The sequence below is a fragment of the Elaeis guineensis genome, chromosome 7 (assembly GCF_000442705.2).
Source record: "Elaeis guineensis isolate ETL-2024a chromosome 7, EG11, whole genome shotgun sequence".
Lineage (NCBI taxonomy): Eukaryota > Viridiplantae > Streptophyta > Magnoliopsida > Arecales > Arecaceae > Elaeis > Elaeis guineensis.
Window position 1 is genome coordinate 9,678,952 of NC_025999.2, and position 72,089 is coordinate 9,751,040.

At 34.2% G+C, this 72,089-nt stretch overlaps 2 protein-coding genes across 3 annotated transcripts; both read right to left on the minus strand.

Annotated features, from left to right (window-relative positions):
- Positions 1-13,239: 13,239 nt before the first annotated feature.
- Positions 13,240-21,081, minus strand: LOC105049095 (DNA-damage-repair/toleration protein 111). The gene is made up of 3 exons (XM_010928651.3): positions 20,903-21,081; positions 19,202-20,158; positions 13,240-13,887 (listed from the first exon to the last, which is right to left on the minus strand). Exons 2-3 carry the CDS (start codon positions 20,084-20,086, stop codon positions 13,591-13,593), a joined length of 1,182 nt encoding a protein of 393 aa, XP_010926953.1. The 5' UTR covers positions 20,087-20,158; positions 20,903-21,081; the 3' UTR covers positions 13,240-13,590.
- Positions 21,082-22,448: 1,367 nt separating this feature from the next.
- On the minus strand, positions 22,449-50,151 carry LOC105049096 (uncharacterized). 2 transcript variants are annotated; one of them, XM_010928652.4, is made up of 19 exons: positions 49,776-50,151; positions 47,631-47,734; positions 45,543-45,629; positions 45,371-45,446; positions 45,107-45,181; positions 44,925-44,978; positions 41,245-41,304; positions 40,973-41,089; positions 38,040-38,134; positions 37,702-37,904; positions 35,346-35,443; positions 34,028-34,131; positions 33,781-33,946; positions 33,497-33,619; positions 32,799-32,881; positions 24,972-25,113; positions 24,100-24,129; positions 23,686-23,756; positions 22,449-23,608 (listed from the first exon to the last, which is right to left on the minus strand). In XM_010928652.4, the coding sequence occupies exons 1-19, from the start codon at positions 49,812-49,814 to the stop codon at positions 22,924-22,926; spliced, it is 2,412 nt and encodes an 803-aa protein (XP_010926954.1). In that variant the 5' UTR covers positions 49,815-50,151; the 3' UTR covers positions 22,449-22,923. The 2 variants fall into 2 exon arrangements, 1 of the variants encoding a protein (XP_010926954.1); XR_002165126.3 differs by lacking the exon at positions 22,449-23,608 and having other exon boundaries at positions 23,993-24,129; positions 49,776-50,004.
- Between the last annotated feature and the right edge of the window lie 21,938 nt (positions 50,152-72,089).

Consider the following 72,089-nt stretch of genomic DNA (forward strand, 5'->3'; position numbering starts at 1 on the left):
CCATGGTCCTGATAGTGCTAAGTGCAGTGGAGGCCTTTTCTAAATTTTTGGTTTTTCTATTTGTTTACTAGTTTGGTGCGTCTTTGAGCCGGGGACAGTAGATTAGTAAGATTTTTGCTTAAATACTTCTTTATAATATTTTATTATAAAATATATTGATGATATTATATATTAATTTTTTATATATTTTATTTTTTTTATCTTTCTTCTTCTTCTGCGGCTCTGCCTGTGGCTTCATCGTGTCCGACTCCGGACGCCACCTGCGGCTCCTCCGCACTCCCCTCTCTAGCCCCCTACACCTCCTCCATGCCATGACCCAGCCCCCAAACCTCCTCCACTCCTTTGCATATGCCCTCCCGTGGCCCACGCCTCCTCCGCACCACCAACCCCCCCTCGACAGCCCGTGCCTCCTCCACGCCACCAACCCCCTGACGGCCCACGCCTCCTCCACTCTCGGTTCCATGCTTCCACCTCCAACGTCCGCCACTGCTCTGCACCCCCCACCAAACACAACCCCCTCCCGGCTCTCCACCATTTGCAGCTGTGGTTGCTCTGTGCCCAACCCTACACGCCCCCACCCTCCGGCATCCTCCGCGGCCCGCGGCTTCTCCGCACCACACCCCCTAACCTCCTACCCCACCGTGGCTTCTCTGCACCGCTGCTGCCCCCCAACCCCCAGCGCCTGCGGTTCTGCTGCATTCACCCCCCTCCAATGGCCTTTGTATTGCTTGCACCAGGTGCAATTAGACCGCATAAATCTCACAGTGGATAACATGCCATGCGACCCCTTGTATTTCATTGATTCTGATTGCGCGCTCTCCACCATGCTTATGCTCCAGGATTTGCTCTAGTTCACTTGCACCTAGTGCATGCCATAATTTCTCCCTCTGATGGCCAACGGAGGAAGAGAAGGATTTTTGAAAACAAAAATGATTATGGCATGAAATGATCTTAATATTTAAAATATTTATCGTATTAGTCATACACGTACATACTCCATCAAGTTTAAATCCAAGTAGTTCATATTTAATCCATTGATCAAAAATAAATAAAAAATCAAAAAAAAAACCCAGTGCCATCCGCAGCTCGTCTGCCTCCCTTTGCCCACAGCTCCTCCATCTCCCTCCAACATGATTTCTCCACGTGCCCCCCCACCCCCCCCCCTCCGCTACCCACAGCTCCTCTGTCCCCCTGCCTGCGTGCGACTTCTCTGCCCGTAGCTCCTCCCTCGATCCACCCCATCCGTGCGCCTGTGAGTCCTCCATCCGCGGTCTCCCCAGCCCCCTCCCCCGCGAGCGCCCGTGGCTTCTTCCCCCACGACATCGCCGTCACCGACTACCTAATGCCACCCCGCCCTTCGTCCACTCCTTTCCTCCTCCTCTTTCTCCACCCATCTCTCCATCGATTGGGCTCGCTGATCACCTCCCCACCACGGTTACTCGCTTCCCCACTCTCTTTCCCCTTCTACCGCTCGAGCTGACCACCCCTTCCTCCTCCTCCTCTGCCCTCGCCTTCTCGCAGCCACATGTCGGCCCCTTCTTCCTCCTCCACCGCTCGGCCTACTGTCACACGTCGACCTCTAATGAGAAAAGTGGTGGTGGGTTGGGCTCAATCATGAAAGAGAGGAGTTGGGTGCAACTTCCAAAAACATTCATCTGGTTATTTTTTTAAAAAAAAATTATCTATTGGCCCGTGGATAGGTCGGATATTACTTTTAAGTTTTTAAACTTTTCAAATTCAATAAAAAAAATTTAAAATATTAAAAAATTATTTTTATGTAATCAAGATACACATCTGTGTAAGCTGAACATGAACGTGCATAACCAGATATTGAACATAAACCTATATAACTTAAACATAAAACTGTGTAACCTGAATATGGATCTATATAACTAATCTGTGTGGCTATCAGGGATCTAAAAATAACTACTTAGTATTTCAAAGATTTTTTATTAAAATTAAAAAATTTAAAAATTTAAACATAATTTCGAATCCATCCAAAGACCTATAGATACTTTTTTTTTCCTCTAATTTAAGTTATTTACTGTATATATATGGGGTCAGTCAAAATTAATTGTTGGTAAATAAATCAATATCATCCATCTTAAAATAGATGATTAAAAAAAAAAGTCCACAATAAAATGATCAAAAGGGGCCATAGAGTACCATAGCAAAATCCATTAGTAATTCGTGCTTTTAATTAAAGTATTTAAGCCTAAAAATTTCATTCTAGATATTCAGTTTCTGTGATTTGTTGGGTTTAAATGGGTCATCTGGTTCAACCAGTTCAACCAGTTCGGACTCCTTATCCAGTTTTGACTAACTTTTGACCAATCTGATTTAAGGGGTGTATATCGACCGGTTAGCCAATTAGTTCCTGGTTCAATGGTTGAACCGGCCAATCTGGCTCAATTCGGACAAAATTTATCACATCTATAGCTCCTTTTAAACAAGATATTCATAAAATAAAATTTTGGAGCAACTTTCATCTTTGCATCTTCATGAACTTGCTGGTGAGTTTTGATATCACTTTCATTTTTTCAATTTTAAAAATTTTTTAAAAAATTTATTTTTATTTATTTTAAATTTTTTAAAATATAAATATATTTAATATATTAAAATATTTTTAATAATATAATAGCAAAGATGATGATAGCAATAAAGATAGTTAAGACAATAATATTGTTGGTGATAAAGGTGGCGTTAATATGGTGAAGGCAAAAACGACGGTTTCTGTGCCGGAGGTGATGACAACAATAGTGGCCATGAAAATATAAGCTATGTGGTGAAGGGAGCAATTATGGTTGCTGGTGGTATGATGGAGTGGAAATGATGATGATGGTATAGTTAAGGCTACCACAGCTATTCAACATGGAGATAAATTAAAATAATGATGGCTAAAAAAAAAATATGGATGGAGAGAATAAATGGGTCTTCTCCAATCTATTCTCTCATGAAGAAATATGGAAGGATGGATAAGAATAATTTCTTCATATATTTCGTATATGAAAATAAAAAAAATGATGAATGATATTTGTATAATATTTTTATTAATATATTCTTTGATAAAAAAATATCATTATTACCAATTTAGAATACTAATGTATACTAAAAAAGTAGGATAATATATAAACTTCAAATATTTATAGTTCATAATTATATAAATATTATATAAATATTTTAATTTTAATTTAATTAATTAATTTTATACATTATTATATACATATTAATTTATTTATATATTAATTATATAAATAACTAATTAATTTATAATTTAAATTAAATAGTCAGTTAATTTTATATAAATAGATAACTAAAAAGTAATGGACATAAATAGAAAAAAGAACAAGTATTAAGATTTTATCAAAAAATTAATTAAAAATAATTTTATCAATGTAGAAATATATCCCCCACATATTTCATCCAACTTTCACTGCATCCTTTCAATCTGAAAGGATACAAATTTATTGTGTAGAATGGATAGAAAATCTTTTTTTTATTCATTTTTTTTTTAATTTTTTAAACTAAATGGTAAATAAAGATCATCCATCTCTTCAATTTTATATTTTTTTCGACTTATAACTTTAACCAAATATAAGATAAGTGAAATATAGAATTCCTATGCAAGCAACTTGGCTAGCAAATCCACGGAAAAAATTTGTCTTGCAAACAGCAAGAGTTAAGATAATATGTATATAAATAGTACCTTGTTTGTACTACTCTCTGTCCATTTAGGGAAAAAATCACCCTTATTATAATTATCAATAATTTAAGTTTTTTTTAATTTCTCTCACTTACCCAGTTTATGTACCGCTTTTTTGTTAAACCTACTGGATCTCAAGTTATAACGTTTTCACAACCCATACATCCATGCAATTGTTGATTTGACTAATCAAAGTCTTCATCAAAAGGTTTAAATTTTGACGAGAAACAACCCTTGATGATTAATAATAAAACATTCAAATCTGACGGTAGAAAGGGATTTGGGCAGACAACGTTTAGCAAAATTATCAATAATCATTGCATAATTAGATGTGGGCAAAGAGCCAGACTACCCATTATACAGTCCGACCCGGTACGAAATGATCCATATTAGACATGGCCCGTTAGCTACAGTAACGAACCGTGCTAGGCACGGCCCATTAGAAGAAGCCGAGCTGGGCTGAGGGCTTGTAGCCCGCGGCCCCGGCCCCAGCCCAGCACGGCCAATGAGGGCCTGGACTGGCATGGCCTGGTCCGCAAGCCGAGCACGGCCCGACATGGTCCAAGCCCAATCCAAGCCCGATCTAGCCCTTTTTTTGAAATTTAAAAAATATAATTTTTTAATAAATTATAAAAGAGTTAAGGAGTAAAATTAAAAATAGATGTAGGATTTTTTTTGTAAAAATAAAAAATCACCATGTAATGTGGGGGATTTGGCGTGAATCCCTACTAATTTATTAATAACAATCAAAATGATACAAGGGAGGGAGAGAGGCCAGACCTAACCTTCAAATACAATGAGAAAGAGAGAAAAAATTGAAGTGACTCATCTTAATAATTAAAAAATTACAAATATAAAAAATTAATAATTAAAAATCTTACTGATCATCAGTAATATTTGTGTCGTCGTTGTCGTCGGATGTTGTATTATGTCCATATTTATCTTGAAGTCTCATCTCGGTATCCAACCAATCTTTGAAGTGGAGTAGCATCTCAACTATTTCGCTAGTCATCTTACTCTTCTTTTCGTCCAGAACTCATCGACCTGCACCAAAAGCAGATTTCGATACTACTGTAGACATCGGCACAGCTAAGATATCACATGCAATGACGGACATTACAGGATATTGATTTTTAATACTTTTTCACCATGCTAACATATCAAGATATTCTATTTGATTTTCATCATATGCAAATTGAAGATCATTTCGTAAATAAAATTCAAGTTCACTACTTAAAGATGAACTTGAAGAAGCATATGTATGTCTCCCATGTGTAATAAATGAGAAAATAAATGATGAACAAGAAGTAGTAAAAGAAGAGGTGAAAGTTTGCGAATGAAAAGTACTAGATCTATTCTTATCATCATATAAAGCATAAATATCATGAAAAAGTTGGTTTACTTCAGCTTTAGCAGGATCAGGATCTTGATTCATATTTTCACAATATGCATCAAGTAAAATCAAAATACCACTTAATTTAACATGTAAATCAAATATAGTAGCTAATTTATGCATAGGACATATCCTGTCCCAATACTCATTCCATTTAGATTCTATTTCATAAATAATAGGCTCTAAAATATCATCATATCTATGTTGTGTAAATGTTTGGCTAATAAGATATGCTTGTTGCAAAAATGAATAAGATGTTGGATAATAAACCCCAAAAAAAAATTTACTGGCATTATAAAAACTAACTAAAAATTTTTTTAAAATTTTATTTTTATTCCAATTAGTTTCAGTCAATGTAAAACCTAATCTACGATCATTAATATATGCACTTAATAAATTTTTACATGGATATGCATCATGTATCATTATATATGTTGAGTTCCAACGAGTAACTACATCAAGTTTAAATTTTTTAAAATATTTACCATGATCTATACGTATTGCCTTAAATTCTTGAAGTCTTGCTCTTGAAGCTTGAATAAAAGAAACTATATTTTTAATTTTCAGAATAACATCTTGAACCATACCCATGCTATATTGAATAGAGAGATTTAAAATATGACATACACAACTAATATGAAATAAATTCTTATTTAGAATGGAATACAATGAGTCCTTCAATAATCTAATATTAGAATTATTATTAGATGCATTATAAAAAATAATAGACATAATTTTACCATTAATACCATATGTACATATAGTTTGATAAATGGCATAAAAATTTATTGTCTAGAATATGAAAAATCAATAAAATTTAATTAAAAATAAAATAATAGTTCTAAGTTCAATGAAGTTGACAATACTAAATCTCACCTCTAAAAGCTCTGTTCCAACATTATTATCTAAGTTCGTAATTAATTATCTGAATCTAAAAAAAATAAAAAGAAAGGTAATGAGCTAGATAGCCCAGTAAGTAACAAATATCTCAATTAGATATTTTAGATATTATATAATATTCAAGAACAATGCTATGAATAAATATAAAAATATATTTCATGCTAATTCAATATAAATTCAATCTTTTCAAATATTTATATATAATATAATCATAAATTTAATTCAAATCAAAACACTCATAATTCAATAGCCACGACTATGACCAATGTTTAACTCTCTATTGACGGGGTCCACTGAATGCCAGCGCACAATCCTCACTGACAGGGTCCACTAAATACCAACGTACAACCCCCACTGGCAAGATTCATGAAATACCAACGTATAATCTCTATTGGAGGAGCTCACTGAAATATAATTAGGCTAAGAGCATAAATCTAATCTGTATCAAAATACTTTTGTATCATAACATATCATAATTTTCACTGAACATATGCATAATCAATAAACCATAGTATTTCAGAATCACTTTTCGTTCAAAACATAATTTTATAAATCATATATAATTTTAAAAAATAATTATTTACTTTCAAAATAAATATGAAATATTTTTAAAAAATGATTCATTACTTACCTTTCATAGACCACTGAACGAACAGATCGATTAACCTTTAGGAGATTCTTCAGTGCCTATTATTCAAAATTATATTGTTGCATTAATTCTAATTCAGAATTAGATCTAAACAAATTTCAAATCAAAATCTCACTTAAGATCGAATCCTTCACTAAGCTCGATCAAAATCATCAAAAGGAATCCTTTCACTACGCTAATCTTAGAAAGATAACTTTGAGAGAAAAAAATCTATCAAGAGAGCAAAACAGTCTAGAGTGAGAAAATTTTAGAGAGAGTAGAGAGAAAGTCCAACATTCTAAAGAAAGAAAGCAAGGGTTCAGATTGAAGGAAAAGAGAGAAGAGAGAGAAACTCTCTCTCATTTTTTTTTTTAGTTATGTATTTTATTTTTTTCTTTTCTTTCCCTTTTTTTTCTTTTTTTCTCTTTTTTTTCTTCTTCTTCATGGGAGAACAGAGAACCGCATGCATCCTCTCTCTTCATTATTTTTTCTTTCACGAAATAGGGGAGGTCATCCTCCCCCTTGTTCCCAAACTAAGAGGCCTCCTCCACAACCGACCACCACTCAGGCTGGTGGAGCAGTCCCCGACGATGCCAACTGGCCAAGTCCGATGACTGGCGGCAGCCCAATGGTGATGAAAAATCAAAACAAAACGAAAAAACAAGGGAACCCAAAAATTCATGATTTCAACAGATTTTTGGCTAAAAAATTGACAAAAATTCCAACTTAAAACCTATAGAAGATTGAGTAGAAGATGATTAGAGAAATTTACCTGATTTTTTGATGGGATTTGATTAGATTTTTGACGGCCAAAGTAGGATCAAATCACTGATTAAACAGGAAGAGATGAAGGAAGAGAAACAGCAATTTAATCGGTGATTTTTGGCGGTTTTCTGGTGAGAAGAAATCAAAAGGTTTGAGGGCCTTTAAATAGATCACAAAAGGAAGAGTTTAGTTTGATTTTTACTCAGATTTTTGAGTGATTTTGAGACTTTGAATTGAAGAAGAAATAGAACTCTTCCAGAGTTCTTTCCATATTTTTTTTTTAATCTTTTTACTACTTGGAGATTTGGGCGATTAGAGGTTAAGGTATTACATTCTCCTCTCCTAAAAAGAAATTCTATCCTCGAAATTACATTCTGTTGAGTAAGTGCATAAACTCTTTCCTGAATTTTAGAAATCTGCCCACCATTCTTTTTTTGTCCATCCTAAGTTCTTTGGCTAAATTAATTTTCAATGCTTAACAAACAATTAGTAATTTTATGATCCATCTGACCATATTTTAAACAAACACCTGTATTCCAATTGCAATCCTTGTCAGCATGATTTCTGCCATATTTGGAGCACCACTCACCATCAATTTGTTGAGTCTTATTACCTATTGTTTCCTTAGCTGAACTTTTGATGTTTGTATTATTCTGTCCTTGTGTATCATTTGATCTCGCTCTCTTTCTTTGCTTCCTTTTTCTTTCAACACGTTCTTCATTAACTTTTCTTTCAATTATTAATACTTTGTTTACCACATCCACATATGTAGTCAATTCATATGGAATCACTTATTTTCGAATTTAAATTCTTTGGCCCATCTCAAATTTATGAACTCGTTCTTGCTCACCATCCACTAATCTCGGAGCAAATTTTGTTAACTCTGTAAATTTTACTTCATATTCAGTCACACTCATACCCCTTTGCTTTAGATAAATAAATTCTTATTCTTGCTCTTTCTGGATCCTTATACTTCGAGAAAAATACTGAACGTAGAATGCAATCCGAAATCCCTCCCGGATAAGTATTTCACCATCTTGTTCATACTTACGCTGTAGTTGCTAACACCAGTTGTACGCTTCTCTTTGTAGTAAATAAACTACATATCGAATCTTTTCTTCATCACGGCACTCTTGGACAGCGAAGGCTTTCTCCAACTCCATTATCCAGTTGTCGGCCTCCAAAGGCTCAGTAGTCCCCTTGAAGGCTGAAGGAGCTAGTTTTTTAAATTCTGAAATGTTGTTCCATTGTACTAGCTATTCTCCATGTTATTGTGGTGGATGCTGATGTTGTTGTATATCTCGTTGTATCTACTGTTATTCAAGCATTTGCTATATTATTTGTTGTTGCATCTGCACCATCTTAATTTGGGTCTGCATTAACTGAGTCATGTCTGATTCCTAACGTACTCTCGAAATAGTCTCAATAGGATCTACGACTCCCTCCTCCTGAGGGGTGCCACTAATCAGATGGGGAGTGCTACAATCTCGTGATTGCAATATCTCTCTTGCAGTCCCTTGAGTAGTTCTTGTCATTTGACGAGAAGGTATAATAACCTTTATAGTAGTAAGGCCTTATTAGATTTATTTATCTACTTATTATGATGGAATTGTTATGATACTCATACTTTAACATGCCAATATTTATGATGTCTATCCATCTACACTCATATTATGTCTAATTCTATGTGTCATAATTTATCTACTTATGCTTTAATACCATATTAATTGTCATGTCCCCGACCCGAGATCATGAACCGAGGGTCATGGCAACCGCCGCATACTTATGAAAAGCACTCTCCATAAGCATGCAAGATATTTCATCACGATATCAATGCATCACGACAGAATAAATTTTAAATAATTATTATTCAATTTTATTTCAATTAACTAAAACAAATGTATTATATCCAATAAAATTTAACCAAAAATAAAATAACAGTTCTAAATTCAATAAAGTTGACAATACTAAATCTTGCCTCTAAAAGCTCTGTCCCAATATTATTACCCACGCTCGCAATTAATTATCTGAATCTGAAAAAAATAAAAAGAAAGATAATAAGCTAGACAGTCCAGTAAATAACAAATATCTCAACTAGATATTTCAGATATTATATAATATTCAAAAATAATGCTATGAAGAAATATAAAAATATATTTTATGTTAATTCAATGTAAATTCAATCTTTTCAAATATTTATATATAATATAATCATAAATCCGATTCAAATCAAAATACTCATAACTCAACAGCCATGACTATGACCAACATTTAACCCCCATTGGTGGGATCTACTGAATACCAATATACAATTCTCACTGACAAGATCCACTAAATATCAGCGCACAACTCCCACTGGTAGGGTCTACTAAATACCAACGTATAATCTCTATTGACAGAGCCCACTGAAATATAGTTAGGCTGAGAGCATAAATCCGATCTGTATCAAAATACTTTTGTATCATAACATATCATAATTTTCACAGAACATATGCATAATCAATAAACCATAGTATTTCAAAATTACTTTTCATTCAAAATATAATTTCATAAATCATGCATAATTTCAAAAAATAATTATTTACTTTCAAAATAAATATGAAATATCTCGAGAAGATGATTCATTACTTATCTTTCACAGACCACTGAACGAACAGATCGATTAATCTTTAGGAGATTCTTTAGTGCCTATTATTCAAAATTATATTATTGCATTAATTCTAATTCAGAATTAGATCTAAACAAATTTCAAATCAAAATCCTACTTAAGATCGAATCCTTCATAAAGCTCGATCAAAATCATCAAAAGGAAGCCTTTCACTATGCTAATCTTAGAAAGATAACTTTGAGAGAGAAAAATCTATCAAGAGAGAAAAACAATCTAGAGAGAAAAAATTTTAGAGAGAGAAAGTAGAGAGAGAAAGTCCAATATTCTAGAGCGAAAGCAAGGGTTCAGACTAAAGAGAGAGAGAGAGAGAAAAACTCTCTCTTATATTTTTTTTAGTTATTTTTTTTATTTTCTTTTCCTTTTTCTTTTCTTTTTTCTTTTTCTTCTTTTTTTTCTTCTTCTTCACGGGAGAACAGAGGACCGCACGTGTCCTCTCTCTTCCTTTTTTTTTCTTTCACGGAATAGGGGAGGTCTTCCTCCTCCTTGTTCCAGAACTAAAAGGCCTCTCCCCAAGTCGACCACCACTCAGGCCGGTGGGGCAATCCCTGACGATGCAACTGGTCGGGTTCGGTGACTGGCGGCAATCCAACGGTGACGAGAAATCAAAACAAAATAGAAAAACAAGGGAACCCAAAAATCCATGACTTCAATAGATTTTTGACTGAAAAATTAGCAAAAATCCCAACTTAAAACCTATAGAAGATTGAGTGGAAGATGATTAGAAGAATTTACCTGATTTTTTGATAGGATTTGATTGGATTTTCGACAGCCAAAGTAGTATCAAATCATCGGTTAAATAGGACGAAATGAAGGAAGAGAAACCGCAATTTAATCGATGATTTTTGATGATTTTCTGGTGAGAAAAAATCAAAAGGTTTGAGGGTCTTTAAATAGATCACAAAAGGAAGAGTTTTAGTTGGATTTTTACTAGGATTTTCGAGTGATTTTGAGACTTTGAATCGAAAAAAGAATAGAACTCTTCTAGGGTTCTTTTCGTGTTTTCTTTTTTTTTTTTTTGATCTTTTTACTGCTTGGAGATTTATGCGATTAAGGGTTAGGGTATTACATATCTATTTAATAGCTAATCATTATCAATATAATAAGCAATAACAGCAATAAAACAATAACTACCAATAAATTCTGTCCAAATATCAGAAGTTAATGATATTTTTGAATTTAGAACAGAGAGAGTTCCAATTAAACTTTATTTCATGGCTAAAAAATTAATCATAGCTACTCTTCTAAATGTACGTCTATTAATTTTTTCATAAGCGGATTGTAGGGCTAATTGAACATACTCTTCAAAATTAAAAGACTCACATAAGCTGAAACGTGATTCATCCTTAACAATCTATTTGACCAATGCTTTCTTTTGATTTTCATGATTATATGCAAAACTACCCACAAAATTATCCCTTTGTATATTAAGAGTGCTTTGAAGACAAGCATCACTCATAATATGCCTCTTTTAATATCTCTTCAAATGGCCAATTCCCCCACTATTAGCATAACTATATAATTTGACACATTTTTTATATTTTACTTTTAAAACTCCATCTACCATAACTCTTTCAAAGTCATTCCATATGGTACTAGTCCTCTTATGGGAAGAAGTGACAGAGCCTTGATTTTCAGTATTGATTTCAGAGGGAGCAAGAATAGTAGTTTCTTCTCTCTCTGAAATTGAGAGAATACCAAAATAATTCTCATCAAAAGATTCCATATCTAAATATGAGTTATGCAAATAAAAAAAATTTACCAAATAAAGAAATTGAGTAGAGGTAAACCGTAGGTAAAGACTTGTGAGCTTCGTATTATGCTCCTCACTCCTCCTCAGAACCTCAACAAAAGCCTCCAAGGCTCCAATAGATGGACTAATTCTCCTCTTATATAGCACTTGAATACTTGCTAGTTGCTAATTACTAAATATTGACACTTGCAAAAATATTGCTAGAAGAAAAGTAGTAGTAGTAAAGGAGAGAATTGATTTAGTGCGGTGAAAATGAAAAGAGAGTGAAGTATTTATAAGAATTTAATATTTTTATTTTTCTAAAATACCTCTTAAATTAATCATTTTATGGCTATTGGGGGTTAAAATGGTAAAAAAATCAAAAATAACCGTTATCAACCAAAAAAAAAAAAAAAGACGTGAGACAGATCTAACCCATAACTAACCCATAACGGCATTAAACGGACCATGCCAGGCGCGACTCGTAACGGTGTTAAACTGGTTATGCCTGGCACGGCCCTTAACGGACTTAAACAGGCCGTGCCTGACATGATCCATTTGAACTGATTTAAAAAAAAAAAAAAAAAAAAGAAGAAGAAAAAAAAGAAGAAAAAAATCATCCATCAGGCCCATGACTCGTGCCAGGCCGAAATTTAAGATAAACGGGCTGTGCCGGCACAGCCTGTTTGGACCATGGCCCAATGGTTCTGACCGTGCTAGACAAAGCCCGGTGTCCATGTACATGCATAATGATCGTGCTTGTACTCGAAAACGTGCAAAAGATGGATAGATAGATGGGTCCAACAACAGACGCTTTGTTTAATTTAGCAATATCACTGTCGTTGCAGAGAATCCCTAAATTGAAAAACATTAAAATGATAAATATTTTAAAATTTCGTAGGAGCGCAGATCCCCTGCAATGCCATGCATCATAAAATATAATGCAACCATGGATAGCCATCATCAAACGATACGAGAGGTATGTATGACAGCCTGTGCTGGTATATATATTGTTTGCACCATCCATCCTCTAATGGCAGCCATCCGGCCCGAAGGACCCTTGCCCACTTTATAAACGGAGTGTGGATCAGACATCTCTTCCAAATAGGTAGACAACAACAAACAGGCAGATTGGACTCGAATACATTGTGTGTCAGATCACCAGACAACCAGCTATTCGACTTTCCACAGCAGACGGGGCTTTTGCAGAATTTAAACGCTAGAAAATCTATCCCACAGCACAAAATATTATTTGAGAGCCCAAACTTCTTTGTACAGATATTAACGAGGAAAAAACTAGCTCTACAAATTGTGTGCGTGTATGTGAGAGAGAGAGAGACAGAGAGAGAGAGAGATTATATCCAAAAGTAAAAGGCTGTACCATTAGGATCACAAAAAGAATACCTCGAGAAGAACAGTAACTTGTTTGCCCGAATTAAGACAGCAGCAGATGTAAGAACAACAAAAACAGATGATGGCCGGTCATTTAATTCTTAAAAGTTTGACAGATACAGTAAGATAATCCACTATCTTGTTGATGCATCTGACACAATAACAGTTGATGTATTTATAGAAGTTCACAAAAGTTAGATTTGATCAGGCCCGCAAATGAACTCTGTTGATTCAACACACTATAATTAACATCTTAAACTGGAACTTCAGTGATCAACATGAACTGCTAATGAGAACTGCTGCAAACTGTCCTTGCAAGCCTCGCTCTTGTACTGCTTCTAACAAAATGCAATAATTAGTCTTAATAGAATCCTCACACTCATATTTGCCAACGTTCATCACCCAACCAGTTTCAAAGATAACCAGGAATTTCTCCAGGAATGGGTGCCAGTTCGTTCTTTCCGAACCTCTCCTCATCATAAAATGAAGCATGCACCACTCTACCACCAAAGAACCGGCCTTCTAGATCAACTAATGCCTTTGTTGTTTCCTCTGACCTCTCAAACTGCACAAAGATCCTGACAGCTTCCTCTGCTGGGAAGTTTGGCTCTGTAATCTCAAATATCAGGACACGCGTCACAGTACCATACTTGGCACATTCTGAAGAAACCTCATCTTCAAGCTCATCATCCACCTCTCCTGGCCCAACCTGGAAAATGGGAACAAGGAACAATTTGCAGCACCTCTGTAAATTCCACTCTATTTTTTACTATTTACTATTGGTTTTTTTACAATGTAATCAATCTTTCTTGCTTTTCTATCTTTTTCCTTCTAATTGTATAAGTTAGAAAACATTCACAATTACTAGTCGATTTTTTGTCAGGTCCAAATTTTCTTCAGAGTTCTAATAAATAATTGATGCATTAGAGGAATGCATGATAGCGGGCGTTTTTTAACAATAACACTTCATACATTATGCAAAATAGCTCTAATCTTCAGCTTTAATGTGTTTATGTATGTCGGTCCTCGATCTGGGCAACCAAATGAGTTTGACATCACAGTTTCAGAAGCAAAAGCTGCTAGCCCTTCCATGAAATTACAGTATATGTTTCTGGTTTAAAACATTTTAACATGAAGTTACAGGTCCTACAGGCACAATATATTCATATTTATTAGTCTTCCCCATCTAGGTCATGTACACTCGACATCCTTCAACAAGTTCTTCTGGAACAAGTGGAGAGCGTATTTTACTTACATATATATCAATGACCACATTCATATAAAAGTGAATGATTCCGTCTGGCATAGTTTACAAATTGTCCGAGTGTCACCTATATATTGATCAAATATTTGGGAATGAAGACCAGCAAGCATAACAACGGATATTTCAATATTTACAAAATATTCTATGTGATATCCAGTGCCGTTGGAACAGGACTATCACCAAACTATCAGATCAGGTGTTTTGCCTTTTATCAAAGCCCTTGTATGAACAACAAAACTGGCTTCTTGCATTGTCAAAGCAATGAAGCAGCATGCGGGTGGGTATTTTAACTGCTGCATATGCAATTAAGGGGAACTAGCCTTCAGCCCAATAAACCCTAGGGGTTTTAAAAAAAGAAAAGAAAAGCCTGATTGTTTCATAGTGAATAGATGCATTGATAGTTTGGCATCACAAGCCCATCAGAGACCCTATTTAACAGGTAACTGGAAATTAAGACAAAATACTGTAATTTGAGAAAAAGAGGTCTAGATATAAGTTTATTAAGGTACTGGTGAATAAATTTATAAATATATAAAACAACAAAAAGATATGCAGTAATCGATTTTTGACCCAAATTCTGTATTCAACTAACTCATGATGCCTAGGTCTCAGATGCAATTCTCAGCAACCCTTGCAAACCCTGTTCTAATGTAAAAAATCCAGCTTGATAAAGTTATTGATCTTTTTCCAAGGGATTGGATAGCCCAGGAAAAATACTGACAAACAGAATTGAGACCATCATCTCCCTAGATTTGCTCACTCATTTAGATTGCAACATTCTTAATTGAGGATAAGTCAATAACAGTTGGCAGCAAACAATCCTGGTATGTAGCATTCAACCCCAATTTTACATAAAACCTACTAATACGCTCAACATCAGTTATAAACCCTTATTTTTGCACTCAGCTTCAATTCATGACAAGAGAAAAGTTTGAATATATATAACCTTATATTTAAAATTCCTGAAAAATCCTCAAGCTTTAAAGTCTCCAAATAAATGTGCAGTGCGACAGGATTTCATCTTCTTGGTTATAAAACCAAAGGACGCGAATCCCAAGGCTGAAAACAAGACAAGCGGAGCTTTGGTGTGCTTTGGCTGCTCAGGCTTAGCATTCAGGTGTCTGAGCTTGAGCTGAGCTTGCAAACAGATGTTCAAGCTTGGCTCATTTGCTAGCTTGATGAGCTTGAACAAGCTTTTTCACACGTCAACCCTGAACTTCTATTAATTTTTGTAAGACTAAAGTGCACGGTCTCAGCTCATCTTTGAGTCTAGCTTTAAATGAAGTTTGATGCTGGTCTGTTTACTAACTGAACCAACTTGCTATTATTAACCCAAGCCCAAAATGTTCACGGACATCTCGATTTATTTGCAGCCCTAGTAAAGCCTATCTAATCAAGAAAGAAAAACAATAGTGCCACTTCTGATAACCCCCATGCAACAATTACATGAGCAACTCCTTGTTCTCTAAATTGCAGGCCAGCATTCCAAATGCCCAAAAGTTAGCTCTATCTGCCCATACCTAAATAATTGTTGACCTGCATCTAAGTGGTAACAAAAATTTAAGATCATTGATTCACTAACTCTATCATGCACATTTGATTCACTAACTCTATCATGCACGTGTAATAACCACACCACATAATGGTTACAGACCTGAAGACTGTAATGAAAATAAGGGGTACACAATTAGGATAAAATTTTGAAAGCATTCACCAGGTTGATGCGTTAAAGTCATAAGTGATAAAGGAGAAGTGATATTTATGACTAAAATCCACTTCCATCGTTCAATAATTGGAAGTAGTAGATATTAGTCAACTACATCCACATCTAACTCTTGAGAACCTGAATATTTTTAGTATCACGGATAATAATAAATAACAAGACTAAGGCAAAAGTGGAGTTACAGAGATTAATGATAAGTGGTTGGAAATTGCATCTCAACAGTACAAGAACCCAAAATATGCATTCTAGCTATAAATAAGACAACATAACAAATTCAACTATTGTTAATAATGAGGTTAACAAAAATTATTGCTTAAAACTTGAGAATGGTAATTAAGGGCTTCATTTTTAATTTAACATTTAGTTCACCTAGCCATTTAAATGTCATCTTTGGTTGTGTATATCACTATTTAACCCCATCAACAGCTGTACTAATATTCTACAAATAGGTGCAACATCAACACCATAACCATCTATCTTTTTCCCAACTATTTGGAGTTGGCTCTATGTAACCCCATTCACTAAGTATCCCTATTTCGTGTCGCCTCTAATGTTATTCCAAGTTTCTCCATATCCTTCCTCACAACCTCCATCAATGTTACCTTAGATCTTCCCCTCCTTTTCTTACCACCTTCAACACAAACCATAATACCTCTCCTTATTGGAGCATCAGTTATCTGTTCTCAATGTCTATATCATCCAGAAAGGTCATACATTAGAATTGTTGGCTAAACTGTCGGTAATATAATCATGGTTGTCTCTTTAGACCTCAATTTATCCACTCAAACACCCAATCAGCTTACTTCAGTGTTGAAAATGCACTTCAAATGGGCTATATACTCCCCTCTGGAACTAAATTGTATGTATATTCATTTTTGCCCGATATGTCACAATGCTTTGACTCCACCATTGTTTAAGTTGATGCATCATAGGTGCCTAAAAACAAGGAACAGACTTCAATCTCATGGTAAAGCTCCATGTTTGACGGTATCCTCACATCGAATTGAATTGCTTCAGGGTCCCGAAGCTGCATGTGTTAATGTGATTTCTCACCATTCATAAACATAAGATTTTCATTTGAACAAATGTCGAAACTAATATTTATATACTTCATCTTTCTGAATCAATTTCTATTCTAAGTATGATTCCTAAATCAATAATTAAAGCATTCTTGCATTGATATTTGCTAGCCTGGCATTAGCACTTTACAACTGTGGCATGCCAGCGCTTAGCATGCAGTAGCACCAGAACAGGCCAAGCAGTGATATGTAGATGATATGCAGCTGTGCCACATGCCAGTAAATCATTGCCAGAATATGTCCTGATCCATGAGCATGAGAACATACAGCATTTCAATGTGTCTAAAAGTTATTCTATTATAACTTTCCAAAATTGCGGAACTTACATGCTTTTCCCTAGAATACTTCAATATCTTAATTGTACTGTTCAACTTGTACTCTATTCACTCTAAAAAGCTGACAGAATATTCAAATGTGGCTTCATGTATATACTAATTATTATCATCAATCTAGTTCCAATCATGAGAATATTTCTTATCTTAGTTATTGGTGGACTAAAAAAAGGAGTGTCCTCCCAAAAGCTTGCGCAAGATTTTCTTTTGACCAAGATATTGTGCTACATTTGTTATTGACTATCATTACAGCATGGATCATGGTTCTTGCACATGATTCATTTTGACTCATAACATGAATAATAAAGATTGATGCAGTGCAATGGGAGTGCCTTAGCTTCAGGGTGGACAAACTCCAGATACAAGATTATAACTTCAAACATTCAACAGGAGTTCAGCATGACAATGTGAGAGAGTATCTCTTCCATGAGTATGATTAGAACGTTGGGAACTTATGTTTCACAATCTGGGTCTCATATTGACTTAAGAATGATATTATTGGATAAATGACAATGATGTATTCTTTCATAGAACCTGTAATTTCCATTTGGACCTTGGTTCTAAAACTTGTGATTTTTATTGGTGGCTAACAATTCATTGGTTTTCTTCAAACCGTTGCTTTTCAAATGTTAATAACAAAAGAAGGTTCCACCTTTCATGGCTAATGTGGCTTAAACTAAGAGCAGATAACGTCAAAAGACAAGATATTTCTTTCAGGTCCTTGTGGAGTTTGTGTTACAAAAGGGAGGCCCAATGCACGAGGCTCTTATCATTGTGGTGTCTGTAGAGGGTTAAATGTACGCAGCCTTACAACCATGTGCAAAGAGATTATTGCCGTGTTTTGAACCCTTTGACCTTTAGATCACAATGGAGCAGCCTTGCCATCACGCCAAGTCTCACCCTCTACTACTGACTGCTACACAATCTCGATTATCAGAACAAGATACAATTTTCATCTTTGATTATAATGGGTGCTCATTAATGTAGCTCCTGATGTTCTTTTCTTTGAAAGGCATGTGCAAGAGTTTCCTTTTTTTTTGGTCACCAAAACTAGAGAGAGAATTGTTGTTATAGGTGGCTTGGATTATGAAACCAAGATTGTTTTCTTCAAATTATATATTTTAATCCTCACATAGATGTTGATTTAAACAACTAAAATTGATCAATAATAACAAGCGAAAGTGCAATAAGCATAAAAGGATTACCTTGTTACGTGATGAAAGATAGTAAGAACGTAGACTTTGTATGAGCTTCGACAGTTACAGTGGAAAATAGTTTTTTTTTTTTTTTTTAAAAAGCTTCTTATAAGGATAGAATAGTCAGGTTATATTTTTGGAGTGTTTAATTGTAAGAGCACATTGACTTATCTATTGTTCCTGTTGTTTATGACACAATCACATTAAGAATGCAGAACCAAAACAATTTTAGGTTATTTCATCCCTGACTAAAAAGGAACCTCTTAAAAAGAAATCAAACAAAAGATTCATAATTAACTGCAGCAAGGAATGTATGTAAATAAAGAACAAATATAATCTTAAAATAATTTGCCATATATACAGCAAATATGAGATAAGATCACATGGTCGAAACTATATTCATTTTCAATGGAAGGAAAGCTCAAGTACCATATTCCGTAGTAGTAAGACTCGAGTTGGAGGGCTGTTGAAATTCACACTCTTTAACTTCTTCTCAGCTTTAGTCTCACTAGCATTCACAATCACCCCAGCTCGTCTATCTGTCTTCTTGGCCATCAGAGGAGTCGTAATTCCCTGCTCTTGTTTCCCAAGTCCCTGGCCTTCTCTCCAGCCCATCTTTGCCATCATCCTTTGGGCAGCAGTCATCTGCCCACCTGCACCAACACCTAACCCAGTTGAATCAGACTTCCCAATGCTGAATCCTTCTCCATTTGGTGGTGAAGGTGACCTTGGGCCAACACCACCCAAATTCCCACTCATGGCAGCACGCCGTTTCCATGCTTCTTCACCAGAAATATTTAATGAAGAAGACCTAGATTGACAATCTCTCTCCTCTTTCTGTGCAGCCTCCTGTTCCCTTTGTTCCCTCTCCCTCTCCCTCTCCTCCTCTTCCCGACGCCTCCTCTCAAGTTCCCTCTTCATCTCCACTTCCATAGCCCGCCTCTTCTTCTCTCTCCTATATTCCTCGTAATCATTGGGCCTAGCAGGATCATATTCATCGATCACCGTAGATGTGACCCCTACAAGAGCAGGTTGAAATGATGGGCTTTTGGTACCATTATCAGGCAATGCTGGTGGAGGGGTAAAAGAACTTGATGTTTTTATTTGGGGTGTGGTTGAGCTTTTAGCCTTGCTTTGGGACTGCTGGCTCTTCAACACAGACTGTGGTGGAGCAAACACGGATGATGGCTTCCGCAATGTAGATGGAGCCATTTTGGCACTACTTGACCAAACAGCCGAACTGCTGCTTTTCTCTTCATCAGCTGAAGGTGCTGAAGAAGGAGGAGGGAGATCCCCATATAGACCACCCAACATTTCTTTGCCTCTCTCTCCAAGAATTACTTGGTGGTTTTCAAGATTGCAACTCCTAAAACTTGTATATTCTTTCTGATTACATGCATAGAAAATCAAGTAAATAGATGGATGACATATTATTTGCATCTTTTATTATAAAATAATAAAATTTAAAAAAAAAAATCACTCCAAACTTTGTCCTCCTATTTGCAAAATCTAATGTTGTCAATAAAAATAGCAACCAGGTTTCCATATGAACAACAGGAAAATGGTTTTCTTGAACTAGGGTTTGCAGAGATTTATGAGATGAACCCATGTGAGGGACTGAGGCAATTGGTCACTAGATTCACCGAAACAACACAGTGGTGGCAAAGTATTGCAAATCCTTCTAAAAAAAATCAATAAAAGATGGATTTCTATGTCGGATTTCCAGAAATGAGAACATCATACACAGAAAATGACTAAGAGTTGGGAAGAGGGAACAACATAGACCAATTTGATTGCAGATTTCTTGGGTTAGGATGCAAATCAGCACCCAAAAAAAAAAAAAAAATCCCCGAACCAAGACACCGAGGATCTAGCTATCCTGGTAGATCAGTTCTTGGTTTAGGCTTAAAAAAAAAAAAAAAACCTCGTTCTTTTAAAAAGACGTGAAAGATCACAAAAAATTGAACAGCTAAAGTCTAGAACCTGAAAGGCCAAAATAATTTTCCACGGATAGGGCATAAATCAGATTCAAAACGGTAATTAAAAAAAACCCACAATTCCCAAAGAAAAAGAAGATCGAACGGTAGACAGCATATGAGCAGCGATGTGTGGAAAATTCGGAGAACCTACCAAATCTCACGGCAGCGGAGGGAAAACAAGTAGAAATCTCTCCGTGTTCTGTAAAACCGCTCGTCGAGACTCGCAGTGTGGAGCTTTCGGGAGGAATCGGAGGACCTTGGTTCTAGCAGAGAGGTCTGCGTCGAGGAAAGGAGATAGCCCCGCAGTCACGGATCCACGCCCAGCACGCGCTCGACTCGATGAAAACGGCCCGGGCCAAGCCGCCTTTGAATTGAGCTTTGGACCTTTTGGCCCGATAAGAACCGGATCACGCTTGGACTGACAAATCGAGCCGAAAAAATCTTGAGCCACGCCTCTTTCCCGTCTCCCTCCCCACCCGCGCCCCTCTCCTCATCCCAATCATCTCAATCTCATGACAACAAATCATAAGCGAATGCATCCACTAAATTCCTCGGCCTTAGCCCAATCTGAGATTTCTCTAACCCAACATAACTCAACCTCATCTTAAGCTAAATTCAGGTTGGGTCTGTTTGCCAAGTCTGGTTGGATTCGTTAGGTTAAGTTGGGTTATTGTGCTTTAGGTCATCCTAACCCAATCCTGCTTCAGATTGGGTTTGGAATTTTTAGCTCAAGCCCAACCTGCATCTATAAAACCTAAATCCAACTCTGCCTAACAAACGAGGTAGGCAAGTGGGTTTTGGTTGAGCTCAATCCAGGCTGCATCCCTGTGAAATTATGAGTACCTCGTTCCAGTTCCTCAAGGGCGAGGCTTGGTATTGTGACTTTAGCTCCTGACTGTACCGAGCATCAAATGCTCTCGCTCAAGACCCAATTCCTATTCCTCTTTCAAACTTCATAAAATTCATAGAGACAATCATATTCTAGAATTTCTCTGTTTTCAGTTTAGGTACAGCTTCCATGCACTGCATCGCTTTTTAAGGTTTCTACGGTTTACATTTTGATTGTTTATATATCATCATTCTCGAGGATATAGATACAAACAGAGATATAATTGAATAGTTGGTCTATATTTTCTCAAAAATGAACACTCTCTTTAGAATTCATCAATGCTATATAAAATTAGATAAAATTACCAATAGAACTGGATGGTGGGATACGTATCTGCTTTTCTTTGATGGGATTGGAATCTGATACAGACAAAATCTGTATCCATATCTAGATAGGTTCTGATAAGAAAACAGATGCAGACGGATATTATGTGATCTCTTCCACCCTTATTATTCTTTGATCAGTGGCAAATAAATAACAGCGTCTGAGCAAATAACACACCCCTGGCGATGTCCCCTCGAAGTCAATGTTACCACTAGTTCAATACTTGAAGCACCAAATGAATGTTATAATAGATAATAACACAAGGTAGCCACGTATCTCTTAAGCTGCACAAAAGAAAATACAAGACAAGAAAAATCTACAAGAGGCCAAAATAAATTAGTATCTTTAGAAAGTGATCGTACAGTTAATACATCAGTAACGCCAGAATTGAAACCTTTACCGCGCACCGCAATCAGGCACTACATGGAGCAACAGAAACTAATGGTGTTTACTAGACTGCAATGACTTCGAGACAACCAATCCATACGCAAAATAATTAATATAATAGTAACATCAGAGACCAAAATTGATTTGTCTGGAATACAAATGCCCTACCTGAGAGAAACCCGGGAACTGTCTATTTCCATAACTGAACGGGCATTTAACCATTTATGCATCACAGCGTGACAAAGACCAGAAACAGCAAAGTAAGACTTTAACTACCTGCCAACGTGATTGGCACCAATCAATTTCAAAAATTTCAAAGAAAAGAACATATAGAAGCAGCTTCACCAGATCTTGCCGGTACTTTTCCGAGGTTAGACAGGGCTGTCATTTTGCACAGTGCTAGTAACGATGGATGGCAAATTAGTATATCAGCCCTTACACAACAAGCCTTCTCCCAAGATGTACAAGGCTCTAAAGTTACAGCGAGCAACCTTCAGGCCACCAATGTCTGACAGCGCCATTGCACTGCCAGGTTGGTCTAGAATAACATATGGCAGATGCCCAGCTAAATTTTAGTTCCCCACATTCTCAGCAGCTTTCTTCTCAAGTTCTGCATCCTCAACTGCATCTCGACTGATCAATGACTCTGAACTTGTATCACCATTAACAGACTTTGATGATTCAGATGAACGGGCACATAGACCAGCGTTCCCAGATTCTGGCAAATTTTCAGTGACCACACCAGTTGACCCAGACAATCCATCTGCATCGTCACCACACCTTTCTACTTCTGAATCCCCTGATGATGACAAACATTTCCCTCCATCTGAGGTAACCTCAGTAATAGCATGCTCATCTTCATCTTGTTCAAGCTCACCATTTGGAATGCCTGAAGTTCGATGGATATCAGGCAGGTTACCTGATTCCAATGCCTCTCTCCATGCAACCCACTCAGGTGGCTTGTCACCTTCATTTAAACTCGACTTTCCAGAGTCTTCTATGGACTCCTTGATGGGACCATTTCCCAAAATCACACTTTCAAGTTCCCCTGGAGTGGTACTTAACTCGGACATTCGTAAAGATGTTTTGTCGTCAATTATATCATCATTTTCACCAACAATGACCTCATCAGCCTCATCTATGTTAAGTGCTGTCTCATCTGAATTGGGTGATGGTGAAGCAAGAGAACCAGTTGAACGATCATGAGCTGTCTTGTCGTCTTCAAAAGCAAACCAGTTTGAGTTTGTGAAGAGCGAACTGGGCCAGATTATTTTTGGTCAGCCAAGTGAAATGTTGAATAATGATTTCAGAGTTGCACACAGATAACGAATTACCTGTCCTGGTCATCCCCCAAACGAAGCGATGAAATAACTACTTCTGCAGATTCATCATCAAAATAAACATCCTGCAGAATACCATTCTTCAGTATCATTGTAATTTGCTCTACTGAACAAAAAGAAACACTTAACAGACGATGCAGGTGCGAAGTTTAATCTTTTTGGCAGGATTTTTATGCTGTCTAATATCCTGACTTAGATATAAACAACAAGGCTCAAGTGCTCATGCAATTAGCCAGCCAAAAAAGAAATCAGTGCATGAAAACTCATTAAAAACAAATAAAATCTTGTATAACTTCTATACCAGGACCCAAAAGCTGTAATCAAGACACGTCATTTGATCAAATTGATTACTGGATGAATTCCAACAACAGATCACAAAACTGGAAGGAATAACAGCCTTGACCATACCTCATCATCTCGTTCAAGTGTTCCTTGAGCCTGCATCCATTGCACAAATAGATAAGCAGTTGTGGGCAAAAAAATATGCAAGAATACTTGGTTTTCAACCTCATTTACTACTAAAAGGAAAAAAATTCAGTCGATCAACCAAATTTGCCAGACACAAGTAAAAGAGCAACTACAAGGTAGCTAGTAAGATCTGCAATACCATGTTGATATTGCACATTGCGTGCTACAACATCATGTTATTTTAGGCTCATGTATTGATCACCCCTAATGAATTTCCAACATCACATTTAGTGCATTCACTAAATGCAAGCATAACAAGATCATCCTGACCTTAATTTACAAGTGCAAGAAAAAAAAAAGAAAAATAACACAAAGTCTTACATTATAGGTAAGAACTACCAAAGTTAACATAAGGTAGCTTTTTCAAGCCACTTGTGTATAAGATTGAGAAGCTGTTTTTCGTGCTTTTGCAACAGATCAGAAGAAAGAACCGATCATTTCCATGCTTTCTCAAAGCCAAATATTAAGGTAAGTTCCTCAATCATTGCGCTATGAAGCAACCCATTATGATCATCATTCCTTAAAGTTATTGTTAACATTAATTTTCAACGACAAAAGATCAAGATTTCAACCAATTTCAGCCCATGTCAAGCTTACCCTTGAAAAGCCAAGTTTGACAGAACCTCCTTATTGACTCTCGAAAAACAATTCTAGTTCATGAAAAATTTAAGAACATAAAAAGTCTAACCAAAAGCACTGCCATTGATGAATTGCTACATACTAATTTAAATTCAACTGATCTCAGTGCAAACACTAACATCATCATGAGTGCAAGAGAATGAAGGTCATTTGTCGACATCCAAGCATTTTACCTCTTCAATATCATCATTACTGTAAATCCCATATTTAAAGGCCTGACTCAAGTTACTAGCCAGTGCTGCCACATCATAGTCCCTATCTCGGAAGTCTTCGTCATCACTATCCCTCCCTCGGTCCTGTAGTGAAACTGGACGCCTGCAACAAATGATGAATAAAGCAAGCTTGCTCACTACAGAAAGTATCAAAATAAAATTCATCTTCAGGGACATTGATGTAGCTGTTGACACACTAACCTATGGTTAAACAAGCCAAATTAGAAAGCGCAACAGAAAGCATCAAACATATGGGAAAATCATGCCAGAAGGCATCTAAACAATGATTTATAAACATTTAACATGCATGCAAACAAGTATGGTTACAGAAAGTTATTTCCCAAACCGTACTATATGGTTAGAGAAAGTTATTTACAAAGTATACTTTCAGCTGGAAGAATTTTACGCTAGACCTACAGCTCCAATGTATATGACTTGAATTGGTTATGCTAAGACAGGAATGGACACACTTCTCCATCACTGATTCTGCTGCCAATAGGCCAAGTTCAATCTAAATACATGATTTATAAGCATCGAATACACATGCAAACAAGTATGGTTTTAGAAAGTTATATTTCCCAATGTATACTTTCAACTTGAAGAATTTAAGGCTAGACCTGCTTCCCCAATGTGTATGATTTCAATTGGTTACACTGAGACAGGAAAGGACACTTGCTCTCCATGATTGATTATGCTGCCAACAGGCGAAGTTCAAGCTAGAAACATGATTTATGATTTATGAACCTCTAACACATGCAAATGAGTATGGTTTTAGAAAGTCAAATTTCCTGAAGAATACTTCCAGCTTGAAAAATTTTAAGCAACACCCTACATCCCCAATGTATATGATTTGATTGGTTATGCTGAGACAGGAAGAGACACTTGCTCTCCATGATTGGTTCTGCTGCCAGTTGGCCAACTGCAGTCTGCTAGCTCTGCCTTTTGAAAACAAACATGACAAAAAAATAGATGGGTGGAACACTCCATTAACAAAAATTAGCCAGCATGGCCTTTGCTAATAGGAGAGGTGTTGGTGAGACATGGGCATACATGTGTGCCTATGTACGTGTATCACATGTGAATTTATTTATACATGGCACATATATTTATTGCTTAATCTGTTTCTCCTGAAACTATCAAACATTATTTAACAATTACTAAAAGAATCTTCTATTGTATACTGTTGTATGCAAAATATACAGTTTGATAGTTCATATATAATTAATTGGAATTATTTGCTAATTTATAAAATCCTATATACTGTACACTGGTAAGCATGTGCATTGTTTGAGTAATATGGTGCAAGCATAGGAACAAATCAATAAAATTAATTAAAGTTAAGAAAAAGTGTATTCAAGTGTAAATTGTTTTTAAAATCAATTGTTTTACAGCCTACAAATACTGATTTCTTTTTTTATTTTTATTTGTATACATTGTAGTTCTAAAGACACAAAACAACATGATTTAGGCAATGACGAACTACATATAAAAAAAATGTACAATCATAAATATTATGCAGTTTAACAGTTTGCATATTATGATCAAGGAAAATCTTTCAAAGTGTTAAAAACAATAGGCATACAAGAAGTTTGCTTAAGTAATTGTAGATAAAGGTGCACAAATAAAAGGATAACAAAAATTAAGGGCCTATTTGACATCACTTTTATTTCTTATTTTTATTTTTAAAAATAAAACTACAAAAAATTAAAGCACGCCACCATCGCCATCACCGCCATCATTTGCTCCACCATTGCCGCTGCCTCCACCGCTACTAGGCGTGCAAACAAATCGAGCTGCTCGTGAACTATTTGAGCTCGACTCAAATCCAAATTTGGCTCAACTCGGCTACTATCAAGCTCGAGTAGCTCAAGTAGTTTTTCAAGTTGAGCTCAAGTAATAAGATACTTGACCCAAAAGCCTGCAAGCCTATTCAAAATTCTATATATTTTTAATAGTATTATTTTTATTTATAATATATATATTAATATATATTTATATATATATATATAATATTAGTGGGCTAAGGCTCGAATTCGAGCTTGAATATGGCCCAGCTGATATTTGAATCAAGTCGATCTTAAGTAGTCTTTTTCTCATCGAAACAAATTTGAGCTTGAGATATCAAGGCTCAATCGATTCGAGACAAAATTTTCGAGCCTGAGTGTTTTTAATTGAGTTGAGCTTGAGCTTCTAACTACTCGGCTTGATTGCATCTCTAATCACTGCCGCCACAACCATTGTTGCTATCTCTCCATCTCCATAGCATCACTGCCACTAACAATATTTGCCACAATGCCATAACTGCCACAACCACCAAATTATCAATGCCCCCACCCCCACTACCATCGTCACCACATCGCTAGCACCCTCATCTTTGCCGCCACTACTAAAACATTATGGCATCAATTCTCTGTCGCCGCCACTACTGCTTCTCCCACCATCATGTTTGTGTTTTTAAAATTAATTGTCTATATTAAACAGGTTTCTTTTTAAAAAAACTTAGAAATAAAATGAAAGCAAAATATTTATTTTTACTTTTAAAAATAAGAAAAATAAAAGAATGCCAAATGACGCCTAAATTATCATATGCCTAAGAAACATAATTTCAAACATGCAAAATAGTAGAATTAAAAGAAGATTCTTTAAATAATAATATATGCGATATCACTACAAATTTATTTTAATCATATTATTCAAAGATTAAAAACATAAGGGGGAGAACATTTATGCTTATAAGCAAGGTTTGCGGAACCATCCCGAACCAGTCGGTTCGGGACGTGCCGAACCGTACCGGCGGGGAACCGAGATGGTTGCAACGTGAAAAACGACACATACCAGTGCCGAGGAAGAAAAGAGAGAAACAGAAAGAGAAGAAAAAGAGGGAGGGGGATCCGCCGGCGGCGTAAACGCCTCCCGTAGCTCCGCGGCGTGAAACAGGAACGATCTGCCCCTATTTCTCGTATTTTTTTAAAAAATCATTTTTTAAATGACGCCGGTGGGCCACGACGACCCGCCGAAAGCCCTCCGACGGCCCCTCCGACAGACCCCCCTCCCTTTTTTTTCTTCCTCCCTCTCTCTCTATTTCTCTCTTTTTTTCTTCTCCGATTCAGCTCCATTTTCCTTTGTTAGTTTGCCTCGGTTCGGAACGGAACAGAGGCATGCCAAACCGTACCGCCGGCCGGCTGATACGGCCACCGGTACCGATTCCGCAAACCTTGCTTATAAGTATGAATTTGCAATCATATGTCAATATCACCCTCATCTTATTCCCAATGTTCAGATCAACTGAACAAGACAGCCACTACGATAGTCTGGCCAAAGTTCCCTTTTCAATTGCTGGTAAATAGTGGGTCACGTGGCCGACACCTATGCTTAGGTTAATTTTAGTCTCCCACCAATCCCATGTATCTTATCACCCCACCCAACCACCAGTTTTCTAGTAAGAGTGCCTCTCTCTCTCTCTCTCTAGCCCCAAAACAAGATTACAGTAGAGAAATAAGGGAAGGAAAAGCAATCTCCAACCACATTCGAGCACAAAACCATCCCCCATGAGATCCAAACGTGTGACCTCCATCCCTAACAGATCCAGCCACAATGCATCCTTCCTTTAGATTCGGCCTTATCGACCCCTTTACCATATCCAGCCATGCCATCTCCCTCCCTAACATATCTAACAACCTTGCCTACCTAATAGATTTGGCCGCATTGCCTTCACCTATGACCACCAAGAAAAAAGAGGACCTCCCTTTGTCACACCTCCCCTCAACCATCCCATTGCCTTGCTTTCAATCCAACTCTAACAACCCAACCTGATGGTGGGGACAAGGACCGCTATGCAATGCTAAAAACCGAATTGGTCAGCCAGTAGTATGGTTCAGTACACCCCTATGCCATTCCGTACCAGATCCAAACTGACACAGAGAGGACGAAAGGAAAATAGGAGATGAAGAGAGAGAGAGAAACAAAGGTGGGGGACAAATGAGGAAGAGGGGAAGAAAGCCTCCGGAGGCCGCTTGAGGGCAGTCGAGCTCGCTGCGCCACTGTCGAGCTCGATGGAAGCTGGAGCTAGAGAGGGAGAGGAAGCTGTCGAAGGGCCGACAAGGCCGTCGCGCCACTACCAAGCCTGGTGAAGGCCAGAGGAAGGGCTTTGCCCTTCTTTCGACTGAAATAGGGCTTTAGACCTTTTTTTTTAATTTCATTGGATGAACTCAACAACACAACTATGTTGCTAACTTCACTGTTTTCAGCTTCAAATAAAAATTCCAAAAAAAAATGAAGTTGTTGACTTCACCCGATAAAATTCAAAAAAGTATGAAACAGGGGTCAAAGCCCCTATTTCGATCAAAAGAAGGGCAAAGCCACTCCTCCAGCTTTCACTGGCCTTGGCAATAGCACGGTGGCCTTGCCAGCCCTCTGGAGGCCTCCGGCAACCTCCTCTCCCTCTCTCTCTCCTTCCCTCCCTCCGCCAGCCTCTGATTTCCATCAAGCTTTGCAACGGCGCAATGAGCTCGACTGCCCTCCAATGGCCTTCAAAGGTCCTCTCTCTTTCCCTCTCCTTCCTTCCCCCCTCTCTCCCTCTTACTCTGTTTCCTTCTACCTCACCCCCTTGTTGGTTTCTCGTTTCGTATGCTGAGGTTGTCCCAATCGACCATTGATACAATTCGGCACACCTCGAACCAGATGGTTTGAGACAATTTGGTGAACCCTAGCTAGGGATAGGCTTCACCTATTTCCTCCCCAAAAGAAAGACAAGGTAGAGCACATTCTTTCCTCTTCATTCTCTCTTCTATTCACTAGTTAACCCAGACATTTCCAAACAGTTAAACCACTAGGTTCATCAAGTTAAATAGGATTTTTCTATCTTCAAGTTTTGATCCGACCCGATCCACAAAGGTTGACAGGTGAGGTCAAACAAGTCGAATGAAGCATGTCCACCTAGTTTCTAAACATTGCATTCTTATGCCCTTTAATGAAATGAAAAGAAAAAAATAAAGTCTATTGTTCTCTTGCTTCCATTCTTTTCCTCTACCTTCATCTTATTCATTAGTAGTGAAAAAGTGTGTAACAATGCTTAGCCCTATGACAACATCCACCCTGCCCAACTACCACATGATCCCCTCTAAATATCCTTGCCATCCTCCGTCCAACTACAACCCTTACCCCCCTATATCAATCCTTAGTAACCAAAATCTTCTACCTAGCTGGATGCACCCGGCTTGTAAATCTTCCAAAATCTTGAAGCCACACCTACTTTCTACAGCACTTCCTCACCAAATATAAGGTACCTGCTTCCCATATCCGCTCCCAATTCTTGCAACTAAGCATCGATCCAACTACCCCAATATTGCCAAGTCGCCCGTCACACTCCACTATGGTTAGCATTGATCGAGTTTGTTTAACAACAAATTAGCTTGCCCACAAAGTAATCCTTTTAATTTCCTTGGCTACAACAAGTACTCATTTCTAGAAATTAATTACATAGTGTCATCCAAACAAAAACTATTTTTATTCCTCAAACTATATAATATTTCTAATTCTCTTTTTTGTATAGTTATTCCACCAAACAAGACTTGAGACATGAGAGGTATAAGATGGTGCTCAGGTCCAAAAGAGCCAAATACACCATGTTTTCCTAGAAATTCCTGTAAGACCATTCTATTGGGCCTATAGTTCACATGCATACTAAAGCGTTCAATTCAAGATTTGCTTAGTACCAGCCTCTGTACCAATGCCAATATATTGCTGTGTCAATACGGGGCTTGTTTGGCACATCGAGTGTCAATACGTCCCCTCTACCACATACCAGTACTGGTATGGCATGGTACGGCATACCCCACCACCCAATATGGTACGGTACCATAAGCCTTGGTTCAATTTAGTTACACAGATAACTAGAATGGACTCGAAAAAAAAACTTTTAAGAACAAAAGCAATTTGCTACCTACATTGAGAATGTATGATCAAAAAACCTTACCACATCTATAATGATAAAGGATTTTGGATCACGAACACCCAAGGTTTTGGAACTTGGTTTCAATTTCCATCCTCTAGATAGTTTCAATTCTGGCAATTTTGGCAATCTCCACAATTTCAAGAGAGAAAAAAGAGAGATACTTCTGAAACTAGATAGGAAAGTGAGATATATTAGATTTTAGTTAGTTATGAACTAATTATTTTAGATATTTTAAAATTTAGATTTAGTTAATTACTCAAAAATTTAGATTTAGATAAATTATCCCAAATCTAAGATCCTTAGCGGCCACTTTAGCTACACATGCATTATAACTAATAATCTCAAAAACAGCTTTATTTCATAGTTTTCAATTCCAAAAATAACTTTAATTAGATTCCGCTTTAAAGGTTTAAAATATGCTAGGCTTTGCCAAAAGTCGTTGGCTCAGCTGGTTAATTAGAACCATCTCATTAGGAGAAATCCGAGGCATGGATGGTAAATAACCTTGGACTTTCTCGGAAAAAAAATGCTAGACTTATCTACATATGCATTATAATAGCTCTAGCCATAGCAAAACTTATCTAGATTAAGAACAAATTGTACCAATAAATATTAAAAAATTTAATAAGCAAAACAAAATAGTTCCTAATCCATACTATTATTTTTCCCCACTATATTTAAGAATATATACATCTGAAATCCTTATTAGTAACCAAGTGCATTCGCACATGCATGACAAGTAGTCCAAATAAAACCCTATTCAATTTCACTATTTGAAATTTTAATATGTAATTTTATTCTGAAAGAAGGAAAACTCATTTAGAAAAAGAATCATAGCAATACAATGCTTTCTAATTAGTAAAGGCACGCATCAAGATTGCTTCTCACACATTATAATAACAAAAGCTTAGCCAAAAATAATAGAAATTAGATCACTGCAGCCTTCAATAAATGTGATATTGTATAATACCGATGTTTTAGAAAATATTGGACATATGTACCTGCTAAACAAAAATTTAAAAAAGATCAAAAAATAAGTTTCGATCAATTTCTGCTAGAGCTTAAGAAAACCAGAAGTTTCAGTCAATTTCAGACTGGTCTTGCTCAGTCAAACTGACCTGTTTGACCGACTTCACACCTTGCGTGTACACCATCGAGTTTTAAGAACCCTATTCCATGAGTTTTACTCTAACACTTGGAGACCTAATACTCAGAAGAGGACCAACTCCAACTGATCATATGATTTAAGATCGAGCAAAAAGGGAGAAACATGGGAATATTTATCTAAGCAATTCCATGATTTAAACAAATTCAACAAGGCAACAACCATCAAAGGATGCTTATAGACATAACAAAGACTAGATGAAGAGAAGATCAGAAAGCTGTCATGGAGATGTGCTTCATCTGTAAAGCACAAATTGCAAGAACAAGGACCAACTAAAAATCCAAAGGCATGCTGGATTTGTTATAGTTCACAAATATGAAATTATCAACCCTCTGTAGTTCAAAGGTCAATAGAAGATTGGATATCATTAATCATAACAAAGAGGTACTGTAGTCAGTCCATAATTTGATGCACAGAAAGACCTACAACACATCCTCAAAATGCCACAATACTGCTTCTCAAGTGATACAAATTTCACATAATCTACAGTTTTCTTTCCACATGACACTCAAAGTAGGTTGAGTGTTTCCTTGGTCTTTCTCTTAATGTTTTGGTACATAATCTCACTTTCATTAAGACGAACATTTAAAATGAAAAGGCGGAAAATTACTGGAAATAAAAGAAACATTAATAAACATAAGCAAAAGAAGCAAAGTGCAAAGAGACCAACCCACAAGCCCACTGATAGACATTTTCCACCGCATTTCGTTTGAGCAAGACACTTGCATGCCATTCAACCCATTCACTATTTTCCTGTAAATAAATCACAGGTTATGTAGATTAAATCTTTCCAACAACATATAAACACCCAAGCAAAACTAGCACTGGATTTTAGATTATAAGAACAATCTTCAGAATTATAATGCAACTGAAAGAACTGTGCACGCAGAAGCCATAAGAGAACATAACAAATAACTGACTGTCACAATGCTAGACAGTTTATTCAACTTACAACATGTCTACAAATATAGCGTCCATATAATGGATTTGCTGGAAAGAGTAATATCAGTATAAAGAGTCTCAATAAAGTATCATCATAAATTCATAATCCTTCCTTGAAAATAAGCGGCGCTTTGGAAATCTTGAAAATAACTCAAAAGTCTTTCTCAAGAAATGCTTTTATGCCACGGCCATTTTAAATATGTAACAACTATCCAGGAGATGGTTAAAATGTGAACTATGAAGCATAACAAGGACATAAATGTCCATGTGGTGGAAAAAAAACTACTGCATAACAATTAGAGCTTCCAATTAGAATGTTGGTCATGTATTTTACGAATATTACTTCCAAAACTAACAATAATCAATTATCATGCAAGATAAAATAAGTTAATATTTGTCAAGGATGAACAAGTGAGAATGATCAACCTGCAAGTACGTCTGGATTAAGCTGTTGTTATTTGCATACTGACAAAGCTTGTTAGCTATGCGTGCCATGTGACCAACATTTCCAATCCTGGGAGGTGATTTTCCCTGTGCAGATACTGTTGGCTGCAAAGATAAATTTCAACATACATGGTTTTACCAAACATCTTCAGCATATATATGTTTTACATTTGTGGAGAGACAATGGGAAAGGGAAAGGGGGAGGAGGTGCAGGGTTTGATAAAACACGACACAGATAGCTAAGCATCCTAGCAATATATAGTTACCTTGCTTGAATTGGTGGACAATGTAGACTGTTTTTCTGCTGCTAGAATTTTACCAACAATGTCGCAGTCATGAAGAAGATGTTCAATTAGCAGGGTATTCTTGCTCTCTAAGCATGATTCGACAATGTTCTCCACATGGTGATGCAAAAAATTATTGTAGGGGTACCTATAATTATCATGAATTTTCAACATTAAGCTTTATGAATTTCAACAGAAGAATTTATATTCTCAAAGACATGGAACTTACTCGAAAAACAAATCTATAACACATTTCATGGCTCCTAGCCGGATCAGTTCCTTTTCAGCAGAGTCACTACCAATTGTCAATAAAACAGAGATGAACTCCACAATCTGGAAAAGAAAACAACCATTTTTGAGCTGCAATACCATGGAAAATCTATGCAATACTCCACTCATTAGGAATTCTAATGTGTCAGTCAAGCTTTCTATCAGAGAAAAAAATGCATCTAATAGTTTTCTGTTTTTGTTTTAACTTTTAAGTGCTCTCCAAATATAGACTGATAGCAATGAAAAATGTAAGATAGGTAAGCCATACTCCTGAACACAAGTACTAGGGCTGCAAGCAGGTTGGGTTGTATCAAGGATTGGCACAACCCAAGCCCAACCCATATTTGAATTGGGTCAAAACAATTGAATCCAAATCTATCCTATTTCCTTTCAGGGTGGGACCTGATCAGGTTTAATATTATATTTTATTAATCCACCAGATTTTTCTGGTCAAATAGAGTCGAAAATAATCAAAACATAAATCATAACAAACATTTATCATAGATTACCTAATTATATCATAAACATATTATGCAATAAAATAATTGCAACCAATGTGTACACCTTATCAAAAACATATTCTACATCCAATTTGATTGATAATTGTGCATGGTTATAAACAACAATATAAATTACTGACAAATTATGTCATGAGTAGAAGACTACTTTCCTATACTCAAGGAGGGTTTTGAAATACATAGTATACTAGTTTTCAATCAGATAAGGTCAGATTTGGATACACAATTCAAGGATTCAAATTCAATCTACATATGAAATGGGTCATGTTCTTGAATATGAGCCTAATCCCAAAAAAAAACTTGGGTTCGAGTTGGACCAGATTAATTTTGAATCGTTTCCAGATTGGAAGTGCCTCAACCTAATCCACTAGAAGCCCAACAAGTAATCCACCATAGTAGTTGAATGCATTACTCCATAGAGGCTGGTATCATAAACCATCTAAGAGTATACTGCTGTTGTTTTTCCTAGAACTCTCCCATTTTTAGGAATAAAAATGCATTTGTAAGAAAGGGGAATTATTAAAAAAAAATTATGATAGTCCAGTGGTTTCTTTTTTAAACAATTCATTATGCCTTAAGCATTTCAAATTTATTTAACTAACAGGTCCATTATGGAAAGACAATATCTTGTATCCATGTTGGACATACATATTAGTGTCTAACCTGAACTTATCAGAAAGGATTACAAAGTTAAACTCATATCACCTAACACCATATACTAAGAAAAACAAGAAAATCAGGAGTCTTATAAATCAATACCTTCAAACGATGCTTTCCAAGGGGAGGCTGCAAGGTTCCAAATGTGGTAGGCAATATGCTTTCAGAAGAAGAAACATCCAACAACTTCAGTAAATCACCTGCAATATCATGACAATCACATTTAATATGCTTTAGAATTAAAAAGCAGATATGGAAAACTGACATAAAAATAATGAGCAATTGTCCCCAACTATGGCACTATGCATATTATAATGGCAACTCAAAGGGTATAACAGTAAATTAATGATATACTTAACAATCAAAGTTGGTACGTGGCAGAGGCCTGAGATAGTGATTATACATATACACATCAAAGTACAAATTTCTAAAGATAATGATATGGGAAGAAATATATCTAGAAATATGCAACATGAACTTTCAACTATATTATCTATTGTCATGGTTATGCATATTGATGTAATTAAAATTACTGTGTTAAGCTTCAAAAGAGTTCAGAATTACATAAGGTTAAAAAATGAACGAGAAAAATAATAGTTATTATAACCATATAATGTTATGGTCAATAGGTTCACATATTTTCAAGTGGGAAAAAATTAACAATATGACCACCATGATCATAAGAAAAGATAAGTATTCTTGATTTGAGGAGCAACAACACAAAGAATATTCAACATAAAGACACATACATGCAGGGGTCGTTTGGTTGCCTGAAATTGGAATTGCAGTTGTAGAAAAGGGACTTTTTTGATTATCTATAATTAAAAATTGCTAATACAATTACAGCTATTTGTTTGTTTGATGTGGAAAAAGATATTGTTGCCCTGCCATTGGCTAGCGAGATTACCCTCTAAGAAATATTGATGTTTACACTTTCTATTATACTATATAATATTTATCATATTGTTTTTATAATTGTAATGAAAAAATATTATTGCTATAAATTATCATTGGCTAAGTATGGATAATTACCATAATATTTAGATGAATATAAAATAATTTGATACTATAATAACTAGATATATTATTTATCATATGCATTATAATAACTAATAATTATTATATATTATCTATTATATGCAATTAAAATTATTATAACATTATATATAGATTACAATATTGTAATGATATTATAATATTACAATAATAGTAATTAATATTATAAAAATAACAATAGTATTATTATATTAATAACAATCAAATGTTATTATATAATAGAAATACACTACGATATTATATAACATAGCATAATAGTAATATATTATAATATTGCAACATAAAATGTTATAGTACAATACTAAATACTAATATAATAATATCATTATAATATAATAATAGTATAACATAATATTACTAATATTACAAAATATGATATTACTACTGTTATAATAATATAATGATAATGATAATGATAATAATCTGATAATAATTATTAATGTGATAATAATATTATAATACTAATTCAGTAATAATATTATATTATTATTATTATTTAATTACAAGGATGCATTGGAGAATGAGAAGGGGAATGGTTTGGAGCAATAGGGAACCTTTTCCACTGGGCTTTCTCGATTTCTAGATTCCTTGTAGTTGGAACTGCAACCCAAGGCTGCAACTCGAATTTTGGAGTTTTTTCAGTTGAATTGGAGCTTCCAGTTGCAGTTACGGGCATCCAAACACTTGTTTTTGGCACCTACAATTCAACTGCAGCCCACTGCAACCTCCCAATTACAGGCAACCAAGCAGCCTTATAAATGTGTTCATAATATCATAAAGCAGGACTTTAATGAAATTGGTGTTGTGTCACTCTAGCATAAATACATAAATAAAAGCATGGACAGCACCCCAAAAAGAAAATCCTAGAAAACTGGAATGAAGGCAATAATGCCATGCCAAAAACTAAGGTTTATCAAAAAGAAGCACATCCCACACCTAATATTTATCAGACTGAATTGCACTAAATTGTGTCAAGTAGTATCAAATTAGTTAGCTGAATAGATGAATAATTGGTATCGTCCAATATTTTACAATGTCAAAACTGGAATAAGGTCTGATTCCATAACCTCATTGGAGTTGTGGAACATTAGAGTGGACCAAAAAATCAAAGAGAACCCCACGAAGGTTGTGAGGAAAGAAACAAAGAACCCACAAAACTATTAATAAAGGATAAATGGGCCACAAAAGTCAAAAATACTGGATGTCAAACTTTGGAAAATGGCCACCAAAAGTTGGAACAAGAATTAACCGCTGTGTCACAACGACTCAACTCGAGCACCTTGAGATTCCATAATTTGAAACACAAACTGTTGCTCTTTTATGATAATAAAACCAGAATTCTCCTAAACAAATGCCTATAATTTCAAATTACAGCGTTCCACCAACAGAAGCAGCCACCTACCTAGGCTCTCCAACATGCCATCAACTGTCTCAGGACTAGCAGCAACCATCGCACCATGACTCAGCTGGCTCCTAAATGATTGATAGGAAGATGATAGTAGTCTTTTGGGATCTAACAAAGATACACATACAGACAATGAGTGAACTAGCACAGATTTAGGTCTCGAATCTTCCAGTGCATGACGAAATAATCTTCCCACAAAACTGCATTTTAACATCACAGTGTGGTTGTTAATAAAAATAATTAAAGGTCCAAGAAAAAAATAATAGGTTAAAACTCATTGATAAGATCTATGAAAAGCTAGTGTTAGACAACTAAAAATCCTAAGAAAAAGTTACCTTGGACTGCAAATCTTAGCAGCAAGACCTGGAGGAGCATATCGAGTTATGGCACAAAGAATCTCTGATGCATTGGCATGCACTTCAGCAGAGTCCTGTTCAAGTAAGGCAAGAAAGTATTACAAATGAGGTGATCGGTATAGAAATTTTGAGCAATCAAGATAATAAATTTTCTTTCAATTAATGCTAAAGGTTAAAATAAAACTGAATCTAAAACATCAAAATAATGCATTGCTTCATAAGAAGGCTTTACAATTTTAACAGAACATGCCTCAATCACGATTTCTAAGAAATGTAGAGCCATGTTCAATGGCAACACAAGAACACCTATGTCCAAATGTGCAACTCAATCAATACTCTAAATTACAACTGAGAAAACATCCGCTAATTGATGGAAAGCTCAATTTTACAATAAGAAATGTGGATCTCTCAATGATCTTTAGTAATGTTTTACAATGATACCATAATGATGTGGAAGTTGTCAACCTCCTTATACTAAAAAAGCCCAAGTTATTGTAAGGTGATTTCCTCTCTAATGTGATAGGATAACCAGCTTAAGCAGGGATTGTCAACATGATCTATCAGAGGGTGGCACCAGCATCACAGCGAACTATAAGATCATGTTCATTTCCTCCATGGAGCTTTCCTCTAGAGTTGTATGACAAGACTGAACCCATTTCAATGGGATAAGCTTGTTGTTATTGTTATCACCTACCGTTATCAATTTATCATAGTAGTCTCATAGTGAATTAAAAACTAATTTGAAAACCACCAGTTCACCATAGTTGCACAAGGACAGTATGCACGTATAAAATAACATTTAACATATTGTATGCGTGTGCGCACACACACATACATACATATATACATATCAATATACCTACAAATAGTATCATAGTGAATTATGATATGAAAACTAATTTGGAAACAACCAGTTCACTGTAGTTGCATGATGACACTATACATGCCCAAAATAACATTTAACATCTTATACACACACATATGTACATACATGTATACAAATACATATATACACATGTAACTAGAGTTAGACTGGATGCTTATAAGAGAATTTGGCTCCAAATGCTTTCTGGTCAGAAAAACAATGGAGGACCTCTCAAGGTGAACCAATGATCATGATCTAAACTAAACTATATAAAATGAAAACATTTTTGTTATTTTCGATCATGTTCTAAAATGTATAAAATGAAAAGTGGTTTTTTTTTTATTTTTGAGGTCTCTTGCCAATGCATCCAACCCACAAAAAATGAACAATGGAAATATAGCTAGTAAGTAAAAATACAGCATAAACCATGTAATTTACAATTCTAAACAGTTGATCTTGATCGAAACATTTTAAAACATATACAGATCAAATTTTTGCTAATTTGAATGTCTCTAAATTATAGATCAAAATGAAACATGATATCATACCGTAGAAATGGTCGATTTTGTTTTCAATTGATGCATAGGCAAATGACCTCAAAAGTGTGACTTTTGGTTTCTAAACAATTTGAATTTTGTAAATTAAGATCACCAGAATTGATTTACATTTTGCAAAATCCATTATTCCTGACAAGGAAGCAGTTGAAGCCAAATGCTTTCAAAAGCATTCTAGCCTAACTCGATATTCATACATACTACTTACATAAATACATACAACAGACACGCACATGTGTGTGTGTACACGTGTGCGTGTGTGTGTGTGTGTGTGAGTACATACATATGTATATGTATGTATATGTACGTCTATGCACACGCATATACACACATATATAAATTACTCGTATCCATAACCAGATTTGAAAATATAAGGTCCAATGCCTGGAGAATTTTCAGCATAAGACAAACACAATCATGCCTCAATTTCATAGGAACAAAAGGCTCCCACAATTTTGATTAGAGGTAAGACAATATCTGTAAAACAGAAATAGTAAGAAGCAGAAATATGTTAATAGAAACAGAGAAGAAACACATATGAGTTAAACTCATGTCAAGAAGATAAAATACACTTATGTCTGGCATGCATAGTCTAAAGAACCTATAACCTATACTATATACAGTGTTCTAACTCAAAAGCATATTCTAATGAGAAATACAACCAGAAGACACAGAAGGAGAACTAGTGTAAATTAGTTCTTCCAAAGAATCTGATAACTAAATGGTGAAATTGCTCTATCAGTTCCCACCTATGATAACTGGCATGCTCACCAAAAAATCCAAAAAAAAAAAAAAAAGAGGGGGGGGGGGGGATCCATGTCCTCTTAATTATTCACACATTTGCCTGACATAAAGAAATTGCATTCTAAAAGATAAGCATTGACATATTTGTCCATCATTAAGACATGTAATCTGCCCATAGATAACCAAAAATCAAAAAAAAAGAAACAAGCAATAAACCGTGAGTTTTCTCGGCATAGAATTTTAACATTCTGGATGGATTCTTGAAAAAATAAACTGTCTGCAAGCGTTTGCATGGACCACATATAACAAAATTTCGCGACTATCATCAAATTCTAAAATGCAGTTTTTTTTTTTTTATCTCACAAAATCTGACAGTTTCTGCCTCTGTCTGATCTATTAGACATGCTGTTATATTACAGCTTTTAAGTTTTAACATTTGACTAAGGAGCATGAAGTCTATATGTTCCTGTCCACAGCTTTATGATTGTTCTCATCTTTCAGGTCTAAGTAACATTCCCAGATTAGTTCATAACAACCTCATATATACAATTGGTTATAAAAAGCACATGAACAGATTCCTTTTCGAGGAGTAAAGACTGAATATATAATATAACACCACCAAGACACCCACCGATGAGCTAAACTTATCCACAATCATCTATGTTATAAAAAGCACATGAACAGATTCCTTTTCGAGGAGTAAATTATACAAGACTGAATATATAGTATAACACCACCAAGACACCTACCGATGAGCGAAACTTATCCACAATCATCTCAAGAACATTTGTATCTTCTAACCACCGCATTGTATCCGTGTAGTTGGAATACATAGTTTCATCAGCTCCAATCAACCGAATCAGTACCTGCTTGAAAAGTCGATAGAAGAAGTGAGGTCTTGATTATTTGTACATAAAACTGAAGAATAATTGGAGGATAACGAGAACGGCTTTTAGTTTTTTTATTAATTAGAATGGGCACAGTCGGCTAGATAGATATTCACAACTTTTGAATGGCTAACCTCCATGATAGATGTGATGCCAATGAGATCAACAAGTTGGCAGATTATCTCTGGATGGCCCTAGACATTCATCAAGACAAGATGTCATTACAATGCAATGCAAATTTATATGAAATGTTAAGAGAAAATAACTAACATAAAACTGCAATTTCTTTTCAAAAAAAGAAAGTCTAATGGTTGATGAACATAAGAGAATAAAACTAAAAAAGAATTTTAAAAAATGCAGGATAAGGGGCTCCACACAAATTTTGCTCTTGCTTTGCCCTAATACAAGGCTATCATCAACATTGAGAGTTATTTCTCAATACTTATTACTAGAGAGTAACACTCTACAGACAATGAAGAGATCGATGTTTTGCAACATTACATTCCCCCAACAAATGATGGTAACCACTGCACCAAGATGTCCACTGGTTTCGAAACATGAAACGACAATTTGCAAAGGCCCCTTTGAAAATTATTATCAAGAATGAGCAAGAAATAATATTGCTCCCTCCCTCCCTCCCTCCCTTCCAGGCACCATTTTTTTCATTATTCCTGCACAACCAATTTAACTGCACACGTGCTTAGTCCCACCTAATCATACAGTCATAAGATTACAATTACATAGCTATTACTCTACCTCACTTAGCTATAGTGTGGAGAAATTAATAGCAGCAAAAACTTGGAACCAATGCCATAACATGATATCAGAAGGCAACAGCTTGCCTTTAACAAGGCAAGGTATCTTCACGTCTTCTATTTACAGTTCTAAAACAAGAATTTGAAGAGGTTCTATAAAAGGAAAAAGAATGTAGAAGTAGAACCCACAGGTAAAAATACAACGGCTAAAAAGAAAGAGATAAACAACACAAAAGGCCAAGAAAGAAACTACAATTTTAATCCTAATGCCCTATAAAGAGGTTCTGCTAAAATAAAAAGGAACATAGAGTAGAACCCAACATTAAACATAGAAGGGATAAAGCAAAAGCTAAACAAGATGAAAGGCCAACAAAGAACACATGATTTTAATCCTACCGCCAATCTGAAACATGCTGTGTGCATATTGTACAGGCAAACATGCTGTTCTATGCTGAAAAAGAGAATTACAAAAGACTTACTACCCTTTTTTAAGTAGGATTAATTTGGGAAGTTATAAGTATTTGGACAAGTGCTAGTCACACTGTGTAACCCATTGCCTATGAGCCTCTTCTACTGAATAAAAAAATTTTGCTGAAACCAAAGGAAATTCATCAGTGAATTATATATTTTTGGAATTACTGAAGCCAGGAAAAATATCAGGCCATCACACCATCAACCGCAATTCCCTTTCTAGTTTGTTCTCTATTTTCCCCTTCTTAAAGCAAGCCAGGTTACACATGCAGGAAAAAGAAAAATAAATCACGATTTGGTAATCACGATTTGGTAATAACAAAATGGGTCAACAAGTTTCATATAGTTTGAGCTCATGAACCTAGAAGAACTAGATGCCCAATGCTTCTCATCAAACTTAACCAGACAGAGATTATATACAAAAAGCACAATTTATCATGTCCTAATGAATCTTAACTAATAGGAAAAAACTCCTTATAAAATTGCACAAAGAAATTCCTAACCAACCTCAAATCAATATGGAAGAATCCAATTAAAACAATATATTTGAGCAAATATGCTACACATATGTTCCAGATCCAATCGGGTCAGTCTAGTCCTCTGAAATCAAAGTAATCACTAACCAAAGCAACTATGTCTAATGAGATGAGAACAGCTTCCATGAAGTACCGACACAAGTACCCAGACACCCATAGCCACCTTAATTTACCATAATTTGAAAGAGATCCAATAGTCAAAAGTCCATTTCAAAACCAATAAAAAGGGTTTGTTTCCACCCTCCAGGTTATCCTTCCCTTATACAGCCTAGCTTGGCCCCATGTTTCCAAATAGCTCTGTCCTTCCATCAAAAGTCAAAACAACTCATGCACCAAAGTGAAAAATATTTCCAAGTGTACTGTAAGACCATGAAAGTATATCATATCCAGCATTTGCCTCTAGTCCCCCTTTTGTTTTTCATTGACAAGAATAATGTCCAGTATATTCAGATTTGCTGATCTCATATGTAACTTTTCAATCGATAAATCCTTGATACAACTGCCTGCATCATCAAACAAGCTGGAGATGTCCACGACACTTACAGAGACTATTATATCACAAAAAAAAAAAAAAATCGGGTACTTTTCCAAAACATCCTTCACCATCAAAAAAGGCCATGTTTGTCTTAAGCCCCATCAACCCCTCATAACAATCCAATCAGATTATCAGTTCATTTGTTCATATGAGCATCATGAAACAGCATTAGCACAAGATCATGTTCAAAACTAAAGATGCTCAGAAAATCTCTCTACTTATAAATTACCTCCAGCATCTCAACCAAATTATACAATGTTTCTTTTATTGTTCTTATGCCACATATACAAGAGAGACAAGAGAACAGTTTCATGACTTCTTACAGGACTAATTATGCAGTACTTCCCATCGATCAATGTTTTTCCTCAAAAAACAGCTCCTGCCAAGTTTTTCATGTCACTAGATAAGTATCAGAGTCTCCTAGAATCTGATTTCCATTTAGATCAGATGAGTGGAGAAAATGATATCCACGTAAATGTCCCCTTTTCAGCAATAGAATCCCAAATATGAGCAGAGAGGCCTAGCTAAAGAAGGTAAACAAAAGGCAACAACAGATTGATTGACACAACAAAGTCAAGATGTTCGAATCCTGCCCATGCTAAGTTACGATGCTTTGCTTATCAAAGCATGTGTTGGACAACAAGATCCTTGAACTAATCTCTTTTTTTTAATGGACATAATTTTGACTAACGACTGAAATTCTACTGCAAGTGGGTTGTCTTTTGATGCATTCTTCACAAGCACCATTTCGGCAAAATTGCATAGCCATTAAAATCCCAAGATGGGTGTGTACTATGAGTCCAGTATTATATACAAACACCACCAGAATAATCACCACCATTTTATCAATTGCCAGCAAAAGGAATAATGCAACTATTGAATAACATCATCAAAGCTAATCTTCACACATCATCACCAGGATAAGACAGCACAATGGATGTTCTATTTCAATATAACCTTTTGAGCTTTAGTACATCTTCTTTGAAATTCACAAGTGAAGACACCCCAAGCAAGTTGTAATGTCAAGAAAAATGGCTTATTATGACAATAAAAAGACAAGCCCCCCCCCCCCCCCCAACCCAAAAATAAATAAAAGGCCTTTATGCCGAAGAGGAAGAGATTGTTCACAACCAAAACCAGAGTGCTGAATCAAGAAAGAGAAAAGGAAGAAAGGAGACCCATCCTTGAGTTCTAGAAAAGTAGGTGCATGCACATGTTTATTTTCCACAGGAATACTTGTCTTTAGCGATTGCAAAAGGACTCAGTTGCAATGTGATGGGAAACCATATTACAGAAAAATGATAAACACAGTTTGTCACTGCTCTTGCAAGTTTTATAGCATTTCATGGTATCCATTTATTTTCAGGATTTTGGTTTTGATAAAATCAAGTTAAACATTTTTATTCACAACTGCAATAACTAAAAATCCTTAGTTATTCATAAAGAGAATCAAAAGATAGAACCATTTAAATTAATGGATCAAAGTATTCTTTAGTTCTAAAATATAAAAGAATCACCTGAACATAACTCATAAGGGGGGCTGTCTTCCGTAGCATCAGGCATATGACAACCTAGCACAAGCAACACAGCAGGTGTGAAGGGAAAGTTTGTTTACTTAAAATAGTCTCAGACTTCTCATATTTCAGAGTTTTATTTCTTAATGTACTTAATCCATGCATCAAGCAACATTGAAGAATACCTTACTGAAGTAACCGGCCAATAATGTACTATGTGGGTGATCTGGTTTCAGGAAGGAGAACAACAAATTCATCAGCTGCATGACAACAAAAAAATCCAGAGGCAATTAGAGTAAATTAAAAAGAAAAACAAATAATGCTTAAAACAAACTGAAATTGGGCAAGAACAGATTTTTAACAACGAAGAAAAACATAGGTATGAGGTATATGCGTAGCTGTATATGTATACGTACACAAACAGAAGAGTTGATTATAAATGAACTTACCTCATCCTCCTCTACTAATGTTCTCAGTATGATGTCAACCTCGCAAGTAAATATCTCACATGCAATAAAAGGAAACCTATAAAACACCACGGAACAAAAGTCAAACAAATAAAACAACAGGTAGGAAGGTGTACATATTAACAAATTCACATGCCAGTGTGTGGCAATTTACTTGAAAGCCTGTTTCTTTTCAGCATCCTCAGGAGCTTCTTCTACAATATAACGAAGTAATTGTTCCACTTGAGCCCTATCTCGCAAACTACATAAAAAAATGATAGAAAGATAAGTAAAATGGCACCAAAGTTAAACTGATTTAATGGTTGTAAAGTTCCTTGAAATATTCAAAATATCTATTACATCATTTGTGTAGCTTTACTTATCCATCTTGTAATAAAAATTAAACCTCACTGAATGTTTTAACTTGCTGACACAGTCAACAACCATTTGATTAACTCTTCTTGTAAGAATCTAAAGCTTACCCTGCTTAAACTTTCTATCTATTGTCCCAAATTTTGGTACAATCTGCCAAAGAGAGTACCCTAAAACACATGCTAACAAAAATGTAGTTTCAACCGCTACCAATAAAGATGGTAATGTTCTCATCTTTCAATGCAGAGCCCAAAGATTCAAGTCCCAACGGGACATCCTGCGAGATACCGGGACAGGATACCATCCCATATATTGGGATAGGACCATCCCACTAGCGTCCCAACGTCCCAATCGGGATGTCTTGGAACATCCTCTATTCTAAGTGTCGGAACGAGACAAGACGGAATAGCAACGCGTCCCGTTCCAAGGAAAAACCGGGATGGTCCCATCCCACAAGATTTAAAATCTTGGTAGAGCCATAAATGTCTTGACCTTAAGTCCGTATAATCCTCTTTTTCCCTCATTCTTCTCCTTTCATCCAACTTTTTAATTTTGGAACGGAAGGAGGGCAAGGGTGTACTTTCTCCTAAAATAGTCCAAACATTAAATAATTCCATTTTCAGTATCTTTCTTGAATTTAGCATACGAAAAGCTCAACAAACTATTTGAAAGAGTGTTAAAAGGATAGGTCAGATGGGAAAAGAAAATAAAAGTAATTAGATTAGCAAGCACTACTTCAATAATTAGAAATTTTATGCCAATTATTCAACATATCTCATATCAATGATGTATTTATCATCCCAGATGCTACCCCCAGACATGATAAAAAATCAAAAAAAAAAAGGAAAAACCCAAATTGATTTAGGTAGGAATATCTAATTAAGACCTCCACCAAGACTACATCTACCTGCTTTCCAATCTTTAGCTCATGCAAATTTAATACTGTACTGTACTATTCCTATTGTATTTCACTATTTCCAATATTTGATAAATACCAGATTTTCAATATCATTGTCTGAATATCATAAATAATGAAAATTCTTTTAGTTTCCGTATCTTCTCTAGATTGATATTATTTTCCTTATTGAACCAACCAAAAATGCTGATTGACCCATGGATCCTGCTGAAGTATAACTATTTGGATGAGGAAACAATAATTAGCATAAAGAATTTTACTGCCTTATAATTCCTTTTAAAACAAGAACATATAGTGAAAATCAATTTTTTAAAAGAAAAAAAGAACATCGGATTCATCAACAATAGGACAGCATGAAGACATCGTATAAAAGACAAGGGAAAGAAGAACAAGAAGGAAAAAGACAAATGAGTAGAGAAAAAGGTCAGGGCCCATTACTTATTTGCTGACCTTAAATGCCAAAGCAGAAAATTTACTTTCTTTTAGAAGGAGGAGCTCCTTGGGAAACTGTAAGTGGGTATACCAGCCCTCCCGAGTTTTTCAATAAAGGGTCAATCATCTCTAACAAGTACACCTCTGTTATTTTGAAAATCATGTTCCTTGGACTATCTTCAAGGTGCAAGTCCTGAATCCTCTAGGACCATCAATCCTAAAATCACAAAATGTGATCGTCACCTTTTTAACATATTTACTCTTCAATTCAATCCATAAACTAATCTTTTCTATGCTGCAACAGATTCCAGCAAAGACCAACATCCACCTTTCTTCTACCTCTAAATTTGAATGTTTTGCCTCCTTTTAATCTTTAAATAAATTATCAGTTCACGTGGCCAAAAGGATGAACGACAAGTGGCAAAAATGTCTAAAGTAAACATCTAATATACCTAAATATTAATGAGGTATCACTTATAAAATGTAAGTAAATGAAGCAACGAACTCTCGGAAAGTAAAGTCAAGAAAGGAAAATCTCATTACAAATTGATAAGACGGGTATTCAGTGCTTTGCATTCTTGAATTATTTCATCCTCGTCAAGTAGCTCTTCCAAAGTAAAGTTTTCCTTGTCCAGAATGGTATCCACCTAAATATAAAGTTAAAATGAATCAAAATAGAAAAAATGAACCTGCATTACTAATAGATTATTGAACTAATAGCATCACAACAATAAAAAAGTGAAGTCTTTCATTGTGACACCAGAAAAGATAAAAATCCTTGCATCAAAAAATGATTCGAAAGAACTTAGTTTGAACATCAGGATTAAGGATGCAATGGATGATGTGCAAAAAAGTTTATACAATGAAAAAAGGCATATCTCCTGATAAATATATGTGGTAAAGACGCCTGAAAAAACAAATCAGTGGATAAATGTGAGAAACACATAGGTTATAAATATCAATATTGAACTCAAAGAAATAATGGAGGTTAAAACAACCACATACTGATCACATTTCCTCCCCCAGGGGTAGGGGGGCGGCCATGGAGAAGAAGGCTACACACAAACACACACAGATACACGGGGAGGGGGGGGGGGGAGGGGGCGAGAGAGAAAGAGATGCACAACAAGCAGTTAAACCCTAAATCATGATGTAGCTGACAACCACTAGAATAACTCCAAATTTACAAACTTATCCAGCTGTCTGACTGTATGAACAAAGATGCCCCAAAATGAAAGCGACTGCAAATTGTAAATCTCAGACCCAATAATTCTTTCAAAAAATTAGCAACTTGAAGTATATAGGTGCTGTTTCCAAGATTAACACAGAGCATCCGTAAACTCTGTTTCCATTTTCTGCCATCACAAAAATGTAATATAATCATTTCCACAGAATAATCAAGAGATGAAAAACACAAATAGTGCTTAAGAAAGAAGTAAGCAGAGTAACAAAAAGACTAAGATGAAAAGTGCTGGTACAGCAAAGTGATGAAAACAAATGCAACCATCAAATTAGAATCTTTGAGATCCACTCATTCACCGCAGTAGAAGAATGGGCAATTTTAGATTCATTGAGTCATTTATCACAACTGTCATCATGGCCATGGCTTCCAATTGTAACTCAAGGCGCATTTGGTTCATGACTGGAGTCAAAATCAAAATTGATGGGAATGGGGATCGGAATGACCATATCCTCCAATGTGTTTGGGTTGTGACTGGAATCAAAATCAAAATTAGAATGGGCTTTACATATTAGGAGAGACCCCGGGAATCGGTATGGGAATAAGGCTCCCTCCAACCAAACAACTGAAACGTGAGTCACTCATTCCCATTCCCATTCCCATTCTAATGCCCAGCTCCCCCATACCAAACATGCTCTCAAAGAAGAGCAACAAATACATAAATTGGAGGAATAAAAGATTGCTGCCCCAAAATGGGTGGTATATTGAAGCCATATGGATTACGTCTATACAGCAAACGACAGATAACGCCCTTGCAAGACAGCATTATAGAACAAACTAAACCAGAAGAAAGATCACTCATGCAGCAATGTTCAGTAGCATATTTTCATGGGAAGAGGTAAAAGCAATCAGGGCAGAACCAATCATCAGAATTGCTAATAACATTGCTGTGATTGATATGCTTTATCCAGCCATTTATACAAATCAAGCGTGACAGACAGATCTTATACTTATTTATCAATCTTCACTCTATCCTCAACAAAATTACCCTAATCATTCTACAAACTCCTCTGTAGCGCCTGTCTTAAATAGTGAGCTATCGGACTCCATCCATGATAGCATTTCTTCCTTCTGGTGCCTTTCTTTCCAGAATTTGAATTGTTCAATGTGAAGAGAAAGGCGAGATGAAAACACCAAAGCTTCAAAAGCACAAACTAGTTAACTCAGTTTATCATGAAGATCATATGAAGAATTTAAGGAGATGCTATTTTTGACTAATGGAGATATAAACGCCAGCAAAAGAAAAATTTCCAGGCAGAACCCTATATCCACAATAACCACACAAAACAACATAACCCAATACAGTATCCAACTCTCCAAATTCGGAGGATTCATAAATAAAGGAGAAATCCAAATTTCGCATCACGGCATCACAACCAAACCCCAGCAAACAGAATTTACAGGGCAAGAAACTCAAAATAAGGCACATGGGGAGCTTTCAAACTTACGGGAGAAGCCGTGGACAATCCGGTCATGCGCCAGAACATCTTGACAGAGCCCGAAAGAAAGAGATCCCAATTGCTTTCTCGATTTCCTAAACCTCAGATCTAGGGTTCCAAGCGCCGGAAACCGGAACCCAGAATGCCAATAGAATGCCCTAAAACACCTGGAATGAACCAAGAAACCGAAACAAAACCGTAAAATTCCGCTTCCACGGCCTGCAAACTCCTCCTTCCCGGAGATCAAATTGAGGATTGGATCGACCGGCGGCACAGGACCCCCCAGAGAAGCGAAGAAGGGAGAGCGAGAAAAAGAGAGAAACGATGAGGGAAGGGATCGAAGGCTTCGATCGAGAGGGTTTGGGAGAGAAGGGAAGAGAAAGGTAGCGGGGAGGAGGAAGGGGGGAACGAGCGAACCCTTGAATCGCGGGATGGGGTGTTTCCGGGGGAAAAGAGGTTTTTTTTTTTTTTTTTTTTTGCACTTGTGATATGAATACATGGCTTCTGTGCGCGTTAGATTCTTGATTTTTGTTTGTTTATTGGATTCCAAAGGGCTGGGTGGGTGCTGGGATCGGGATGGCTTGACGAGCCAATTTGCTCTAAATTTATTAGATTGGAATACGATTATTGCGCATATTTAAAGATGCTATCTTATAATTTTTTAAAATATCTATTTAAAACATCTATAATTTCAAATATTATTTATTTATTTTATTTTAATATATATAATTATTTTTTTTTTTTTTTTTTTATCCTACTGCAAAAGCAAGAAAATTTTCTAAATCCCATTAACTCGTGTTTCTACCAAGATTAATTACTCAAAATGTGATAGAAACAACTCATACCACCACAAATCATACAAAATCTCAAGAAAAAATTCCAATTAAAATCTAAGAAAACCATCTGATCTCCCTCAGATACTCTCTTTCTCCCATGGATCTCCCAAAAAAAGAAAAAGCAAAACGAAAAAAGAATGACCAATCTATCCAAGCCTTAACCTATAAATCTAAGGCTGCATTTGTTATCCTATTATATTAATTTTTTCATGCCAATGAGGAAGTACTCAAAGCAAGGAAGCATCAATTGTGGGAAGCATCAATTGTGAAGCATTAGATCCACAATTGATGCTTCTCTCTAAGTTCCCATTGTTCTTTTTATTCTTCTTTCTGACCTTTATGCTTTGAATAGGAGACTCCTCTTAATTTAGCAGGTTGTTGTGAGCTTAGCTATGTATCTTTCACCTATTTCAAACGACTTCGACTCACCCATCCTCCATTAATCCTACTCCTACTATTCTCCTAGTGTACTAATATCTGAGCTATCCTCAAAGATTTCTACTTTGAATAGGATGCCCCTCTTACTTTAGCAGGCTGTGGGCTCAGCAACATATCTTCCATCTATTTAAATAACTTCAACTTTCTATCCTCCATTAATCCTACTCCTACCATTTTATTGTGCCCACTTAGTATTACATAGAACTAAGTCGAACATAATGCATTTCTTTTTGGGACAACAACGACAACAATTATCATGCGAAGCTTCTCTTTCTACTACACAATATTATGTGATTGCAAAACCTTCATAAGTACATCCTCACTTCATCCAACCAGTCTAAATCATAAATGAGTAAATTTTTGTACTATCCATATCTTTCTATCACAAAACTCTTAAAACCAAAAAGCCATATACTCCAGTTTTATTGCTTGTGTTGAATTCAACCATTTAGCTGTGTGATACACAAGAATAAGTTTTATTATTTTAAAAAAATATATTAAAATATAATAAAATAATATTTTGATTCAGTACAATGAGTTAGAAATGAAGTGCATGAGTACAAAAGTAGTAAAATTTAGCTTGATTTGGACATAATGGAATTGAAATTTTTAAAAATAAAAATTACACATTTTTTTTAGAACCAAGAGTTATATGTGGTTCTAGCTTAATTAAATTTGATCTATTAAGCTGACACATAATCATAATCCAAAGTCAAAAAAAATTTAAATAAATTAGAATTAGATTTTTTTTAACAAAAAAAGAAGAAATCTTATGCATTATATATAGAAAATTAGAATACGGTAAAACTCAAAATTATGTTTTTAGTTTATACCAAGCACAATAAATATTAAAGCTTTTGAATCATCCTCCAACCTAATACACATAATTCGAAAATTGCTAGTGGGAATAATATAATTGTCATATTTGTTTTAACAATAACCATTGCAAGTTTATCGGAGTGATATAAATTACCTATTTTTGGGCTCACTTATTATGAACTTACCTAGTTATTTTGGATTTAAGATTTTCATAGACCAAAATGCAATTGGAATTCTTTTTTTCTTTCTTTCTAAAGAGTGTGGGACTTCATAGTTACTTGCTATTGAACATAATCATCAAAATTTGTTATTATAATAATTGTGTCTTTCTTTTGATGAGTTATCTTTGAATTAGCCTAGCGTAATCTGCTATATCTAAAAAATAATAATAAAACATAAAAAGGGCAAAATAATATATGAGACAAAGCTAGACAAATTTTCTAGTTATTAGGAGACAAATAATGGTAAAATCTATGATCCCTTATTTCTACCAATTTTCCCTCAAAAAAATATATTTGCTCATTTACACACAAAAAAGGAGAAAATCTTGATGAAACTTAATTATTTAGTTAAAAATTGAGTCAACAAGATTCTGATCCCATCTCATCTCATCTCCTTTTATATTCTTATTCTTTCTTTTATCACCTTATAGTTTTTCAATCTATACTTTTTATTATTTTAATGAATCAAGTTTGATGTTTTGAACTTTTTTTCACAAAAAAAAAAATATGATGAATGGAAATAAATGTAATGGATTCCTTGTACGAGCCTCCTTCTAACTTTTATCCATACTCCATTCATGAGAATGGTTCCTTCTACGGCAAAGCAAGGTTCTATCGAATTCTCTTGAAGGAGGAGGTCTCTAACTTTTAATACTCTAAATAAAAATCTCCTAATCACTAAAAAATCAAAAGCTCTTTTAAAATCCAATTTAACCACAACACCTTCTTGCTTGGATCTAAAACACAATGAAACTAAGATTGAGCTATAGCAAAGCCTTCAATAATATTTCTCCCATTGGAAAAAGTTAATTAATTCATATCAATCATATTGATGTAACAATCTTGGACCTCATCAAAAAGCTAGCCATAAGATGTAATTTGTGTTTGTTTTTACTACATAAGTATCCAAAATCCATCTATCATTTATACGAGACCAAAGACATGCTTATGTTGATCCTTATACACACTTGCATTCTTTTTAAAAAAAGCTTCTTAATCAAACTTAATTATTTAGTTAAAATTTTAGTCAACAAAATTCCAATGCTTCGAACCAGCAATACTCGAACTACCTTAATATGGTTGCTCATGAATAAGTTAGGTCAAGAGTAGCGATATGTAAATATTATTTTAATTTGCCATTGAATTTCAAATAAATCTAAAATTGTAAAGAAGCAACGAGTTATATATTTAAATTTTTTGAATAACTTTAAATAGAAGAGAAAGCTCTCATGACTTCTTTCATATTTAATGTGATATTTTCTATAAATATCTTTCAAAACCATATACAACCTCTTCCTCTGGTGTGTATTTTCTTAGCAAGTTCAAAGATCTCTGATAACTTCATCTTCTATATATCAAATTTCAAACAAATACTCAGAACTTGTAAGCACTAATCCAATCAATGTTCAAATCTTCAGATATGATGGGAATGCCTTGCAATAGTGTTGTATGGGAACCCATGGATTGAGAGGAATGGGAGGATTTTTTATCTTGAGATGAAGCCTTTCGCTCTAATAATATGTAATGTCCCATTCCTTCTTTGCAATTAGTTATCAATGATAAAATCAAATTTTAGTCACACAAAAATCTTTTATTATGCTAATTATTTAACCACCGTGAATCTTACACTTACCACAATCTTCCCATGCACCATCTTATATCATCTCTCTTTGTTTCCTTATTCTTTCTTTTAGCATCTTCTTTGTACTTTCTATTATTTTAATGAATTAGGTTAGGTCTCATAAAGTTTTTTTTCAAAAAAAAAAGAAAGAAATGAAGATAATATGTCCCCCTACATAAGCCTCCTTCTAACTTTCATCCATATGTTCGATTGTCCATTAGTGAGAACGGCTACTTTAGCTCGACAAAGCAGGGCTATTGGATCCTCTTGAAGGATGAGGTTTTTAACTTTCAATGCTCCAAATAAAAAGCTCCTCATCAATTAAAAATCTTTTTAAAATCTAACTTGACTACAACAACTTCTTGCTTGGATCTGAAACACCATAAAACCAAATCGTGAGCTGCAACAAAGTCTGCAATAATATTGTTGTTATTGAAAAAAGCTAATTAATTCATATCAATCATATTAATGCAATGATTCACGACCTCACCAGAAAGAAAGCCATAAGTTACAACCTATATACCTTTTTCCTATATAAATATCTAAAGTCTATCCATCACTTACATATGGTCACTACAAAAAATGTAACTTTTTTGAGAATCATTTCTCCTCACTAAAAGTCAATTCTCCTATCACGAAGAAGTATTTTTGACAGTATATTGCCATCATTGGTCATTACAAATACCTCTCTTATAAAAAATTTTAGTAGCAATGGGCCATTGATGATGGTGCATTTCCAACCATTTATAATCATCAAAAATAAAATTATTTGCCATAATTAATGCATTAGTAAATAAGAAAAATAAATGAAGATTTTTTTTATGATAACAAGATATTCTTCGCAAATGAGATTAACCACCATCATTAAAGAATTAGCGAATGAGGAAAGCATATCTTTTTGTGAGAATAATACATCTGTCAATAATACTAACTTATAATCAATTGATTTGTTTGTGATTTTTACCAACTATGTTTTGTCCATTACAAATAATTGGGATGTTATTAGCATTTTATTGCAAAATGAGAATATATTACCATCACTAAATTATTTGTGATAAAAAAAAATTATGATGATGACATGAATTTTTTTGATCATGGCAAATAAGCATTTTCGATGTCATACTGACATCATTAAAACTAGTTATGAGAAGATATCTTTTATAATTAATATATTTTAAGAGAATATTGCTGTTAAAAAAATATTTCTAATGAAATCAAATATTTTCTGAAGAAATTTTTGACTGTTGAAAATATATTATTTATGATAATTTCTCATTTTATACAAAAAAAATTATCATTTTAATTGAGATACATTATCATCACCATAATTTTTAAACATATATTGTTGATAACTTCTAATGATATATTTAACAATATAGGAATTTAACATATACAATGGTGCCAATGAAAAATGTAATAAAAATTTCATCATATAATAAATCTCACAACAGTTATAATTTTATTCCACATCCATAAAAAAGAGAAACCACAATGCAACTTTAGCTATTCAAAAGAAAGGAACAAAAAAGAAAAAAATTAACCATCCTCTGAACCACTCTTAGAATCCTCATTAATGCTTCATCTTCATCATATATGCCATCTTGATTTTTATTCACATTAGCCTATTATGAAACAAAAAAATTAAAAAGTAAGAATATACCATTTAGCAACTTCATAAGTGCTTATTTAAAATTTTTTTATTTCAATTAATTTAAGAAAAATATAGTTCAACATAAATTTATCATACCATATTAAATGGGCATGTAGCAATTGTTTACAAAGGTATCTATGGTGTAATATCCAAAGACTATAGTATCTCAAGTACAACCGTAGACATCTTTTCATTAACCAATTCAGTATATCCAACTTCTAATTACTCTATGCAGTTAGTTAATATTTTTATCTCTCTAGTATGATCCTTTGTACAATGCTTCATGTAATCTTGGCTTAAAGAGAGGCCAAATACATTCTTCATCTTTGTCCGTGCTCATGTTAAGCACACAACCATAATTTGGTTATCCAATCACTTTTTGATATATTTTCCATTCATTAAGTATAAAGCCTTTGGATATTACAGCTGATCTAATTAATGTCATTTGCTTCTGAAATTAAAAAAAAGAGAATGTATGAAATAAAATATTAGACATTACAATATCCTAATAGTATAAAAATAAATGTAGCATTCATTTCTTACATACATCTTCCTTGCTTTATCTATAGACTAAGTCTTTTCATCTTTTTTTATATGAAATTTTTTCCAGTGGTCAATGATACTAGGCTCATGACCAATTTTCTTTATCTATAAATATTCATAAAGTATATTATGTATTTATATGTAAAGATGGATGATCAATCTTAGAATTTCATAATTAAGTTATTCAGATTTTATATTTGTAGTTTGATCATAAACATGCCATGCATAGTATTGTTTCTTGTTGGATCGATATATAAATCATATAAAATTAAGTTAGCTTGAGATATTTTCAAATATTGTGTATGCAGCCAGATCCTTGCTTCATTATATCAATTAAGCAATAAATTTAAAAAGATATATTGTCATATCTTCTTAGCTTTATACTTTGCATTGAAGCCGAGCCTCCAATTGCTACTAGTTCAGACTCTGATCTGTTATTCTTATTTCTCTCACTTTGATCCTACATATATCATTTATCCATAACTAATATTAGTTGTAAGAGCTCACTTTTCAATAAAAAAAAATGTTTAGTTGACATGATTGATCAGAAATTAAAAAAAATCTGCCAATTATTCTCACTTTATTTATCAATATATCATTTGTTTCCAAACTGATGGAGATGTATTATCAGATGGATGTTTGCAGTGCTCCTTAGTAGTTTTATACTTTTGAAAAATGCCTCTTCTAAGGGTCTACATCTAATTAGAATAGTTTTTTTTAATGTATAAGTCAAATGCTTCCTTCACTCTTTTCTCAAGACAAATATATATAAAGCCAATTTTTTTAAACTATAAATATAAAGCCTCCGATTCTTTTTTTGGACATAGACTAAAAGTAGTTAAAAGTCTAGTGATATTCTTTGAAAAGAACTGCTAAGCTCATGCCATGCTACTGATGTAATTATCTTAAAATTATAATCCATCATGGCATAATTGATGTGAGCATGTACTATTAGTACCAAAATTATCAAACATACGATTTCAATTAAAAATAGTAGTAACTTCATATCAAATAATAAAATAAAAATTAAATGATAAGATTTTACCAACCATATAAACTAAATTTTAAATAATTATCTCTTATCAAAAATTTCTAACTTTATACCTATCCTAATTTAACTCCTTTACCTTTTCCCTAAGCTCTCTTTTTTTCAATTATGGAACCTATTACCAAGATAAATCACATAAACCGGATAACTAGATGTTATTCATAAATAAAAGTTAGTAAATAAAATGATCTTCTAAGACAAATATTATCCTGACTTCTTGTATCAATTGAAGACTTGGATTATGATGGAACTTCTGATGAGCCAATATTATTAGATTCACTAGCTTCTTATTGTGGTTTATTTAACAAATAAAATTGAGGTGCAGATAAGATACCATCTTATTGTTGTACACTGTTATTAGTCCCTTTTCTTATCTTTTCTTGCCATTTACCTACTATACAATAACAATAATTATTTAAATATCTTTGAAATTAAATTGCAATTCAAACCAGAATATAAATAAATCAAGTCCAAGTCAATCAATTTTGCTTAATAAACCAAGCAAGTTAAAGTCATCCAATTTTGTTTGAATAATTAATAAAATAAAATAAACAAAAATCATTATATATTCATATCATCAACCCCATTCCTATTTCAATCTAGTTCATAATCTTCATCATCAACTTGAACCACTTGCACATTATATATCTAAATCTTCTCTTCTTAGTATAGTTCCTCCTCTTCCATGGGCATCTTAAAAAAGTTCCTTGGCTTGGTTTCAACTATAGAGCTCGAAGTGCGATCTTTAGATAATCCAATATAATAAATTTGAGTTGCTTAGCTTTCTAGCACAAAAGGTTCTTAAGTGTTTAGCCTACATGCTTGTCAATACTCATAATTCCATAATGACCTCTCTTATATCCAATTTATTCTCCAATTATATCATATCAATGGCATTTAAATAATATGACTCTGATCCCTTCAGTATAATGAAGTTCAATAATATCAATAAGAGATCTATAATAAGAAATATCACCACTTTCATATTCTCTTCTAACAATGACGCCACTATTTTGACTTCATTTACTCTCTTTACATTATTTTATGTGAAATCTGAAACCATTAATATAGTAACTTGTATAGTATAAAGCTCACTTTTCAGGATCTTGAGCTAGAGCAACTATATCCTGATAAATCTATTTATCTCCCATATTATGCAGCTCAATAATCTACAAAATATATTAAAAATTTTGATACAAGATACATTGTATATATTTCATATAAATTAGTGTTTGTATTACTTTATTTTATCATTTCTTTAAACCAATGAAAGAACTCACATCTATGCACCTCTTCCATGTTAGCAAAACCTAAGTTAGCGAGCATATTTTTGTATTCTTTGTAAATAAAAAAATATGTAATTTACCTTTCACACCTATTATAAAAAAAGTATATATAATTTTTTTTAATAAGATATCTTATTGTATAAATGGCTTGGCCTTATTGCAATTATATAGGACATAAAGTGTAACAACATTCCATAGATCATCATTTGGTTCGCATATATCTTTTTTTCCTAAATGATTGTCGAGTATAAGAAATATTGAAAGTCAATATAGGCCAATTAAAGATGAGACTTTTGAAGGGAAGGAAAACTATTTTTCTTCGAAGGACCCAGATTGTATCGAAAAATTTTTCTATTAATCTATATAAATAAAGATCAAATTCTTATCTGATTAGTAGCAAAATCAGAGATCAAATCTCAATTAATCTAAATTAAACCTTCACAAAGGTCTGGATGTACGATCCTCTACTTCGTATGCACATCAGACGCCGTAGGAAAGCGGGATGAACTCCGATCCAATCAACTTCGCAATCCAATCAAACAAGGAAGGAGATGTGCTAGTGTGACACCTCATACCAGCAGGTGGGACACTCAAAAAGAGCCCACACTTAAGGAAGAAGAGGCCGCAACAAGGGGAGAGGCCAAGGAGAAGAAGGGATCTCTCTCTCTTTTTCTCTTCTTTCAATCTGATTTATTTTCTATGCATTCATAGGTAGAGACCCTTTCTATTTATAGATGAATCCCATGACCCAATAAGTATAGGAGTCCTAACTCAAATCTGATTTAAATTAGTCCAATACTCATGAAAGAATGATTCCTACATGAGATAGAATTGCCATCACTTATGACAACTAATTTGTACCCACTCCCTCACCCACATGGACGCTCCAAACCAGCATCATTCCAGGTGTTGGTCGGCCTACATGAGAGAAAAATTTTAGTGCAAGTGGAAATTCTCATATCTCATCAAAACGGATCCGATTCGAATCCAATTCGAAGCTGGTTCAAAATAATTTTGAAAGACCGTCAATTCCAAACTCTTTCGGATTTTTATACCAAGTCTAACTTAGATTTTAGATCCAATTAAATCTAATTAATTTAGATCTAATTTAAAATTAATTAATACTTAAATTCAATCTCTTATATACTCCATGAATTATAGATCAAAAACTGTTCATCTCCGAAATTGAATCTGAACCTCATGTGTAGTGCTAGCTAGACATAATCAACTCTTCAATCCTATTTGATCAATAACTTAATTCTTAATCAAGTTAGCTTATATGTTCAATCAAGTTAAGTACTTTTAAATTGGATATATAAATATAGATAAATTATTTCCTACTTTATCTGATTTGTGTGCGTGACTCCATAGGTTCAAACACTAAGTCGGTAGCAAAGAAATCAATTTCTGCACTAATCGAGATACTACTTAGCAATGATTTCCGACATCTAGATAGATTTAATTATCGTAAAAGAATATTTCAGAACTCATACATATGGTTACCACATAATTTATCCTTTTGACTCTGAATGCTCTAAGATGGTCTTAAGTTAACTGTTAATCGAGATTGCTTCATCCGCATTGTATTTCAACCTTTCAAATCTATCTCATGGATTATTCTGATCAAGACTTTGTTAAATTGAAATATAGTGATACATCAACTCTAATAATTCGGAGGGATCAATTTCATCTTGATCTACACGTAGACTTTACAAGTACTTGACTATACCTAGAGCCTTTCGTCACTTCATTAGAAATCCAGATAATCCGATACCAAAGCACAGTGAGTTGCTTGCAAGTTACTATGGTAATCTCAGATCTGAAGGATATTTATACCCATGTATTTCTCGAGTAGTTCTTGACAGCAAAATGCTCAGCATATGAGTCATTTGTTTAGTGACGATGTACCTCAATATCTCACCTATATGCCATACCAGTGTCACCATATTCCTTGGTTAAGAGGACATCCAATCCATATGGCACACAACGACCTCCACTCGATAAACGTCATCATCCTGTAATGACGTATCATCTGAACGTGAATATATTTAAGAACTATACGATAAATTCTCTCTTTATTGTACACTAGCATAATTCTAAGGACTTCATCATAGTACAAGAGTTCAAGAAAAATATCACTTTGTGATGAAAATATCAAAATAATTTTTATTCAATAGTCAATAATTCATATACAAGGATGAACTCAATCGTCACACGATTAATTTTAGGATACAATTTTCAACAACTCTCATTTGGACTAAAGCCAATCGGGATGGTATCTTATACCCATCTTTCATTTGAAATCATCGAACTCTTTGATCCCGAGAGCTTTAGTGAAAGAGTCGGCTAAGTTCTCTTTTCCGTCGATCTTTTGAAGCTCCATATCACCTCAATTCACGATCTCTCACATCAGGTGATAGCGATGCAGAATATACCACAGCATCAGATGCAGCATTATATTCTACTTCACATACAGAATCGGCCATAATATGTTATTTAAAACTCTTCCAGCAAACAGCTCCTCCATTCAGAGTAAATCATAGCTCGACACGCTTCTGCTATTATCACAATCTGACTGAAAATTAGAATCAGTATATTCCACAAGTTTCAGATCAGTGTATCTATAGATAAGCCATCGATCTTTAGTATTTCTTAAATACTTAATAATTACTTTTGCAATCTTTCAATGCTTCTCATCCGGATCTGACTAGTACCTACTCACTACTCTTAGTGAATAGGCCACATACAGCCTCGTAAATATCATAGCATACATGATAGATCTCATTATCGAAGTATATGGTATTCTCCTCATACACTCTCTCTCCTTAGGAGTTATCAGACAATTCTTTTTAGAAAGAGTAATTCCATGGTCTATCGAAAGATAGTCTTTCTTGAAATTATCCATATTGAACCGCTTCAACAAGGTATCGATGTACGATGCTTGAGATAATTCAAGCAACCTTTTAGATCTATCCTTATAGATCTTCATCCTAAGAATGTAGAATGCTTCTCACAAGTCTTTTATGGAGAACTGTGATGATAACTACAGCTTCACACTCTGCAAAGCTGGGATGTCATTTTTTAGTAATAGTTTGTCATCCACATACAGCACAAAGAAGATGACTACAGAATTGGAAGTCCACTTGTAGATGCAAGGCTCTTCTCCGTTCCTAATGAAGTCATACATTTTGATCACCTTATCAAAACGTATGTTCCAACTCTTAGATGCCTGCTTAAGTCCATAAATAGACCTATTCAGCTTGCACACTTTTGACTCATCTGTAGATGTGAACCTTTCAGATTGTATCATATACATCTTTTCTTCCAGCTCTCCATTAAGAAAAGCGGTTTTGACACTGTCAGATCTCATAATCTAAATGTGCAGCGATAGCAAGCATAGTCCGAATGGACTTGAACATTACCACAGGAGAGAACGTCTCGTCATAGTCAATACCATAATGCTGACAATATCTCTTGGCAATTAGATAAACTTTATAGATCTCTACCTTTTTGTCTGCTTCTCTTTTTCTCTTGAAAATCTATTTACATCATGTGAATTTTATTCCTTCGGATGGATCAACTAGTGTCCATACACTATTGATCTCCATGGACTTCATCTCGAATTTTATGGCTTCAAGCCATTTCTGAGGAGTCGGGTCTTTGCATGGCCTCCATATAGGTGTTCGGATTCTTATCATGTTCATCAAGTTCAATGGGATCACCGTTCCAGATGAAAAAATCATAGTATCTGTTCAACTGATGCGGTACTCTATCGGATCTTATTAATGGCATCTCTACTGGCTCTAAATTTGATTCACCAATCAAATCTAATTCTGTGTGTGTTGGTCCTTCCACCTTATGAACTTCATCAAGTTCAATTTTATAGACATTAGCTCCTTCACCAAGAAACTTCTTTTTCAAAAAGACTATCCAGCTACTGACAAACACCTTTTGTTCTACAGTGAGGTAGAAGTAGTATCCTTTAGTTTTCTTTGGATACCCTATGAACAAGCATCTGTCGGACTTCGATCCAAGCTTGTTTATCTTTAAACGCTTGACATAAACTGGACACCCCCAGATTCTGACGTGTGAGAGTATCGAGTTATATCCAGTCCATATCTCATATGAAGTTTCATCGACAGACTTGCTCGGCACCTCATTTAAAATGTAACAGATAATTTCTAGAGCATATTCTCAAAAAGAGATTAGCAGACTCGCAAAGCCCATTATGGATCAGATCATGTCTAATAAGGTTCAATTCCTTCTCTCCGATATCCCATTATATTGTGGTATTCCAGAAGAGATCTACTGTGAGAAAATTTCATTCTCTTCTAGATATATCAGAAATTTACTAGTGAGATATTCACCTCTTCGATCTGACCGAAGAGTCTTAATACTCTTTTTTGTTTGTTTCTCTACTTCAGCACAAAATTATTTGAATATTTTAAATGATTCTGACTTATACTTCATAAGATAGATATACCCACACCTTGATAGGTCATCTGTAAATATAATGAAGTAGAAGTATCCTTCTCTAGTACTTATGTTCATAGGTCTGCATACATCAATATGTATTAGACTTAGGATATTACTGGCTCTTTCACCTCTTCCTTTAAAAGGTGATTTAGTCATCTTATTAAGTAGATAGGATTCGCAGGTAGGCAATGATTCACAATCATCTATCTCAAGGATACGTTCCTTGATCAATTTGTCAATCCTACTTTTATTCACTTGACCAAGCTTACAATGCCAGAGGTAGGATTCACTGACATTATCTAATTTAGGATATTTACTGACTGTGTACATTACACTAACAGGCCATGATATTATGTTTATGCTATGTTTTAATTATCCACACATAATTATAGTATCATTCATAATGATATCACAAAAATCATCCTTTATTATAAACTTATAACCAAATTTGGCCAAAAGGCCTACAAAGATGACATTCATAAAAAAAGAGAGACAATAATGACAATCATCTAACATAACACTACTAGACTCGAAGACAAGCTGCAAAATTTTCAAGATTAGAACTGGAACAAGACTTCCATCTCCAACATTAAAGAACCGCTCACTCTCTCAAAATTTCCTACTTACCTGTAGTCTCTGTAACAAATTGCATATATTAATAAAATCTTCAGTATCCAATATCTAGGTAATAGTATCACAAATAAAAAAATTACAATGTGTTATCATATAAGTACCTTGTGAAGCAATCCCTTGCTTTTCTCTTATTTTTAGGCCTGCTTGGGTCAAGGGTGGCTATATAAGCAGGATAATTTCTTTTTCAATGACTTAGCTTCTTACACAAGAAGCACTCTGCCTGACTCTTATCAATTTTTGATAGTTTGCTCTGCTTAGGATCGGTGGCACAGGATTTCTGTATCTTTTTCTTCTTTCCTCTCTTAGAAGATCGATGTCCTACAGATAAACCTCCCACTAAATTTACTGGCTCTTTCTAGAGCTGGTGATCCTTCTCAAAAGTCTGCAGTAATCCTAGCAAACCATGGTAGTTCACTGCAGGCTTCGTCATTTTATAATGACTGAGAAAGAGTGGTAGGATTTCGATAGCAAATTGAGGATAGCATCCTTGCCTAACTATTTATGCAACAAAAAGTCAAGTTTGCTAAGGCATTCAATCTGCTCAATCATGTACAATACATGATCAGTGACTGAAGCCCCCTCTCGCATACAGATATTGAATACTGCGTAGGAGATTTTGTGTCTCTCCGCATCCTCAGATATATCGAAGGACTCATTCAACATTTGAATGATCTTCTCTGGCTGTGCATCCTTGAACTTACGACTAAGTTCGTCGTTCATAGTTGCCCTCATCACACAACGTACAGTCATACAGTCATTGAGCCACTTCATATAAGTATCTCTCACGGCACGAGGAGCATTGACTGTAGGTTCTTCAGGTACCTTATCCGTAAGGATATATAAAATCTTCTTATGCTCTAAGATAATCTTCAACTTTCGATACTAGCTATCAAAGTTAGGTCCGATAAACTTGTCGCCGTCCAACAGCGTACGAAAAGATAGTGTATTGGTCATAACTGAAAGAAAAGATATTAGCCTATTAGTATATGAATTATTTTTAATCCTGAAGACATGGACTTTAGTCTAAAAGTCCTTCCATTATTTTTATGAATTGATAATCTCTACCTCCAACTCGAGAAATTACGCTAATTTCTTTACGAGTACTAGAATCCACACAGACTGCATTCGGATCTGAGTGTAGCTCGACCAATCTTAGTGCATCCATGGATAGGTTTATAACTAATTATTTTTCCAAACAACTTCTAGTAATTAGGTTTTGCCCCAGACATCCCTTCAGCAAGCGTGTGGCGCCTTCACTGAAAATTCTAGTTAGATTCAACCATTAACATGATACACCAAGTGTATCCAACAAATAGATGTCCAGGCTTGAGTGTGGCTCGACCAACCTAAGCATTGATCTGAAGGTATATCATGATGGTCATATGATAAATGACAATTCTAATACATAATAGACACCAGGCGTGTGGCACCTCCAATGCTTATTTAGAATATTGGACTCATTATCACGCACCTTAATGGGAGACAATGACCAATTTATCTCATAACTTTATCACTTTATGGATCTAATAATTTAGAAGATTTGATTTTATTGATCTGAGAATAAGAGAAGAAGTCGATCTGCAAGCTGTAAATCTTTCTACTGACTTCATCAAGTCATGTAAAAAATTAGACACAAGCTGGTCTAAAGACATCTAAATCAGTCACACTGATTCACCATAGTTGCATGGATCTCCACGAATCGACTAGTGACCTAATCAAAACATAATCTACCATATTGGTCAGGTAAGTGAGATCAATGGGACGGATATGCTCTTAACTCATCGTAGACGCATCTAGGTGAATAGCTCTCAATTAAAAATCACTTGATCGAATCTGCCAAACTTACCTTAGACATCAACTAGTTAATTAGTTTTGATTTAGCACACCAGAATATTCGGGCTTAACCATGAAGCCATGATCATGGTCCATTTATTAGGATCAAATACATGGACTTGATCAAACTTTAACTATTGAGATTGATTTAGAGAAGGATATGATTCATACTAACCCTTTGCCCATTATTTTATGTGGTGTCTTAATGATCTTCAATTCTCAAATCTAGAGCATTCAAATTTAATTCAAAATTAAGTGTGAAATGTGTGTTTCAATCTATAGAACTATTCTACAAGAGTTTCAGGTGAAGTATACCATATGTTTCAACACATGAAAATAAATTTTCATAGTATGTTTAACAATTAAACATGCATAGGTATGATCTAAACTTCATACATACATCTCATGCATCATGAAAACTTTTAGATCAATATCTATTACATCTTGTGTAACATACAATTCAGATCTAAAATAATTTTATATCTAAATTTTATCCTATTATAATAAATTATAAATCACTTTAGATCTAATCTAAATATATTTATAATTAAAATAATATATAAAAATCTATTCATTTTTTTTCTTTATGAAATCAAATCACAATGACACCCCTACACGTCATAAGAGAATCCACCGAATAGACAAAAGAGAGATTAATCTCTTCAATCTCTTATGATCGAATGGTCTGGTGATCTCATCAATCTGAGTATTAGCTACTAAGATCTAAAATTTAATTTCATATATAATTACATCAACATGTAATTATTGACAAAATAATTTTGTGTCATGAACATATCCTTGATCTTATCAATTATATTTTTTATCTGATCTAATTAGATTTAATATATCAATACATCATATCAGATCTGAAATATATCTTATATTAATTATAAAATATTAATTTTAGATTTAATATCATATAAAAAATTAATTATGAATGCATAAGGAATAAATTTCTGGTAAAATCTATTTTCGCACAGTACTGAATTTCGATAGGATTCAGATCTAAATATCTATCAAAACAGATCTAATTCATATCTCAAATAAATTTTACTTCATAAGAAAAATAATAATATTAAAATTTTATTAAAATAAATTTAAAATAAATTTTAATTTATATTATTATTTTATCAAAAATTCAGCAATAGCAGAATTATATTATAACAAACTTATAACAATCTCAATCAATCATTGATTAGTCTCATATAATCTAATCAAAATTAGATCAAAAATTTTATATAAATAGATTTAAATTAGATTTAATATCTCACAAAAAAATTTAATTACCTCTTATGTAATTAATCTTAAAAAATTTAGTTATACATGCATATATTTCAGACCTGATCTGATACCAATTGAACGGAAGGAAAACTGTTTCTCTTCAGAAGGCCCAGATTACATTTAAAATTTTTTTTATTAATCTACATGAATAAGGATCAAATCTTTATCTAATTAGTAGTAGAATCAGAGATCAAATCTTAATTAATTTGAATTAAATCTTTATGGAGGTCTGGATGTATAGACCCTCTATTTCGCATACACCGCAGATGCTGCAGAAAAGCGAGATAAACTTCGATTCAATTAGATTTGTAATTCAATCAAATGAAGAAAGAGATATACTAGTGTGACACCTCACACCAGCAGATGGAATGCCCAAAGAGAGCCCACGCCCAAGGGAGAAGGGGCAGTAATAAGGGGAGAGGCCAAGGAGAAGAAGAGACCTCTCTCTCTTCTCACGCCTCTCTCTCTCTTTCTGTCTTCTCTCAATCTAATTTATTTTCTATACATCTATAGGTAGAGACCCTATCTATTTATAGATGAATCCCATGATCCAATAAGTATAAGAGTCCTAACTCAAATCTGATTTGAATTAGTTCCATACTCATGAAAGAAGGATTCCTACATGAGATAGAATTGCCATCACTTATGACAATCAATTTGCACCCACTCCCTCACCCACATGGGATGCCCCAAACCAGTACCATTTTAGGTATTGGTCGGTCCACATAGCACACAATGGTCTCCACTCGAAAAACATCATTGTTCTGTAATGACGTATCATTTGATCGCGAATATATTTAAGAACTATACGATAAATCCTCTCTTTATCGTACACTAGCATAGTTCTAGGAATTTCATCACAATATAAGAGTTCAAAAAAGATGTCACTTTATGATGAAAAATATCTGAATAATTTTTATTCAATAATCAATAATTCATATACAAGTATGAACTCAATCATCACAGGATTGATTTTAGGACACAATTCCCAACACCTTTGTCATCATTTCTCTCAAATTGATTGTATACTTTTTTGACTTCATGCAAGTATTGAGAGCAAAAAATTAAGCACTTATCTATTAAATATCCTTCTATAATAGATCCTTCTAGCTTTACATTATTAGGAACATAGCCCTTTAACTTGCACAAATATCTAATTAGAAGACAATCTATGTTAAACTTTATTAACATATATTCAAGCTCTCCATTAATATAAGTAATAAATAACAAGATACCTTTCAATTTTGTACATCCACCTAAATTGCTCTGAACTTGCAACTTTAGTCTCTCAAGTTATATGAATGGAGAAGTGCACCATAATTTCAAAGGAGGAAAAGTTTTTTCTAATTTATAAATAGTTAAGGCAATTTGGCATTCAATATTATCTAAATCCTCCATCTGAAGCACTTTAGAGCATAAATCCTTAAAAAAACTATAAAGCTCAACTAATGGCTCAGACACATGTCTAGACAATAGGCCACGCATAACTAGTGAGATTAATCTCTTTAGAAAGATATGGCAATCATAAATCTTCATATTAGAAATCTTATGCTCATCAATATTTACATCCTAAGATTTGTAGAGTAACTCTTTGGAACTTTTAGATTCGTTATCCACTGGTATAAATCTTTTTTCTCCTCATTTGATAGTATATAACAAGCAGAGAATAATACAGTCTTCCTATTAACCACTTTAAGATGGAGTGAATGTCTTATTCCCTTCTATTTAAGATCAAAACAAGCATTTAGGACTCATTTGGTTCACAGGAAGTGGAGGGGGGAAGGCAGTTTTTGGGAAGTGGAGAGGAGGCCTCTTATTTGGTTGGAGTTTTAAGAAAAGAGAGAGTGAAAAAAAATTTTTCTATGAAAAGACACTTCTTATATTTTATAAAAAATAAAAATTCATATGGAAAGTAGGTTTTGGCACTTTCTCTGAGATGAAAATGGATGATACTTTTTTTTCTCAAAATATCTTTTTAAGATTTACAATTAAGATTTTACAAAATATCAATGGATGGTTAGAATGAAATACTAAATAGTGACATATATTATATTAATATTATCTTAATATTTATATAAATATAATATAATATTTATATTAATATAATATCATATATATATTAATAAATTTATTATATTAAAATAATAAATTATTATGATCTATTATTATATTATAATAAATTAATATTATATTAATATTAATATAATATTAATATTAATATTAATATTAATATTAATATTTATATAATATTTATATTTATATTAATATAAATATAATATTTATATTTATATAAAGCTTAAGAGCAAAAAAGATATGATTTTATATCTATAAAGGTATAATAGGTATTTTACATAATTTTTAAGAAAAATAGATGGTCAACCAAACATAAGCTACTCTATAATAAATCACTCTTCTATGGTTAACTATATATATGTATATATATTTGTCAAAATTTTATTTTTAGAAAATAACTTCTCTAGAAGTAACTTTCTAAGAAGTTACTTCCTAAGAAGTTAAAATGAGTCATTAGAGAATCTTTTGTTTTACCATCAAAATTTATTAAAATCCCAAGCAAACTATCATATATACTTTTTTTTATATATATTACATTTAAGTTATGTGATAATAAAAGCATCTTCTAATATCACAGTTAAAAAAAAAATATTATGCTTCTTTTAGTTATGAGTTTTTTCAAATACAATAAATTGTTACTTCTTTCCACCTTGTCAAAAGTCATGTAATTTAATGGATGAAGTTGATTTATAAATCCCCAGTTAGTCCCTTTAGTGCAACTCTTTTCTCCTTCTTTCCATCAAATTGAGCCTTTTGATTATGCCATCTACGATCAAATGGCAAAAATCAACGATGTCTCATATTACAAAGTTTTTTTTCATTCTTTAGTTTCAAATAGGAAGTTTAGCTATAACAATAAGAGTATGCCGACTTTCTTTTTGTACTTCAATTAGAAATATTATCATGAACAAGAAAGTTATTAACGATCCATGACATTGCAACTCTCATTTGAAAGTTTATCTTCATCGAAGCATCAAATGTGCATGTCTTATTTTTTCACAAGTTTTTCAACTCATCAATCAATAGCTTTAAGAATACATCAATGTCATTATTGGGTGCTTTTGGTCCTGAGATGAGCAAAGACATCAATAAATAAGATCGTTTTCTACACATCCATGGTGAAAGATTGTATGGAAGCAAGATAACTAATCAAATGCTGTAGTTGGTACTCATACTTTTAAATAGATAGAAATTATCAGTAGCTAATCTCAATCTAACATTTCAAAGATCTATTGTAAATGACTCGTTAATTTGATCAAAAATTTTTCAAACTTTAGAGTCGATAGGGTGCCTTAACACTCCATCCTTGACACGTTTATCATAGTGGCATTTTATTTCTACAACTATCTTACTTGACATAAATAATTTTTATAATCTCTGTGTAATTGAAAAGTATTATAAAATCTATTATAATTTTTTTTTCTTTATCACCTTTTGTAATTGACTTCCATCTTGAAAGGCCACAAACCCAATAGTGTATTACTTTTGCATCTTCCTTATAATAAATCCAAGAATCATTTTTGCACATATCTATCTTTTCGTAATGGGGGCCAAGATCCTTAACAATCTTCTTTATCCCATCGTTTGATGTAGGTAGTTTCTCACTTATGGAAAATGCATCCCTTAATAGCTTTAGTAGCTCATTAAAAGAATAGTCCAATGTTTTTTGCACTTTAAATGCGTTAACTTGATCAAATTAGTCAAGTTTGAGTATTTATTGCACTTGGCAAATAGCGGTTGCTCGACATTATTTAATAGTTTTAAATTTTTTTTGGCTTCTTCATTAGGCTCTTGTGGTTCATTCCTACCTACTTCTTTCTTAGATATCATATTTGAAAAAGTATCATGTATCAAATCTGGCATGTCATCTATATCTATACCATCTTCATCGCTATCATTCTCATCATCATTGATACTGCGCTTCCCATTGTGATACTAAACATTGTAATTGCATCTTATTTCTTTGTATTAGATGTGTTGTTCAACTTCATCCCTAGTCCTTCTATATTTGTTATTGCAATCAATGCAAGAAAACTTTATTTTTATGTCTTCCTCTTTTATATGCTCAAACACAAAATCAAGAAAACTTTGAACACCATTAAAATACTCTAAGCATGATCTATTATGAAGTTGAATCCAAGATTGGTCAATTGATGCCATATCCACATAAAGTGCGGTTATTTTGTTAGATGAATTCTTAAAAATAAAATAAATGCCTCATTAAACTTAGTATACATAAGAGGTCAAAATATTTAAATTACTATATTTTCTTAATGAAAGGATAATATTATCTAAAACAAGTCTATATGTTACGGAAGCAAAAAAAAAAAAGAAAATACATGATAAAGCAAGAAATATAACAAGAGATAAAGGAAGCCAATTAAAAAATCGATATTCTTTCTAGTTTGGACATGAATAAGAGAGTCTTAGTATTCTAATACAATAATTTATATATTATATGATGATCATCATTGAATAATTTTATATACTATTACGAGGATGCTACTCTATGTATCACATAATTAAAGATACATGAGATCTATCTAATCATAGCTATTATATAATCCTAATAGAACCCTTCATGATGGGAAAGGGCCTTGCCAATCCCTAGATAAAGCTTATGTATTTAAATCATGGAAGTACTCTTTGAGAAGATCTGTGTAATATTTTCTACTTCTAAGGCCTTAAGGTAAATTTATAGATCCTAAAATTTATAAATTACATAAAAGATCATTAAAGAATAGTGGGTCAAATTTTAAGAAAATCCTAAGGCCCTAAGGAATCAACTATGGCTTAAACATTAGAGTTTAAACATGCAGATGAAATAGAGAGGAGATTAGGGCTCATACCAATAGAGATCATAGAGATTCCAGATTGATAAATCCTATAGATGTAATGGAGGAAACCTTAATAGTATTGAAGCAATGAGTTTTTATAAAAAATTGCTCGATATGGATGGTGTGATCACAAAAATTTTTTAATAAAAAGAATCCTGATGAAGTCAGAGATTTGTGCAATTAGAGTCTGTCCAATTTTTATTTGTACAATAAGAGTTCACTTGATTTTTTTTATGTGATGGGAGATAGATGTTTGGATGGAGTCCCAATCTTAATAGAAGCCTTTATAATGGGAATCAATCTCAAGATTTTTTTCACGATGTCTCATTTGATTTTTTCTTATTTTGAAGATGCGTGAGGTGTGCTTTACTTTTTACGATGTCCAATTTTTTCACGTATTTTTCTTATTTTGGAGATGGCTAATAATGACGATTAAGTTTTGTTGTCGTAAATAAAATTTTTTGTGATGATATTAGTGGTCCCTCACTAAATTTTGATCACAAATGAACATATTTTTTATAATGGATTAAAGACATGCTTGTGTGGATTCTCATACACTCTTCTCATTTAAATCTAAATATCTTCATCAAGCTAAGCTTTTAAATCCAATCACAATCACAATCACTACAACTAACCTATTGTTAGCTTAAAAAGAACTTGTACTGTAATTTCCTTAATCTACATAGCACTACAAGAAATCTTAGAATTGACAAGGATTTTAGAGTAA

Bases quoted from the DNA above. Each gene is read 5' to 3' on its own strand.
- LOC105049095 (XM_010928651.3), bottom strand. From the start codon at position 20,086: ATGTTGGGTGGTCTATATGGGGATCTCCCTCCTCCTTCTTCAGCACCT. The intron at 13,888-19,201 runs GTACTTGAGCTT...CCCATTTTCCAG, and splicing joins TCTTACTACTACGGAATATG to GTTGGGCCAGGAGAGGTGGA.
- LOC105049096 (XM_010928652.4), bottom strand. From the start codon at position 49,814: ATGTTCTGGCGCATGACCGGATTGTCCACGGCTTCTCCC. The intron at 45,182-45,370 runs GTAAGTTCATTT...GTTGTCATGCAG, and splicing joins CATTAGTAGAGGAGGATGAG to CTGATGAATTTGTTGTTCTC. The intron at 34,132-35,345 runs GTATTGATTTAT...TTTCTTTTCCAG, and splicing joins TTGGAAAGCATCGTTTGAAG to ATTGTGGAGTTCATCTCTGT.